Source organism: Anomalospiza imberbis, chromosome 14 (assembly GCF_031753505.1).
Source record: "Anomalospiza imberbis isolate Cuckoo-Finch-1a 21T00152 chromosome 14, ASM3175350v1, whole genome shotgun sequence".
Lineage (NCBI taxonomy): Eukaryota > Metazoa > Chordata > Aves > Passeriformes > Viduidae > Anomalospiza > Anomalospiza imberbis.
The window spans coordinates 18,686,158-18,753,970 of NC_089694.1; the positions used below are offsets into that span (position 1 = coordinate 18,686,158).

Sequence of the window (67,813 nt, forward strand, 5' to 3'; positions counted from 1 at the left end):
GTGCTAGGGTGACCAGCATGCCAAGGGGCTGATTTCTGCCTTGGGATTCTGCAGCTGAAAACAGGTTTTTTTTTCATGGTATGTTTTACCTCACGGGTCACAGGTAATCCACCCAACTTCAGTACTGAGTAAAATCCTCATGGGGAATAAAAGGGAATAAGCAGTGCAAAACACAGTGTAAAGGCAGCCCAGTCCTATGTGAGGAGACAAGTTTACCCTCAGCTGTCCCTGAGTGCAGCTGCCCTTTCCCATGGAAGATCTTTGCAAAGCTGAGGCTGCCCAGGAAATGCAGGCTAAAGCTCGCAGCTCAGTGATGGGATGAAGAGAGCCACAGTGCCTTCAGCAGAGTGAGCTGAGGGGAAACACACCACTGCTCTTCCCTGGCTCCTTGCACCACTGCCTGTTCCTGCACACCCCCATGCAGTGCTGGGACCAAGGGCAGGACAGGCCGGGTCCCCCCCAAGCCTTGCCAGGGCTGCTGGCTGCAGCCCCAGGACTTCATGGGGCACAGCATGGTGCTGGCACAGTGGGCACGGGGAGCTCTGGGAGGAGAAGGCTTTGCCAAACATCCTTATCTCTGAAGATGCCTTTCTGACCTCCTCACCTCCAATACGTGTTTATCTCCACTCCACAACTTAATGCCCCCAAACTATTCTGGCAGCAGCTAGTGGCACAGGAATCCTTGAGAGAGCTTTGAAAGATGCAGAAGAGAAGTGCCAGGTTTCAAACCCAGCTACTCTGATACCAGCTTATCTAAAGAAAACTAATAGCTGCAGTTTGCCAAGCTACATCCATTTAGGAAATGCTCCATCACAGAACTACTTTGTGTGTTATTTCCTCACACTGGGGAAAACAAATCAGCTCAAGAAATGCCAAAAGACCCATGTGCTGCTGTAAGGAGCGTATATTTTTATCTTGCTGCTGATGTCAGACACAGAGAGGTGAGAATATGAAGCCTGCTAACTGTTCACAGGCTGCTGAACGCTTCCATAGGCTCACGGCTCTCTGCTGATGGATGCTTGCATCAAAGCTGGCCTTTGCTCACCACCTCCTCATTCAGCAAAGCCCATTCCTCTCACTAACTCCTGCATGTCTGTTTTCTGTACATCACCGTGCTGGGCTTGGCTGGGCAGACTGAATTCCCTTCAGAGCAGCTGCTGTGGGGCTGGGTTTGGTTTTGTGCTGGAAACAGGGCTGATGACCCAGGGATGTTTGAGTTATCCCTGAGCAGGCATTGCACACAGCCAGGGCCTGTCCTGCTCCTCACCCTCACCACTGAGGAGCTGGGGGGGCACAAGGAGCTGGGGGGCACAGCCAGGACAGCTGATCCCAGCTGACCCCAGGGATATCCCAGACCTTTTGGCATCACCCTCAGCACATAAAGCTGGGGGAGAAGGAGGAAGGGGGGACATTCTGAGTTTGTCCTCCCAAGTCACTGTTACAGTGATGGAGCCCTGCCTTCCTGGAACACCTGCCTGCAAGGGAGGCAGTGGATGAATTCCCTGCTTAGCTTTGCTTGCATACACGACTTTTGCTTTAGTTATTAAACTGTCTTTATCTCAACCCACGGGTTTTCTCACTTTTACTTTTCCAATTCTCTCCCCCATGCCACTGGCGGGGAGGGAGTGAGCGGCTGCGTGGGGCTGAGTTGCCGGCTGGGGTTAAACCATGACAATCACTCAAACATGTTCTCCTTTCCCTGGGTGGCAGGAATAAACCAAGAGACAGGTTTTAGCCCAAGGGCTTGACACACACCATGAAAAACTCTGAGGATGTCTGTGAATAATTTTCTGAAAAATAAGGTCAAGTATGTTAGGGATAAAGTTCAGATCACAGAGCTACTTAAATGGGAGGCAATAAAAAAAGATGCAAAGAGGAGGAGCAGCAGCAGCTAAGATTACGCATATGTGCCGTGAAGAACATTGAGATCAAGTCTGAAGGAGGTGTGGACATTTCCTGCTTTAGAAGCAGCTTCGGAGAAGAAAATAAAGGTCTGTCTTTTCACCCACCCAGGGTAGATGCTTCTAAGGATGATTGGCTTTTGGGATAAAACTTCCCAGAATGGTCAGAAACATGGATACTCCCAAGACCATTGGCTATTTTGTACTTCAGAAAATATATTTCATGCAGCCATAAAAACTGGTGTAAGCATCCCAAACACTGCTAAAGTAAAACTTTGGCTCATTGCAATGTCCTGGTACAGATTCAATCTCCTCAACATCTCTATTGAAAATTGAATATGATTAGGGTGTAGGCCTGTGGTTTGAGGACCAGCTGGAGAGATGTCAGAAGCAAAACACCAAACAATCAATGAAGGTAAGAAATGCTACTTTCAAAGCATGAATGGAGGGAGATAAGGGAAATACCTTTGATCTCAAGTGTTCCCACCTGCTCCAGCAGTGACCTGGAAACACATTAAACAGCACAATCTGAAAATGTCAAGAGAGGTCACAGAAACAACTCTGAAATCTCAGAAGATGACCTGGAAATGAAACAAGATTCAACCAAGCAGGAGATCAGGAATGGTAGACACAGCCACAGGTCCTACAGACTGCAAAAAACCCACAGCTGTATAGAGATGTCCTTTCTGCCTGCAATAACGACAGGGAAAGTCCCTTCTGTGGTAAGGTGTAAGTGCAGCCCTAGGGGAAATGATGTGACATAACCCTCACCATGCAGGATGGGGGATCTCTGTCCACATCACTGTGTTGCTCAACTTTGACTCTCAGGCAACGCACATGGCATACGTTTGGTGGTATCACCTAAGCACTGGTTCCTGTCACATGGTCTCATGCCTTTCCAGGTAAAATGAAGTGTTTGAGTCAAAGGAGTGATGCTGGGCTGGCCACCCACACACCCCTCTCCTCCTTATCCACGGCCTGGGCAAGAGAATGTACTGCAGGAGGGACGGGGAATGTGTGACTGTAAGGGTGGGCTCTCCTCAGCTCCTTTATTGAGCCAGTAATTTTTAGGTATAAAGGAGGAAATCAGGTTTCAAGATGCTTCTGCACTGAAAACCAGCACAGGCTTGAACAATACTGAACTACTTGCACTTGCCCTTATTTTCTTTCCACAAACCATATACTGCAGGCAGCACAGGGAATTGGAGCATCTTTTGGGTGCAACCTCTCCCTTTTGTCACATCTGGCTGCTTCCAAACCCCTCATCTTCCTCCAAACTCCCCATGATCCTCAACATTTCCCAGGTTTAAAGTACAGCCAGGCTGCTGGCTGAAGAAGACTCTAAGAAGACAAGCCTAAAGAAGCGAGGCTGCCAGGCAAGACAGCATCAATGGAAGATTGAAGGAGCAGGGCTCAGCCAGGCTCACCCAGAGCCTTGCAGCAGATCTGACGGCGAGCCCAGCGGCACCACACCACCGGCTGTTCCCATGGCTACACGGGAAGATAAATTGAGTTCAAGGAACCTCGTGTCGCTACATTATTTAACAAACAGACAGTCACGCTCACGCTCAGGAGGAAAACACAGGCAGGGACCCAGTTTAGCAGCTGCGTGGGCTGATCAGATGCCCGAGTGCCTGACCGCGTGGAAGGACCCAAATCAAGCTCAGCCCGAGCCAGGCAGGGTGTTAGCCACAAGGAGAGTCCAGCATGGCCACAGAAGAGCCATGCTGGTCCTGCAAGACCACAGCTGTTTGTCCACAAACACAACCAGACCTTGGACCTGACAGAGCCCCGGATACCCGACCCATTTATGAAACAATCCAAAGCCTGACTTCAGGAAAGGAAAGGCCACTCTGCTGCAAGTCTGTGTTCTGGCCCAGGCCTCAAATGCAGCACTGGGCAAAGAGGAAAGGAATGTGGGCACAAAGAAAAGCATAGGAGGAAAAAAGAGTGTGGAGGAGTTACAGGGGTGTTAGGAGAGATGAACAGGCTTTGGGGGCAAAGGCGTCGATGGAGCTTATGTTGGGAAGAAGTGGTTCGGCATGGCAGCAGTGAGGAGAAACGAGCGGGGTCTGGGGGGGAGCTGAAGCGGGGAAAACAGGAGCAACAGGAGGTGTTTGGCCCCATGACTGCCCCGAGCCAGCGAGGGATGAGCAGGACTGTTCTCACCACACCATGTGTTCAGTGCTGCTGTAACCCAGCGCCTTTCCCCTTCCCCAGAATCCTGCACGGGGGAGCAGAAGGTGACCCAGATCGCTCTGTGATTCCCCAACCAGCTGCAGAGGGCCACGATTCTGGGATTCTGTGAGATGCCAGGGTCCACTGGGCTATTCTCAGGACCCTTCCCTGGGCAGGCAGTGGGGACACGAGCGGGACACAGCCAGGCCAGCAGTGCCACCGTGTGGGAGCAGGTCACCTCCTCCTGCCAGGACACGGGCAGCAAGGGCTCCTGCAGCGTGAAAGACAGCAGTTGGAAACACAAACACGCAAGCATATATAAATAAACTCGGCTCTCACCCTCCCCCCATCCCAAAACTTAAAAAGAATGAGAGATTTACCCAGAGAAATTTACTCAGCCAGAAACCTGCTCCTTGCTGGAAGCCAAAAGACTGTGCTGTTTCTCAAGTGTTTTTCAATAATGCCCAGAAAAATAACTCTCTTTCACCAGGCACTGAAGTGAGACTGACAGGACTGTAATTACCAGGATCTTCCTTCTTGCCCCTCTTGAAAACTAGAACTTTGGCCAGCTTCCTGTATAACAGGGACCTCTCCAGTCTCCCAAGACTTGAAAAATAATGGAGAGAGACACTGTGATGACAGGCCCAGCATTTTCAGTACCCTGGGATGAACCCCATTGAGCCCCATAGATTTATGTGCATCCAGCTGGAGCAGCAAGCCTCAAACACGTTCAGTTTGGGCTGGGAGTTTATCCTGCCCTAATCACAGTCCTCCAGCACGGAGCTCCGGGGGTCCCAGGGCCCATCCCTGATGTTAATGACAGAGGTGAAGAAGGCATTAAACACCTCTGCTTTGCCCATGTCCCTGTTTGTGAGGTGTGTCACCTCATCAAGTGCGGACCAATGTGATCTCTGATCCTCCTTTTGCTGTTAACATGTTTTAACAAGTCCTTTTTGCTGTCTTTCACGGTGCTGGCAAGCTCAAACACTAATCAAGCTCTGGCCACATGAATTTTCTCCCTGAAATGTCGAACAGCATCTCCCTCATTTTCCTGTGTAGCCTGTCCTTGTTTCCAATGTCCATACACTGGGCCTTCTGTTCCCCTCAGAAATGAGTCCCTGTGACAATAACCTGTCTTTTTTTTCTCCACAGGAGTGATTTTGATATGGAATGCAGGTCAACTTGACCTTGTTGATACCTCCAACCTCAATGGAGCATAGTCCTCAGCACTGATTCTACTTGCAGAGCCTGGTATCTCTGACCCAAGGGCACCTGAGAAGGTGGGGTAATCCCAGAGGAGTGCACAGAGAACCGCAGCTTAACCCTTGTGTGCAGCACAGACCACCAGGAACAGCTGATTCCAAGGGAAGGCACCAGCACAGGCAGGAGTTACAAGGAAACAGGGTTAGGAGAAGCTCTCTCTAGGCACCATTTCTGTCGGTGTCCTGAAGCACAAGGTAAAAATCCGCATGTAGGGGGTTAAAAGAGAAATGTAACTATCATTTTCGTGGCAGCCACGAGTACTGCACAGGTGTTTTCACTGAACTTTCCAACACATTCTTAGGTCTCCATCTTCAGACAATGCTGCTGACTTTGACATTGCTTCCTTCTCTGTTGAAAAGTGCCTTTATTATCTGGTTTCTAGGTTATAAAACCTTACTTCTTGGCTTCCAGAGCCAGCTGGTTTCCTTTCTACTTAATGATAAAGCTATCTTATCTGGTTTTATGGAATGCTGAACTTCAACAGCTAACAGCCATTGAGCCATATGAACTGGTTGCACCCTGGAATTTGTTGATCAGAGAAAATAATTTTCTTTCAGTAATATCCAGATAATTGTCCAAACTCTAGCAGTTCTTTCCGCTTAGCATTTGACCAGAAATTTTTGGTAAGGAAGTAAAGCTTCTTGTTCTGCAACAGGTCAAGAGTTCTCATCAAGAAATTAATTTTTCTATCAGAAGTTTTGCCATTGGAATGTAAGTCAATCAGCACATTTAAATAAAACCCACTCAATTCCCTAGAAATTATCTAATTTAAATGGACAGATTCCTCTGGAATGAAAGGCTGTTATGTTAAACTGGAAAAAAGAGGCCAGGCAGCGATCAAAGAAAGCAGCCACTGAAAAAAGTTCCTTATTTCATATTGCCTGTTAGAACGAGACCTGTACTGGCAGATACGTGTTCCTGTCCCGCACCCTCGGCCTGGTGTCCCCGACCCAGTGCCACTTCACCCCCAGCCCCGGCCCGGTCACCCTGGTCCCGCACCCTCGACTGCAGCCCCGAGCGGAACCTGCTCACTCCACAGCCCCTGCCCCGCACCCCGGCCCGGTGTACGGTGTCCCCTGTCCCGGCCCGATGTACCCTGTCCCGCACCCTGGCCCGGTGTCCCCTGTCCCGGCCCGGTGTCTCCTGTCCCGGAGCCCGGCCCGGTGTCTCCTGTCCCGGCCCGGTGTCCCCCGTCCCGGCCCGGTGTCTCCTGTCCCGGCCCGGTGTCTCCTGTCCCGGCCCGGTGTGCCCTGTCCCGGCCCGCTGTCCCCTGTCCCGGCCCGGTGTCCCCTGTCCCGGCCCGGTGTCTCCTGTCCCGGCCCGGTGTCCCCTGTCCCGGCCCGGTGTCTCCTGTCCCGGCCCGGTGTCCCCTGTCCCGGCCCGCTGTCCCCTGTCCCGGCCCGGTGTCTCCTGTCCCGGCCCGGTGTGCCCTGTCCCGGCCCGGTGTGCCCTGTCCCGGCCCGGTGTCTCCTGTCCCGGCCCGGTGTCTCCTGTCCCGGCCCGGTGTCTCCTGTCCCGGCCCGGTGTCCCCGGTCCCTCACCCCGGCCCCTCAGCCGCGTCCCCCGTCCCCACAGCAACGCCAAGACGCCCCGCCCCTCACGCCCCAACAGCCAATGGGAGCCGAGAGCCCGCGAGTGGCGGCCGCGCTGACCAATGGCTGCGGAGGGCGGCCAGGCGCGGGGGCGGGCCCGGGCGGGGCGCGGTGACGCCATCGCGGCGCGCGCGGGCGCGGAGCCGCCGCCGCGCTGCCGGAGCTCGGCCCGCGCCGCCGCCGCCGCCGCGCCATGAGCCACTTCAGCTTCGGGGCGGCCGCGCCCGGCGGCGCCTTCAGCCTGGGCGCGCCCAGAGCCGCCGCCGCCGCCACCACCACGGCCAGCGGCGGCTTCTCCTTCTCCGCGCCGGCGCCCGCCCCCGCCTCCACCGGCTTCAGCTTCGGCGGCGCCGCGCCGGCGGCGGGCGGCAGCCAGCCCGCCGGGCTCTTCTCCTTCAGCAGGTCGGGCACGGCCGCGCAGCCCTCCGGCTTCAGCTTCGGCTCGGCCGGCGCGGCCCCCGCGGCCCCGGCGGCCGCCGCCTTCCCGCTGGGGTGAGAGCCGGGGGCCGGGCGGGGCCGCGGGCGGCGGCGGGGACGGACGGAGGGACGGACGGAGGGACGGACGGAGGCAGCGGGGTCCCGTCGGGGCCGGGCTCGGGCTCGGCGGGGCGTTCTGCGCCCAGCGAGCCGTGGCTGGCCCTCGTGCCTGGCGCTTCCCAGCGCCCTGCGCTGATCGCCGCACCGGGCGAGCGCCCGGCGAGCCCCGGCGGCGGCCCCGGCTGCTGCTGTCGTGGGGAGCCCCGACACGGCTGGGGAAGGAGATGTTCCACGCTTCCGCCTGGAACCGGGCTGGGCACAGAAGCTGCACACTGAAACGCCAAAGCTCTGCTACCCAACAGAAACCGTCTTCTTCTTTGTGAGCCGGATCTGGAGTGCTCCGAATGTTTTCTCGGCACTCTGGGAGGGATCTGTCGTTCAGGAAAGGCTGCGAGTTCTCGGGCGGTTCTGCAGAACTGCTGCTGTCAAAGCTTGCCAGATGGGAGCTGTGGGAAGGGAGCTCAAATGGGGACGAGCAGGAAAAAAACCAGCCTTGTGTAGAGGGAGTGGAGAACGGTGAGCTGAGAGAAGAAGGAGCAGCTTCACGTATGCTGCCATAAAATGTCCTGTGGTCCCTGGGTGGGTGGAGGTAAGGAAGGGAGGCTCAGTAGGAAGAGCCCGAAGGGGAGATGGCAGGTGACAGCAGCTGGATGGAGTCTGTGGTCAGAACTGGCACACAAGCCTGCCCAGGTGTGCATCTCTTTGAAAGGAGGTTTCTGCTGTCAGCACATGGTCAGGGAGAAAGCCAGCTGTGTACTTGAGTGGATGTGTGCCTCAAGCAGAACGGCTTCCTTTCTTTTCCTTTCTTCCCTAGGGCAAACACACCAAAAGTGAACTTTGGAGCCAGCAGCACCACTCCAGCCCCTGGAATCACGGGGGGCTTTTCTTTTGGTGCCCCTGTCGCAACCAGCACGCCCTCGAGTCAGGCAGCAGCCCCGTCTGGCTTTGCCTTTGGCTCTGCTGGCAGCAGCAGCAGCAGCACCACGGCTCCGTCTGGGACAACAGGAGGCTTCACCTTCTCCGGTGGCACCACGACTCAGGCGGGAACAGCCGGCTTCAGCATCGGCACCGCGGCTCCGCAGGCAACGTCCGCAGGGCCGAGCTTTGGCACGGCCCCTGCGGCTGCTGCCACCACCAGCACGGCCACCCTGGCAGCTGCCACCCCGGCAGCAGCGCCCTTCAGCCTCGGGGGACAGCCCACAGGTGGGTGAACTGCATGCAGGTTGTGCTGTGTCCAGCTGTGACGTGGCACACAGTCTGTGTCCCTGGGATGGGATGGGATGGGATGGGCTGTGTGTGGCACACAGTCTGTGTCCCTGGGATGGGATGGGATGGGCTGTGTGTGGCACACAGTCTGTGTCCCTGGGATGGGATGGGCTGTGTGTGGCACACAGTCTGTGTCCCTGGGATGGGATGGGATGGGATGGGATGGGATGGGATGGGATGGGCTGTGTGTGGCACACAGTCTGTGTCCCTGGGATGGGCTGGGATGGGATGGGCTGTGTGTGGCACACAGTCTGTGTCCCTGGGATGGGATGGGATGGGCTGTGTGTGGCACACAGTCTGTGTCCCTGGGATGGGATGGGCTGTGTGTGGCACACAGTCTGTGTCCCTGGGATGGGATGGGCTGTGTGTGGCACACAGTCTGTGTCCCTGGGATGGGCTGGGATGGGATGGGCTGTGTGTGGCACACAGTCTGTGTCCCTGGGATGGGATGGGCTGTGTGTGGCACACAGTCTGTGTCCCTGGGATGGGATGGGATGGGCTGTGTGTGGCACACAGTCCGTGTCCCTGGGATGGGATGGGCTGTGTGTGGCACACAGTCTGTGTCCCTGGGATGGGATGGGCTGGGCTGTGTGTGGCACACAGTCTGTGTCCCTGGGATGGGATGGGATGGGATGGGATGGGCTGGGCTGTGTGTGGCACACAGTCTGTGTCCCTGGGATGGGATGGGATGGGCTGTGTGTGGCACACAGTCTGTGTCCCTGGGATGGGATGGGCTGTGTGTGGCACACAGTCTGTGTCCCTGGGATGGGATGGGCTGTGTGTGGCACACAGTCTGTGTCACCGGGATGGGGCTGTGGCCCAGCCTCATCCCCAGTGGGCACAGCTGTGAGAAGCAGGTGAGCAGCACTGGCAGCAATGAGCCATGGAGTGCCCAGGGGCACTGACCAACCACCAAAGGGAACAGAGGGCACACAGTGCCATGCATGAACACGAGGGTATAAAAGGCTGGGCTGAAGAACAGGAAGGGTGGATGCTTGCAGCCTTCTGAAGTGGTCTGGTGTTGCTGTGTATGGATTGAACTCTTCTGAAATTGTGTGGTGACACTGTGTGTGTCCTGGCTCTCTGGACTGTCACATATCCTGTGCCACAGCCTTGGGGCAGCTGGAGGCTGGGAGCCTGTGGCATGGGGATGTCTGAGAGTGCACCTGGGTAAGGCTCTGCAGCCTCCGGCTTGTGCTGGGGCAGAGTGGAGTGAGGGGCTGGAGCCAGAGGTGTTTGTGACAGGCCTGTCCAGGGGCTGCAGTGCTGGGGAGCAAGTGCTCTTTGGCCTGGAGGAAGAAAGTCCATCTTTTCCTTTGGCTCCTGGTTCCAGGTCTGACCTTTGGGGCACTATCTTCAACAGCAGCCACCAGTACAACCACGGCAACGCTGACCACAAGCACCGGCCAGGCGCCCACCCTGTCCTTTGGAACCAAGCTTGGAGGTAGGAAGCTGTTCTAGACAACGGTTCCTCGAGGCTCTGGGCAGTCTGCTCTCCTCCTGGTAACAGTTGTCTGTTGGAAGTAGACAAAGACCTTTTACTGGGGTGTGGGAAGGGGCCCCAAGCATTTGTTGCTGTGGGTTTGCCCTGGCAGTGGTCATCTGCGACAGCTCCTAGAGCCATTGGACTGTGTGTCCTGTGGTTCTGATTGTGTCCCACGTGCCAGATTCTGTTCTGTGCTCGTTTGGGGAGCGCAGTGGAAGGGAGGCACAATCTGAAAGGGGCACATTGTGAAAGACAGGGAGTGGAGGGAGAATAAGAGCAAAAGGAGGTGAAAATGCTGACATGCCCAAGAACTAGGTGTGGCTGGGCAGTTTCTGTCCCCCTCCCTGCAGGGTTGTTGGGCAGGGGCTGGGAGCTCAGTGTGCTCTGCTTGTTCACATGGAGCTCTTTGTCCCTGCAGTCACATCCACAGCTGCCACCACGGCCTCCACCACCAGCACCACCTCAGTGCTGGGCTCCACGGGGCCCTCCTTGTTTGCATCTGTGGCAACTTCTTCAGCCCCAGCCTCCTCCAGCACCACGGGCCTCTCACGTGAGTCTCTCCAGGCAGGTTTGTCCCTGGGGCAATGACGGAGCAGCGCGGCTGCTGCTCCCTGGGGCTGCTGCTGCTGTTGCAGGCGGAGGGGCAGCAGGCTGGGCACAGCTTTTCCAAGGGGCCCTGCATTCCCTGGCTTATGCAACCTGTAATGGTGTCTTCTCTTCACAGTGGGTGCCACTTCCACTGGTTCCACTGGGACAGCCAGTCTGGGGACGCTTGGCCTTGGATTAAAAGTTCCTGCAGCCACAGCTGCCACAACGAGCACTGCCACTGGTAGGAACAAGAAGCTGAAAGTCACTGAAGAGAAGGGAGACTGAACTGAGTGCTCTGTAGGGATGTAAATGGCCATGTTAGAGTAGCAGCACAGCAGCTGTGCTTTGTAAAGCCCTCAAGTAACTGAAAAGAGCACAGTGTGTCTTTCTCAGATCCTGTTCCATCTCTTTGTGAAAACACTGAAGTTCTCTCCTTCACTGCAAAGGTGCAGGGGAGGAGCTGGGTGTGCTGGCAGTTCTTGGTTCTAACAGTAAAGCATGAGGACATTGACAAGGCCGTGGGCTGGGGATGTTTTCATTCCCTCCTTGGCAGATGGAGCATTTGCTGTTGTTCCCTTCAGAGGGATCTACTGCAGCTCCTAGAGCCATGGGCAGTGCACCCTGGAGCTGTTCTCTGCTCGTGAGGTACCAGGTGTGTCCCCTTCTGCTGTTGACTTGAAGCTCTTCCTCCAGGGACTACTTCTGCTTCTGGCTTTCCTTTGAATCTGAAGCCACTGACCACCACTGGTGCCATTGGAGCTGTGACCTCCACAGCTGCCATAACCACAACCACCACACCCAGGTGGGTTTTTGTTCCCACTGACCTTTGCCTGCCCGGGCAGGAGCAGCTGCAGTGCTCAGGCTGGGCTCTGGAGGAGGAAGGGGAAATCAGTGAGCGTTGTGGTGTTCCTCTTTCCTCACCTCGTGTCCTGTGCTGCCCCTCACTCCCTCTCAGTGCCCCCCCAGTGATGACTTATGCCCAGCTGGAGAGTTTGATCAACAAGTGGAGCCTGGAACTGGAAGACCAAGAGAAGCACTTCCTCCATCAAGCTACACAAGTCAACGCCTGGGACCGCATGCTGATAGAGAATGGAGAGAAGGTGAGGAGACCTCCAGTGGAGCCTCATTCTGCTCCCTTAGCTCCTCCAAGGTCTCTGGGACACATGCAACAAGCCGCTGAGTGGGACTTTCTGCTTGTAAAAGAAAGAGATGGGAGCTCCACCTGGGTGCTTTGCACAGCCTCTCTGTGTGTCAGTTCTGCCTTTAGGCCTTGGAGTTGGAAATTGTTCTGTGCCCTTGCTCTGTGATACCGAGTTCTCTTAGGGGGGATCGTTCCCAGCTGACCCTCCCTTTTTCCATCTTGGCTCTGTAAATCTTGATGTGGCCGTCTCTTGTTTCCAGTAGAACTTGCATGGTGCTGCTTTCTCCCTCTCAGCTCTCTTCTTTGGAGAGCTGCCTTCTTGGTTTCCAAGGTGTAATGAAATGTCTTCTGCTTGCAGATTACTTCGTTACACAGAGAAGTAGAGAAGGTGAAGGTTGACCAGAAGAGGTAGGAGACCTGGAGCACTTGAAATGATTTTATTTCTGCTCTGCATTCCTGCCTGGCTGTGTGACAGCTCTGCAGTGTCTGTTACACGAATGGGAAGCATTGGGCTCTTTCTCTTTGCAGACTGGATCAGGAACTGGACTTCATTCTGTCCCAGCAGAAAGAGCTGGAGGACCTGCTGTCCCCTCTGGAGGAGTCTGTGAAGGAGCAGAGCGGGACCATCTACCTGCAGCACGCGGATGAGGAACGGGAGAGGACGTGAGGCACAAACCTGCTGGGGATGGGGGACGAGCCCTGGCCTGTGCTCACAGCAGTCAGCAGGAGATGGAGTTGGGATGGGTGACAGGACTGAACACTCGGTGCCTGCTGTCATGTATTTAATCCTCTTTTATGCATGGCAACTTGGGATTCTACTCCTAGTCCTCCACTCTCTTGCTTCTCTGTCTCCATGTGTAGCTCAAGGGAGACAGAGACTGGGGCTCCCTTCATGTGGCTGATGGAGCCTCTCTGGGTGCTGTTCCCAGGTCTCTGCCAGCCTTGGCTGCAGATGTGGGAGCTCATGCTGATGGCCCACAGTTGGTGTGGCTGCGAGCAGGTCTTCTAAGTTGGCTTTAACCATTCTGATCTTGGTTCCTGTGTGCTCTGCAGCTACAAACTGGCTGAAAACATCGATGCTCAGCTGAAGCGCATGGCACAAGACCTGAAGGACATCACTGAGCACCTGAACACATCAAGGGGCCCAGCAGACACAAGTGACCCGGTAAGTGCAAGCTTCTATTTTTACTTTTTATATTAAATTTATCGTGATGCTCCTCATGGCTGTACTCAGCAGCCTTTTTTTTTTTTTTTTGAGTAAAAGTTTCCTTTCAGTATTGCAGACTGTTTTTCCACATTCATTTTGAATTTTGCCACCCTGAGACTAATGTGATGAATGTTCTGCTGGTTCCTAGGGCTAAATTAAAATAAGCCAAAGCCACAGACATATCATCTTAACTGTACAGTTTTCTTGCTGCTATGGAGGAGCAAAGTAGCTGCGTTGCTGCACACACTTCCCTGGCTAAGTGGCTGCTGTCTTAGGGAAGCTGGGCAAGCAGTAACTTTGCCTTTGACTCCTCCTGGTGTTTATGCAGCCTCACAACTGATTTGCACCTTCTCTCTCTGCTCAGCTTCAGCAGATCTGTAAGATTTTGAATGCACACATGGATTCCCTGCAGTGGATCGACCAGAACTCAGGTGAGATTTGTCCTGCAGCCTTTTGGGGATGTGAATGGGAAGCGGGAGCATGTGTGTGTGTGTTCATCCCTGAATTCCTGAAGATGCCTGAGGAATCTTCCTCCTCGCCTTCAGTGGCACTGTCCCTTCTGACATCTGCTTCAGTTCTCTGCTGTGCCTGATTACAGGCCACTGCTGGGAAGTTACTCCTGACAACTGCAATGTTTAACCAAAAATGCCCTGCTTGAATGTTTTTCTTTGTCCTGCAAGCAAAACTCCACAGGGTTGTGTTCTGGGGTGACTGACATTAATCCCTTGTTTCTGCCACAGCTGTGCTGCAGAGAAAGGTGGAAGAGGTGACCAAGGTTTGTGAGAGTCGCCGCAAGGAGCAGGAGCGCAGCTTTCGGATCACCTTTGATTGAGACACTCCCATGTTCAAGGGAGGAACAAAAAACCTCCACAGAAAACAGAGGTGTTTGGGAGCTGAAATGATGACCTGGCTTTGTTTCTTTTCTTGCAATAAAATGTGTTGTTTGTTCCAAGGGTGATGTTTGTTGTGTTGGACAGGAGAAGCTGAGAAACTGCCTGAAGTTTGTGGAGGAAATGTGGTCTCTGTGCTTTAGCTCTGCCTGTAGACTGGTGAGATACACAAACACTGCTTTGGAGAGGCCAGGGCTGTCTCTGTCTCCAGGGACAGCAGCTGGGCTGGGAGGCTCCCAGGACTGGAGTGTGGACAGTCCTGGAGCAGCAGAATGCAAGCACACTTGGCTCTAAAAACCTTGTGGACTATAAACATCACTAAGCACACACTAAGGAAATACCTAAAGCCACAATAAATACCCAAATCCACAATAAGTTCATTTATTTACCTGGCTTCTTCCCTCCCTCTTTACCACAACAGTGTTTGGGCACTGCCCAGCTCTCCTTTCCCCACTCTGAGATTGCTGGACCTGCACCTGGGCTCCCAACAGTCCTGTCTTGTCCCAGGTTCCAGCACAGACTTCTCCACAAGGCTGCTGGTTCTCCATCCCTCACGTGGCAGGAGGGTTCTCTGCAGCAGAGGAGCTGGGGATGGCAGAGTCAGCCTCTGGCAAATGCTTCCTGCTTTTCCCAAAGGCGATCACCAGGGGCCTCCCCTGCAGCTTGTACCCGTTCAGCAGCTGCAGGGCGCTCTGGGCCGACTCCGTGTCTGCAAGAGAGGGCACAGTGGGCACAGGACACGCAGCACCTGCTGCCATGGGGACACGGTCATCCCATGGGTGTTCCCATCTGCTGGCCACTCAGCCTGCTCTAGTGCAGCCACGCTGCCGTGCTGAATGAACACTGCACGTGGCAGACCACATCACTTCTGCTCCGGTAAATCCCCCTCCAACCCAGGGAACGGACCACGGCACAACAGGAAGAGAAGGGAGTGAATTCCCCTGCTTCTCCTTGGAAAGTAGGCTTGGCAGCAGCACAGTGCCCTGCAGGAGGATGTGACACCTTTGGGAGTCAGGACTGGGAGGCACGGGGCAGCAACTCACCAGGGAAGGTGATGAAGGCCTGACCCCTCATGCGGCCGCTCAGGAGGCGGAACTGGATCAGTGGGCTGTCCTCCTCCTGGAAGCGAGCAAACAGGGACACCAGGTCCTTCACTGTCACTCGGGGGCCCAGGTTCTTCAAATACAGCACCTGTAACAGACACAGGGTCAGCCAGCCTTTGCCATGCAAAGACACCTTTCAGCCTGGTCCCAAGTCTGGTCTGCTCAAGGTGTGATTAGCTCAACCCTCACACCCATGTGCTAATGATGGCATTTAGGGGACAGGTGGGTGTACAGAGAATGGCAGCTCTGAATTCAAGGCATCACCCTGCTTGCCTGCATCAAGCACTGACCGTTTCAAGTTTATTATAAAACAGTTCAGTTTATTCAGTTCATTCCTTTTATTTATAAGACTCAATAATCTCCAGCTACCAGAAAGAACAGTTTGAGTAAGGCGACAGCAGGCCTCAGCCAGGCCCAGACAGACAGAGCACATCTTGACAGGTGACCTGCTGGAGTCAGGGAGGGCTGGGCTCATAAGTACAACTCTTTGCCAGGCTGGTGACCTCCCTTCAGAGCCCAAGGACACTTTTTTCCCCCCAGAGTGGAGGCTGCTCTCCCCCTTGGCCTGGAGGATCAGCCCAGCAACTTCAAGGCTACAGCAAAGAGGAGCCTGTGCCTACTGCCACGGCTTCAGGGCATCCTGCTGAGCAAGGATAAATCCTCATTCATCTCAGCTTACCTTGCTGGGCTCCCCTGGATGGTAGGATGAGAACCTGGGTATTTTCCGGAGTTCTTCCTCTGAGAGGCGGTTCTGGAGGATCTCCTCTTCTGGGACAAACTCGACTGGCTCTTTGATAACCACAGGCCTTGGAGGGGACTGGTGGGGCTCTGCTGCAGAAACACTGGGACTTGCTGCCTGTTCTGCTTGCTGCTCCTGGTCTGGAAGTGAAGACTCCTGAGTTATAGCCCCCTGTGGGGCTGAGGACAAGCAGGGGTCACTTGTAGCAGACTGGACTTTTTCAGGGCACTTCTTGCTCAGCAGCTCTTGGTAAACACTCTCCAGATGAACCATGGGGTCCTTTTCATCTGTTCCACTCTTCTGCGTGTCACCTAATTCAGAAGAGAGATATATGGTAACTATCACCAATAACCTGGAAAACACAGACAAAACAGGAGACACAGAAAAGAGAAACCCTGTTTCACCCCAGCCTCTGTGCCCAGGCTCTGTGGGCTGTTTAAAACAAGAGCAGCCCCAGCAAGTGCTGGTTCCCCAGCTCAGGATGAACCTGCAGAGAGTAGCAGTTCCACCTGTGCTACATCAGAGCTCTTTTCAGAGATGCCCTCACTTGATTATCTGCAGCCACATTTCAGCACTTTTTAGTGACTCCTTCAACACACCTTCCTCCTCCTGCACGTGCAGCAAGGATGGGCCATGCTGCCTTCCTGTACCACTACATGGAATAGAAATATTTGGCTTTCAAGGATATCCGATTAAGCTCCTGGGTTTAAAGGTCCATGACGTGGACTGATCAATGATCTCTTTTAATTCTCTTTAATGGAAATGAGGACAAATGTGAGAGCAGCATCTCCCAGCCTTCAACTGGATCCAATTCCCCTTCAAGGATGAGGCTTTAACAAGTCATTCCTCCTCTCACCTGCTCTGTCCCTTTGCTTCCTTCACCCCCTGCAGTTACCTCAGAGAAGGAACAATCTCCAGTCCCACAGGCACTTTGTGTAACTCAGGCCTCGAGGCTCTACCAAAGCATCACCCCAGCTCCTCTCCCACTCCCCGAGCTGCTCTGCACTACATGGAATAGCTCAAGGAGATCCAGAAACAGGCTTTAAAAGCCTCTATATTAAACCCTTCAGAGAACCAACTCTCTGTCTGCTCCTGTAAGAGAGGAAACTATCTCCTCCCACGTAGCACCAAAGCAGAACCACATCTTCAGGGACAGAAGGCCAGACAGGAATGTGTTGGGCTCCCACACGGGCTGGCTCTGTGTGCTGGAGCCAAGGCAGGGAGAGCCCTGAGCCCAGGACCTTGGTGGTAGAGGGCCCGGAGGAAGGAGTGCCGGTCTGTTCCCTGGAAAAGGGCCTTCTCGATCTCCATCTCCCGCCGGCTCAGCTGCTTGCTGCCCGCAAACCTCTGCGGCAGCGCCAGGATGCGCCGGCGCTCCTCCAGCTTCTCCTGGATGGCATCCAGCCGCTCCTGCGTGGCCTCCGGGGCTGCCCCCAGCCCAGAGCCCTGCAAAACAAGCACGGCTTGGCTCAGCAACGGCAGGGCCAGAGGCAAAGGCACAGCCCCAGCCCTGCAGTGGGTGCAGTTAGGAACCATCCCCCAGGCACCCAGAGGCCCTCTTACTGCACGGGTAGGAAAAATACAACCACGCAGCAAGCTCAGTTCTTGAGGGAAGTGGAGAAACAGCTCCTTTCTCAGGACCTGTCTGTGCTGATTCCCTCTCCCCAGCCTGTCTCCCTCTGTCCCTGCTGCCTCTGATTCCAGCCATTTTCCACAGCCACCCTCAGTGACTGCACAACCATCCTCTGGCAATTCCTTCCCCACACCTACAGCATCCCCGAGCTCAAGTTTCCACCAAGCTCATAGTCTGTGACCCTGAAAACCTTGTTTGCTGAAAAGTGGACCCCCAGCTGCTGTTTGGCACCCGAGGGGAGGTTTGTGCTGAGGACTAAACCCCACCCAGCATCACTGAGCCAGCTTCCAGAAACCACAGAGGAACTGCAGCACAGCCCTCACGGCTCAGCTGTGAGCAAGGAGCATCCCTGGATAACCAAACCTCCCTGCACGGGCCACTTCACCTGCCAAAGCACACAGACACACCCCAGCTGCTGAAAGGACACTTCTGCTCCCCCATCCACCCCGATCAGGACACAGAGAACACACCTTGATGGGGCTGTGGGTGGATTTTCTGTTCTCAAATTCAGTTTGAGAATTACTGTGGCAGATCCTTCTGCCTCGGGCAAGAAACCAGGCTTTGTCCCTGCACTGAGCACAACCTAACAGAGTTTCCCATGGTACCTCTGCCCCACATCTGCACAGCTTCTTCCATTCATCATTTCACAGCTTCCCTGAGGCACAAAAGGCTGTTTATATGGAAAAGCAATTCCCAGAAATCATTTGTTGTACTTTGTTTTCAAAAAAGCTGCCACTTAGCAGCTGAAAATAACAGAAATCTGCACTCAGTACTTTGCCAAGAGCTCCCCAGGCAATCTGAAGTTCTCTCTGTCTCAGCTGACATTATTCATTACTCATGGTGGAATCTTTCACTCAGGGCCTCCACCTCCAAAGCTGTATATCACTACCTGACTTAGGCTTTCTCCCTAAATATTCTTCTCTCAGAACCTGTAGAAGACATACCCTGATGTCAGCCTTATTTTCTGTCAGAGCAGTGTTTTCCATACTAATAATTTTTTTCTGAACATCCCAGAATACATTTCATACTAAATATACCAGCTGGTACTGACAACATTGATTTTCATTCTTAAATTATCACCATTCCTCTCTGCACCAAGCTTTAATCAAGCCACACCAGGGCTGGATTTGCATTTAAACACCAAAGCAAGTAATGACTTCAGCTGAAAAGAGGCAAACCCCTGATTACCACAGACAACTCTCTCCTGCACACAGCTATCACTCGGGAAGAGGAGACAAAGGGAAGCCAAGGAACAGCCCAAATCCTGTTTTGCATTTTCTAGTTTGGCAAATTAAGAGCAGGACACTCCAGTGCACCTGACACAGGACAACCACAAAAGCCTCTTGTCTCTGGAATGTGAAAAAGAAAGGGTGAAGGTGGGGGAAGGGGAAACACCTGCTGGAAGAGCACCCAAGGAGGAGCCAAGGCACTGCCACCACACAGTGGTCTGACAGCTCTGCACCATTTTCATGTGGCTGTCCCAGGGCCCCTGAAGGACATGCAAGCCCCTAAGGAGAATACTCCCTCCAAACAGCCATCCCAAATCAGCAATGGGATCCAGGGATGTATCAGGACACTCAAAGGAGGATGATGAGGTGCTTTGAAATATTTTCTCCTTCTCTTCTGGCATTTAAATCCTTCATACACAGGTATAAACAGGTGAAATGATTAGTTTGAGATCAAGGCAAAGGCAGGAATATCCTCACATCCTGCTGTGTTCCAAAGGACCCACTCCTGTCTCCACCATATCTTTTAACACTGACCAAAGAAAAGAGGCCAGAAGAAATGTAGGATAGTGCTGGGCTAAAGGCAAGGGATACAAGGAGTGGCCATTCTTTTCCAATGGCTTACAAAGGACTGGAATTTTCTACCAGAGAGCCACAGGGTTAGAGGAACCTGAGCACACTCAGGTGAGAGCAGAGCATGCCCACCTTCCTTGCTGAATCCCGGTTCTTCCAGAGCAGGATCTCCGAGTCGGAGAGCCCCAGCTCCCGGAGAGAGGAGGTTTCTTTGTCACTCTCCTGCAGGGCCTGGAACTGTGACAGGGTCAAAGCTCCCGCAGCCTCTTCTCCGAAAGGTTTGTAAAAAGCTGCAGGGGCAAAGCATCTCCGCTTTGACTTGCACCTGTGAGCCAAAGGAACACAACAGCACAAACAGCTCAGCCCTGAGGAACTGGGGACAGCAAGGGGCTGGTCTCTCAAACCACACCTGAGCCAGATCAGGACTTACTGCTCGATGGAGACAGTGGTGTCAAGCTGGTGGTGAAGGAGGCTCTTCAGCTGCCTCTCTCCTTCTGTCTCCAAGTCTTCCAGGAGAAGCTCATCACTGGACAGGCTGCTGTTCACCCTGGGGCACACAACCACAGCACAGGCATGGGCAGTAAGGCAACAGAGGAAACACTGCTCAAAACACATCCTCGCTACAGTTCCTCCACCTCCTGGGCTGTTTTTACGGGATTTAAAAAAACAAGGAACCAAAACTACTCGACCACAGCTCCCTTTAACATTACTAGAAAAGGCAACAAATTTGGGATTCCTTTGAGAACATTAAAGTACCCGAAAGAGACTTCGGGTGTTTTTATAATGATGGGGGAAGGGGTTGTTTATTTTAAAATCACACGCCGTCATTTTTATGGCCCGAAATTGTCTTGCATCAGCATCTAGCCAGACACTGCCAGTTTCAAATGAGCCAGGGAAGGAAGAAGTGAAACCGCGACGCCGAAGAGAAACAGTGAATTTCAGCAGCGCTTTTCCCTTTCCGGGGTCACCTGCTCCGGAGCTCCGGGCTCTATCCGGAGCAGGCAGACCCCAAATCCTGCCAGCCCAGAGCAGCCCGGACCGTGCCGCGCTCCCGCACCGCCCGCTCCGGGCCCGGCGCCGCTCCGGCCGCCCCGCAGAGGGGGCTGGGGGTGCCAGCGGGCCCGGGCCGTGACCGAGCCCGTGAGGGCGGTCTGGGGACCCAGGAACCGCGGATGCCCCGCTCACCGGCGCATGGCCCCGCCGCTCCGCTCTCCAAGCCCGGCAGCGCCCGCGGTGCGCCGGGAGCCGCCCCGGAAGGAGCGGCCGGAGCGGGGGAAGCGGCGCGGAGCCGGAGCTGCGGCGCTCGGCGCTGCCGTGTGTCCTGGGCTGAGCCCGGACGGTGCCAGGCACCCCCCAGAGACACCCGCTCCCCTCTGCAGCTGAACAGAGAGCAGCTAATGCAGGGGCCATGGGTTCAGAGAAGGGCCGGAAGAGAGCTCTCATCCAGTGTCGTCACGGGCAAAACAGGTTCAACGTAGAGATACGAAATGACTTCATTACTAACTAAAGCAGAGCAGGATAATGGGCAGGAAAATCAGCCCTTCGAAACACCTTCCCCCTATCCGTGCCTCCTACCCCAGCAGCGCAGGGAGACGGCAATGGGCATTATGGTCAGGTCAGAGGGAGATGGGAATGGGGGTTATGGTCAGTTCACAGGGAGATGGGAATGGGGGCTGTGGTCAGTTCAGAGGGAGATGGGAATGGGGGCTATGGTCAGGTCAGAGGGAGATGGGAATGGGGGCTATGGTCAGCTCAGAGGGAGATGGGAATGGGGGCTATGGTCAGTTCACAGGGAGATGGGAATGGGGGCTATGGTCAGTTCACAGGGAGATGGGAATGGGGGTTATGGTCAGTTCACAGGGAGATGGGAATGGGGGCTATGGTCAGTTCACAGGGAGATGGGAATGGGGGTTATGGTCCGGTCAGAGGGAGATGGGAATGGGGGCTGTGGTCAGTTCACAGGGAGATGGGAATGGGGGCTATGGTCAGGTCAGAGGGAGATGGGAATGGGGGCTATGGTCAGTTCAGAGGGAGAGGGGAATGGGGGCTGTGGTCAGTTCAGAGGGAGATGGGAATGGGCATTATGGTCAGTTCAGAGGGAGAGGGCAATGGGCATTATGGTCAGTTCAGAGGGAGAGGGGAATGGGGGCTGTGGTCAGTTCAGAGGGAGATGGGAATGGGGGCTATGGTCAGTACAGAGGGAGAGGGGAATGGGGGCTATGGTCAGTTCAGAGGGAGATGGGAATGGGGGCTGTGGTCAGTTCAGAGGGAGATGGGAATGGGCATTATGGTCAGTTCACAGGGAGATGGGAATGGGCATTATGGTCAGTTCAGAGGGAGATGGGAATGGGGGCTGTGGTCAGTTCAGAGGGAGAAAGGAACAGGGCTATGGTCAGTTCAGAGGGAGATGGGAATGGGGGCTATGGTCAGTTCAGAGGGAGATGGGAATGGGGGCTGTGGTCAGTTCAGAGGGAGAAAGGAACAGGGCTATGGTCAGTTCAGAGGGAGATGGGAATGGGGGCTATGGTCAGTTCAGAGGGAGATGGGAATGGGGGCTATGGTCAGTCCAGAGGGAGATGGGAATGGGCATTATGGTCAGTTCAGAGGGAGATGGGAATGGGGGCTGTGGTCAGTTCATTACCCCTGGTTTTCCTGGTGCTCAGGGACAGGTGTCATTCCCCTGCTGCACCGTAGGGTCCCTCCCACAGGAGACACTTCTATGTGAACTTCTCTGACATGAGTCCATCCCATGGGCAACAGCCCCCCTCAGACTGCTGCAGTGTGGGTCACTCTGCCACAGAGTCCTTGCAGGACAGGCTGCTCCAGCCTGGGAGCAGGGCACCTCATCCACGGGCTCACAGCCTCCTGCCAGGCATGCCCCTGCTCAGGCATGGGGCTCCTCCATGGGCTGCAGGTGGGTCTCTGCATCTCCATGGGCTGCAGGGGTACAGCTGCTTCACCATGGTCCTCACCACAGGCTGCAGAGCAATCTCAGCCCCAGCACCTGGAACACCTCTTCCCCTCCCTCCTTCTCCACTATCCTTGGTGTCTGCAGAGTTGTTCCCCTCACAGATTTTCACCCCACTCTTCTCTGGCTGCAATTACAATTGAGCCACAAATTTGTTTTTCTTTCTTCTTAAAGCTGTTTCACAGAGGCATTACCACAATATCTAACTGGCCCAGCCCTGGCCAGCAACTTGTCCATCTTCTGGAGCCACCAGGGACTGGCTCTGCTGGACATTGTGGAAGCTTCTGGCAGCTTCTCACAGAAGCCACCCCTGCAGCCTCCTCCTGCAGAACCACACAGAGCCCTCCAAGGCAGCACTTCTGTTATCTCACCAGTCTGCAGGCACAGCTGAAGCACAAAGAGTACATATTTCCTGCAAACTTCATCCAGTTTCTGATAGGAGCAGGTGAAATCCAGTCCAACAACACAAAGGCTGGCTTTGAACAAACAGCACATTTTATTGTAAAAAAAGAAATAGAGCCAGGTCATCATTTCAGTCCTCAGCTCCCAAACACCTCTGTTTTCTGTGGAGGTTTTATGTTCCTCCCTTGAACATGGGAGTGTCTCAATCAAAGGTGATCCGAAAGCTGCGCTCCTGCTCCTTGCGGCGACTCTCACAAACCTTGGTCACCTCTTCCACCTTTCTCTGCAGCACAGCTGTGGCAGAAACAAGGGATTAATGTCACAGTCACCCCAGAACACAACCCTGCACAGTTTTGCCTGCAGAAATAAAAATATTTCCTTGCTGACAGTCACTCATATTTGACAGTGGACAAAGCAGGAGGAAAACACAACCCAAAGAACTACCAATAAGATAACGCTTTCATTATTGAATGGCAGAGGAAAAAATGGGTCTCCTTTCTAGGAAAGTGTAAAGCAAACAGCTATTTTCACACACATTCTGTAAAGAATTCAGGCTGCCCAGGAGCTGTACCAGATTTCCTGAAAAAGGCATGTTTAGAAAGTGGAGCTTAGCAGAAGTGTTCTGAAAGAAAACACCTAATCAGACCCTGACCTAAGCCAATATGGACAACAGCAGGCCTGCTTTCACACAAGTTGTTACACCAGGTGTGGGCATTCCACAGCGCTGTAGCCAGGCACTGCACTCTGGGGCTCTGAGAGGAGAGCTGCTTTATTCTGCCGTGCCCCCGTGTGGCTGCTACCAGTTAAAATCCAAACGGCACAGAATTCCAGAATCCCGCACCAGGAGGCACTCTGCCAGGGAGAAAAGTTCCTTTTTTCTGTCTTGTTTTAATATGACTCCACTGTCAAGAGTTCACTCCTGAGTGCATCTCTGTGCACTGGATCTCAAGCTTTTGAGGCTGCGAAATTCCCATATTATTCCTCCAGTTACCCCACCTGCAGATCCAGGCAGGCTGCTCCATATTACCTGGATGTGGCTTCCTGTTTTCAGACTGGGAGGGATGGTAACACACAACACACACTCCCCTCACCCATTTCCTTGCACCACACACTCTTTTAGAAGTTGAACTATTTAACATTAGTCTGACAGAATGAATAAGGTTTTCAAGTTCTCTGCTTTGCAGTGATGAATTTCAAGGAGGACTTTTTGGGTAAAAAATATCAGTTGTCAGGAGTCAGGAGTAACTTCCCAGCAGTGGCCTGTAATCAGGCACAGCAGAGAACTGAAGCAGATGTCAGAAGGGACAGTGCCACTGAAGGCGAGGAGGAAGATTCCTCAGGCATCTTCAGGAATTCAGGGATGAACACACACACACATGCTCCCGCTTCCCATTCACATCCCCAAAAGGCTGCAGGACAAATCTCACCTGAGTTCTGGTCAATCCACTGCAGGGAATCCATGTGTGCATTCAAAATTTTACAGATCTGCTGAAGCTGAGCAGAGAGAGAAGGTGCAAATCAGTTGTGAGGCTGCATAAAGACCAGGAGGAGTCAAAGGCAAAGTTACTGCTTGCCCAGCTTCCCTAAGACAGCAGCCACTTAGCCAGGGAAGTGTGTGCAGCAACGCAGCTACTTTGCTCCTCCATACCAGCAACAAAACTGTACAGTTAAGATGATATGTCTGTGGCTTTGGCTTATTTTAATTTAGCCCTAGGAACCAGCAGAACATTCATCACATTAGTCTCAGGGTGGCAAAATTCAAAATGAATGTGGAAAAACAGTCTGCAATACTGAAAGGAAACTTTTACTCAAAAAAAGGCTGCTGAGTACAGCCATGAGGAGCATCACGATAAATTTAATAGAAATCAAAAGGAACTGGTTATTCAGATCTTGCTTTATGAGGCTATAAAAACAGTATACAGAAAAAGTATGAGTGGAATACCCGCATGGGGACAAATTAAGAGTTAGAACTATTCCAATATCCTTTGCCTCTTCAGCAATATAAAATAAAAGCTTGCATTTACCGGGTCACTTGTGTCTGCGGGGCCTCCTGATGTATTCAAGTGATCAATTATATCCTTCAGATCTTGTGCCATGCGCTTCAGCTGAGCATCGATGTTTTCAGCCAGTTTGTAGCTGCAGAGCACACAGGAACCAAGATCAGAATGGTTAAAGCCAACTTGGAAGACCTGCTCGCAGCCACACCAACTGTGGGCCATCAGCATGAGCTCCCACATCTGCAGCCAAGGCTGGCAGAGACCTGGGAACAGCACCCAGAGAGGCTCCATCAGCCACATGAAGGGAGCCCCAGTCTCTGTCTCCCTTGAGCTACACATGGAGACAGAGAAGCAAGAGAGTGGAGGACTAGGAGTAGAATCCCAAGTTGCCATGCATAAAAGAGGATTAAATACATGACAGCAGGCACCGAGTGTTCAGTCCTGTCACCCATCCCAACTCCATCCCCTGCTGACTGCTGTGAGCACAGGCCAGGGCTCGTCCCCCATCCCCAGCAGGTTTGTGCCTCACGTCCTCTCCCGTTCCTCATCCGCGTGCTGCAGGTAGATGGTCCCGCTCTGCTCCTTCACAGACTCCTCCAGAGGGGACAGCAGGTCCTCCAGCTCTTTCTGCTGGGACAGAATGAAGTCCAGTTCCTGATCCAGTCTGCAAAGAGAAAGAGCCCAATGCTTCCCATTCGTGTAACAGACACTGCAGAGCTGTCACACAGCCAGGCAGGAATGCAGAGCAGAAATAAAAAACATTTCAAGTGCTCCAGGTCTCCTACCTCTTCTGGTCAACCTTCACCTTCTCTACTTCTCTGTGTAACGAAGTAATCTGCAAGCAGAAGACATTTCATTACACCTTGGAAACCAAGAAGGCAGCTCTCCAAAGAAGAGAGCTGAGAGGGAGAAAGCAGCACCATGCAAGTTCTACTGGAAACAAGAGACGGCCACATCAAGATTTACAGAGCCTAGATGGAAAAAGGGAGGGTCAGCTGGGAACGATCCCCCCTAAGAGAACTCGGTATCACAGAGCAAGGGCACAGAACAATTTCCAACTCCAAGGCCTAAAGGCAGAACTGACACACAGAGAGGCTGTGCAAAGCACCCAGGTGGAGCTCCCATCTCTTTCTTTTACAAGCAGAAAGTCCCTCTCAGCGGCTTGTTGCATGTGTCCCAGAGACCTTGGAGGAGCTAAGGGAGCAGAATGAGGCTCCACTGGAGGTCTCCTCACCTTCTCTCCATTCTCTATCAGCATGCGGTCCCAGGCGTTGACTTGTGTAGCTTGATGGAGGAAGTGCTTCTCTTGGTCTTCCAGTTCCAGGCTCCACTTGTTGATCAAACTCTCCAGCTGGGCATAAGTCATCACTGGGGGGGCACTGAGAGGGAGTGAGGGGCAGCACAGGACACGAGGTGAGGAAAGAGGAACACCACAACGCTCACTGATTTCCCCTTCCTCCTCCAGAGCCCAGCCTGAGCACTGCAGCTGCTCCTGCCCAGGCAGGCAAAGGTCAGTGGGAACAAAAACCCACCTGGGTGTGGTGGTTGTGGTTATGGCAGCTGTGGAGGTCACAGCTCCAATGGCACCAGTGGTGGTCAGTGGCTTCAGATTCAAAGGAAAGCCAGAAGCAGAAGTAGTCCCTGGAGGAAGAGCTTCAAGTCAAGCAGCAGAAGGGGACACACCTGGTACCTCACGAGCAGAGAACAGCTCCAGGGTGCACTGCCCATGGCTCTGGGAGCTGCAGTAGATCCCTCTGAAGGGAACGACAGCAAATGCTCCATCTGCCAAGGAGGGAATGAAAACATCCCCAGCCCACGGCCTTGTCAATGTCCTCATGCTTTACTGTTAGAACCAAGAACTGCCAGCACACCCAGCTCCTCCCCTGCACCTTTGCAGTGAAGGAGAGAACTTCAGTGTTTTCACAAAGAGATGGAACAGGATCTGAGAAAGACACACTGTGCTCTTTTCAGTTACTTGAGGGCTTTACAAAGCACAGCTGCTGTGCTGCTACTCTAACATGGCCATTTACATCCCTACAGAGCACTCAGTTCAGTCTCCCTTCTCTTCAGTGACTTTCAGCTTCTTGTTCCTACCAGTGGCAGTGCTCGTTGTGGCAGCTGTGGCTGCAGGAACTTTTAATCCAAGGCCAAGCGTCCCCAGACTGGCTGTCCCAGTGGAACCAGTGGAAGTGGCACCCACTGTGAAGAGAAGACACCATTACAGGTTGCATAAGCCAGGGAATGCAGGGCCCCTTGGAAAAGCTGTGCCCAGCCTGCTGCCCCTCCGCCTGCAACAGCGGCAGCAGCCCCAGGGAGCAGCAGCCGTGCTGCTCCGTCATTGCCCCAGGGACAAACCTGCCTGGAGAGACTCACGTGAGAGGCCCGTGGTGCTGGAGGAGGCTGGGGCTGAAGAAGTTGCCACAGATGCAAACAAGGAGGGCCCCGTGGAGCCCAGCACTGAGGTGGTGCTGGTGGTGGAGGCCGTGGTGGCAGCTGTGGATGTGACTGCAGGGACAAACAGCTCCATGTGAACAAGCAGAGCACACTGAGCTCCCAGCCCCTGCCCAACAACCCTGCAGGGAGGGGGACAGAAACTGCCCAGCCACACCTAGTTCTTGGGCATGTCAGCATTTTCACCTCCTTTTGCTCTTATTCTCCCTCCACTCCCTGTCTTTCACAATGTGCCCCTTTCAGATTGTGCCTCCCTTCCACTGCGCTCCCCAAACGAGCAAGAACAGAATCTGGCACGTGGGACACAATCAGAACCACAGGACACACAGTCCAATGGCTCCAGGAGCTGTCACAGATGACCACTGCCAGGGCAAACCCACAGCAACAAATGCTTGGGGCCCCTTCCCACACCCCAGTAAAAGGTCTTTGTCTACTTCCAACAGACAACTGTTACCAGGAGGAGAGCAGACTGCCCAGAGCCTCGAGGAACCGTTGTCTAGAACAGCTTCCTACCTCCAAGCTTGGATCCAAAGGACAGGGTGGGCGCCTGGCTGGTGCTTGTGGTCAGCGTTGCCGTGGTTGTACTGGTGGCTGCTGTTGAAGATAGTGCCCCAAAGGTCAGACCTGGAACCAGGAGCCAAAGGAAAAGATGGACTTTCTTCCTCCAGGCCAAAGAGCACTTGCTCCCCAGCACTGCAGCCCCTGGACAGGCCTGTCACAAACACCTCTGGCTCCAGCCCCTCACTCCACTCTGCCCCAGCACAAGCCGGAGGCTGCAGAGCCCTGCCCCAGGTGCACCCTCAGACATCCCCATGCCACAGGCTCCCAGCCTCCAGCTGCCCCAAGGCTGTGGCACAGGATATGTGACAGTCCAGAGAGCCAGGACACACACAGTGTCACCACACAATTTCAGAAGAGTTCAACCCATACACAGCAACACCAGACTACTTCAGAAGGCTGCAAGCATCCACCCTTCCTGTTCTTCAGCCCAGCCTTTTATACCCTCGTGTTCATGCTTGGCACTGTGTGCCCTCTGTTCCCTTTGGTGGTTGGTCAGTGCCCCTGGGCACTCCATGGCTCATTGCTGCCAGTGCTGCTCACCTGCTTCTCACAGCTGTGCCCACTGGGGATGAGGCTGGGCCACAGCCCCATCCCGGTGACACAGACTGTGTGCCACACACAGCCCATCCCATCCCATCCCAGGGACACGGACTGTGTGCCACACACAGCCCATCCCATCCCATCCCAGGGACACAGACTGTGTGCCACACACAGCCCATCCCATCCCATCCCAGGGACACAGACTGTGTGCCACACACAGCCCATCCCATCCCATCCCAGGGACACAGACTGTGTGCCACACACAGCCCATCCCATCCCATCCCATCCCATCCCATCCCAGGGACACAGACTGTGTGCCACGTCACAGCTGGACACAGCACAACCTGCATGCAGTTCACCCACCTGTGGGCTGTCCCCCGAGGCTGAAGGGCGTTGCTGCCGGGGTGGCAGCTGCCAGGGTGGCCGTGCTGGTGGTGGCAGCAGCCGCAGGGGCCGTGCCAAAGCTCGGCCCTGCGGACGTTGCCTGCGGAGCCGCGGTGCCGATGCTGAAGCCGGCTGTTCCCGCCTGAGTCGTGGTGCCACTGGAGAAGGTGAAGCCTCCTGTTGTCCCAGACGGAGCCATGGTGCTGCTGCTGCTGCCTCCAGCAGAGCCAAAGGCAAAGCCAGACGGGGCTGCTGCCTGACTCGAGGGCGTGCTGGTTGCGACGGGGGCACCAAAAGAAAAGCCCCCCGTGATTCCAGGGACTGGAGTGGTGCTGCTGGCTCCAAAGTTCACTTTTGGTGTGTTTGCCCTAGGGAAGAAAGGACAAGAAAGGAAGCCGTTCTGCTTGAGGCACACATCCACCCAAGTACACAGCTGGCTTTCTCCCTGACCATGTGCTGACAGCAGAAACCTCCTTTCAAAGAGATGCACACCTGGGCAGGCTTGTGTGCCAGTTCTGACCACAGACTCCATCCAGCTGCTGTCACCTGCCATCCCCCCTTCGGGCTCTTCCTACTGAGCCTCCCTTCCTTACCTCCACCCACCCAGGGACCACAGGACATTTTATGGCAGCATACGTGAAGCTGCTCCTTCTTCTCTCAGCTCACCGTTCTCCACTCCCTCTACACAAGGCTGGTTTTTTTCCTGCTCGTCCCCATTTGAGCTCCCTTCCCACAGCTCCCATCTGGCAAGCTTTGACAGCAGCAGTTCTGCAGAACCGCCCGAGAACTCGCAGCCTTTCCTGAACGACAGATCCCTCCCAGAGTGCCGAGAAAACATTCGGAGCACTCCAGATCCGGCTCACAAAGAAGAAGACGGTTTCTGTTGGGTAGCAGAGCTTTGGCGTTTCAGTGCGCAGCTTCTGTGCCCAGCCCGGTTCCAGGCGGAAGCGTGGAACATCTCCTTCCCCAGCCGTGTCGGGGCTCCCCACGACAGCAGCAGCCGGGGCCGCCGCCGGGGCTCGCCGGGCGCTCGCCCGGTGCGGCGATCAGCGCAGGGCGCTGGGAAGCGCCAGGCACGAGGGCCAGCCACGGCTCGCTGGGCGCAGAACGCCCCGCCGAGCCCGAGCCCGGCCCCGACGGGACCCCGCTGCCTCCGTCCGTCCGTCCCTCCGTCCCTCCGTCCGTCCCTCCGTCCGTCCCTCCGTCCGTCCCTCCGTCCGTCCCCGCCGCCGCCCGCGGCCCCGCCCGGCCCCCGGCTCTCACCCCAGCGGGAAGGCGGCGGCCGCCGGGGCCGCGGGGGCCGCGCCGGCCGAGCCGAAGCTGAAGCCGGAGGGCTGCGCGGCCGTGCCCGACCTGCTGAAGGAGAAGAGCCCGGCGGGCTGGCTGCCGCCCGCCGCCGGCGCGGCGCCGCCGAAGCTGAAGCCGGTGGAGGCGGGGGCGGGCGCCGGCGCGGAGAAGGAGAAGCCGCCGCTGGCCGTGGTGGTGGCGGCGGCGGCGGCTCTGGGCGCGCCCAGGCTGAAGGCGCCGCCGGGCGCGGCCGCCCCGAAGCTGAAGTGGCTCATGGCGCGGCGGCGGCGGCGGCGCGGGCCGAGCTCCGGCAGCGCGGCGGCGGCTCCGCGCCCGCGCGCGCCGCGATGGCGTCACCGCGCCCCGCCCGGGCCCGCCCCCGCGCCTGGCCGCCCTCCGCAGCCATTGGTCAGCGCGGCCGCCACTCGCGCGATGTCGGCTCCCATTGGCTGTTGTGGCGTGAGGGGCGGGGCGTCTTGGCGTTGCTGTGGGGACGGGGGACGCGGCTGAGGGGCCGGGGTGAGGGACCGGGGACACCGGGCCGGGACAGGAGACACCGGGCCGGGACAGGGGACACCGGGCCGGGACAGGGGACACCGGGCCGGGACAGGAGACACCGGGCCGGGACAGGGCACACCGGGCCGGGACAGGGGACACCGGGCCGGGACAGGAGACACCGGGCCGGGACAGGGCACACCGGGCCGGGACAGGAGACACCGGGCCGGGCTCCGGGACAGGGGACACCGGGCCGGGACAGGAGACACCGGCTTGCGGGACAGGGGACACCGGGCTGGGCTCCGGGACAGGGGATACCGGGCCGGGGTGCGGGACAGGAGACACCGGGCTGGGACAGGGGACACCGGGCCGGGACAGGGGACACCGGGCCCGGGTGTGGCGGTGGATCCGCCCGCCAGAGGGGACGCGGTGACGAGCATTTGTCACTGCGGTTCCTTCCCTGCGCCCCCTCCTGCCCCTGGAGCTGGGCCGGTGCGAAGGCCGGCGGGTGGGCAGAGAAGCCGGCCCACGAAGAGTTCTGCCTGGTGACCTGTGACACGGCCTCTGCCGGCGTCACTCGCAAGGCTCGGGCTGGGCTGGCAGCTGAGCGCAAGGTCCATAGTCTGGGCACACGGGAAAGGTTGGGTGCTGTTCCCTCGGGATGGCAGGACTCGACCGAGCAGCTCGAGCTGCCTCAGGGGACGTTAAGCTGGGAGTCTGGAATGGTTCTTCCCCCAGGGGCTGGTCGGGCACTGGAGCAGGATCCCCAGGATGTGGTCACAGCCCCAAGGCTGACGAAGTGTAAAGAGCATTTGGACAGCGATCCCTGGCACATGGTGGGGCTCAGGCTGTCCTGCACAGGGCCAGGAGTTGGACTCGCCGATCCTGATGGGTCCCGTCCATCTCAGCATATTCTTTGATTTTTTGTTCCATTTTACACATTTTGTCATCACACATATAAGAATTTGGCTAAACTTTTCCTTCCCAAACACACAGCACGAAAATTGTGCTTTACAGGCTGTTCCAAGCACGTTTGGTTCCTGCTTCATGTGTCACTTGTTTTCCTGCATAGGTGAGCAGTGGGTGCGGATATGGACAGCATGTTCTCAGGCTCTTCTCTGCAGAACCTCGCTAAAATGCTGTGTGATGCTCCAGAAGAGGATGAGGATGAGGATGATGATGTGGTGAGCCTTCCATGAGAGTTGCTGCTTCTTTTACATATTGTACCATAGCCTTATCCTGTTAATCAAGGAGAAGCAGATCTCTTTTTCTCAGAGTGAATAAAAACAGAATGAAAACCTCAGAAGGTTTTGGTCTGACTGAAACAGCTCGAGGATACTTTCAGAGTAACAAGCTCTTGAGATTGAGCAAGATGCCCCAGGAAAACAAGGAGACATTGTAAGCACAACATATGAGGGAGGTTTAGTTTTTCAGCCTGAAGGAAAAGAGAACATGGACTTGAAAGAGCTTTAGATACTTCAGACTTCCCACCACTTTTCCCTGAACTCTGCTGGAGATGAAGGCATTTACAGCCAGATACGATGGGGAAAATTTGCTGCTCAGCTTCTGAGTAAGGACCCAAGATATCCAGAGGCAAATGAATGTATTAATTGCATATGTCAGGCATTGAGGAACTGTAGAGATAATTGATCACTGAAGTACAATAGGTATTTTGGTGGTTGTAAAATAGGGAAAGGTGAACAATCATTTTAAGGTACATAATCTGAATGAATAATGAGAGAAATATCTGAATGTATTTTTCTATATCAGTTACTCTCAGGAGCAGATGAAAATCACAGTGTTTGGAGAACATGCATTATTCCTGCAACATGCAACACCTGCTTTTATCTAGGCCTACTTGTGTGCTGGGAAGAAATATTCTCAGGAGCCCCAAAGCTGCCAACAATGTAGAAGGCTTCTGTGAAGGCTCAAAACTTTGCCAAGTCTCTCAGGATTTTGAATAGATCATATTATGACATGAATAACAAACAAACAAACAAACAAAACCCCACAGAAACAAACAAAAAAAAAACCCCACAGATAACAAAAACAAAAAACCAAATAAAACCCCACCAGATAACAAAAATGGCAAATGCCTGAGTGTTCCCCCAAATCATTCCTCAACAAAGAGGTGACCAGCCCCAGTAGTGGCAATGCAAGTAATATCTGGGATAAAAGGGGTGCATATCCCTTGAAGTTTTCTTTCAGTGGGTTACAGATGTGGTCCTTCACACCCCACCTATCCTCCAGCTGTTTAATGTCTGCCTTTTAAACCTGCATTATTGCTGTACATCGCTGCAGTAAACATCCTGATTTTAAAAAGAATTTGTTTACATCTTATTAATAAAATGAATGACACTTCAGAGACAGAAATGGAAAGTTGCCACGAGAGATGTCAATTAAGTCTGAGTCAATCTGGGTAAATTGAAATCTTTATTTTGATTTAATTTAATGCTCTGTGCATATGAGGCACTTTTATTGAACCAAGGAATCTTCATATATAGAGAAATGCCTCACATTGGCCTATTAGCACTAAATTGATTCATAATTAGAGGAAAATGTTGTTGCCTCATGATCTCTACTGTAGAAAGGAATCCAAATGCTCTGATGGGGCTTTCATGGAGCACCCTTGGTTTCCTGTAATATTTTCATGGCAGGCAAAGCATGGAAATTTTGCCAAAATGCCATGGAAACCAAAACTCACAAAGCACATCTGTCTGTATTACTGGGCTTCTGTGAGTCTTGCTTAAACCCAGTGTGTCAAGGTCACTTTTTCTGCTGTGTGAGAGTGAAGAAAAGAGAATGTTCAGTGGTTCAGTTGTGAAACTGTGGGATAATGATTTTTCAATTCTGTTCTGGGATTTGTTTGACCTTAGATGATGTGTTGTATTTATTGACATCATGGTTGTAACTGAGCTTGGCTCTATAGAAATTGATTTAAGATCCTCTTGCTTTTCTTTGTAGCCACGCTGTTCTGTTGGTGCCATGACTCCTGCGAGTATTGGACCAGCCAAGAAAGAGACCACCAGTAAGGAGGAGTATTTGTGTGTTTTGGCATTCAGTCTCATGTCAGCAGGCTGTAACAGCTCTAGTAAGATACCACTGCAATAAAAGAGGGGTCAGTGACATTTGAGATGGGCATAGCATGACATTTCTTACAATTACACTGTAAAATTATTCCTTTCCTGAAAGCTTAACTCTAAAACATGCAAAGAGGAGCAGAGCAGTCTCCAGTGGAGATGATAACAGTTCAGAGCACAGCCTGGTCAGGGGCTGCAGGGATCATAACTGAGCAGCACAAGCTCCATGTAAGTACTCAGGAAAAACAGGAAGGCAGTTTTGGTAAAGACTTGGAAAAGTTAATGTTACGGTTTTTTTGGAGCTGAGGCTGTCACATTATTGAGCACTTTCATTAAAAGCCCTAAGAAAGGCCAACAAGGGCCAGGGTGAGTTTTGCAGGAAAGGAGCTGTGGCAAATATAATAGATTATTTTTGCTTTAATTGCTATCCAACAATAACCAGAGATTCTACTCTAAAATCTTCAAGTTTCACATTTACCAGCTTACTAAAAGAATATTGTTCCATGCAGGACAGACACAAACCATACTACTTTGCTCATAAACTTTCATGTGTCTTAAGCACCTTGTCTGGACTGTGCCCAGTAATTAATGCGAAGAACTGGATTTCTGTGTGAGGAAGTGATCCTCTTGTGAACGACTCTGCTCACTGAAAATCTCGTGTCAGGGGGCTTGTGAAAGATTAGGGATTTCATCCCTCTACACTTTACCAATTTTGAAGTGCTAGATATTATATGCCAGAAAGGAGGATTTCCAGGAAAAAAAGGTTGGGTAAAGAAGATTTAAGTGAAAGGAAAACATCCTCCCTCTGCAAATCCTCATTCATAAGAGAGTAAGGTGAAGAACACTGTAATCATTACCTAGAATGCTTTTAATGCAAAGATTTTTTTCTAAAGTCTAGAATTAATTTTCTAGGCTTTAGAAATGGCTTTTTTTCAGTCTTGAAAAATATTGTAAGTTTTCAGCAAGCCTTGAAGAACAGAGACATTTCAAAATGTGTCAGTGTGACTTTTTTTCCTCACTTACAGGTACTTTTCAAGTGAAAGCTGAAAACAAGAAAACCATTTGGAATACAGAGGAGGTCCCAGAAGGATCTGAATTTGAGGATACCTGGGACCCTAGAGAAAAGCCAGAGTAAGAAAGCTGAGACTGCCTGTGTGGGCTTTACATAGCATTAATGGAAATGAGAGCTAAAAAGCATCTACAGCCAGCTGAAAAGATTGTGTCATGCAAGAAGAAAGGAAAGATCTCAGTGTTGCGTCTAAAGCAACATGTGAGGAATGGTTTTAACCCCTCTCTTGAAATCTTCTGATCTCAGAATAGAAATTTGTGTTGGTTTTTCCAACATAAGTTAATGTGCAGTGTCAGTTACTTGTATAAAGTGGGATTAGGAGGGGAAGTAGGTCACAAAAACGATTTATTAACTTTAAAATATGCCATTTGTGTGAAATACCTGCTTTTTCCTGCTGCAACTGAGATGCATCCATTTTTCCATACTCATAAATTCATAAAGTACTCCAATGTATATTTGCATTTCAAAGATTTAAGCTCTTTAGAGACAAATAGTACTGCAGAAGAAAAGCTGTGTGCAGGCAATTTTAAGCTCTTAAATCTTGTCATTCAATCTTAGTCTGTCAAAGCACAACTTAAAACCAGAGCCTTTTCTTGCTCATAGAAAAACAGTAGCAAAAATATTCTTGAAATCAGGCATGTAATTTGGAGTTTGTAGAGGCCAGAAAGCCCTGAGGGTCAGTCCATAAAACAGCTTTTGCATTTCCAATCATTGTTTCAATGCCATGTCCTGAGGTGTTAAATGCTGGAGCATATGGACTGTAGCCCATGAAGCTGCACATTGTACACCAGAATCTTCACTTTTTCCTGCATGTAAGTCAGGACATGAGAAGTCCAATTTGCCAGTTAAACAAAATACTTAAGACCCACCTAAATGGGGACTCAGCCTTTCTGAAAATGAGGTTTCAAATTTCCCAGCTAAACACAGGACCTGAGACCCACCTGAACAGGGATTCAGCCTTTCTGAAAATGATTCGGAATTCACCCTCATGCACTGTTGTCCTTGAAATGGTCACCTGTCAGGTACAGAACACGCTGTATTGTGGGCACAAAGAAGCTTTTCTCCTGCTGTTCTTTGACCCTTCCCCTCTGCAGTGCTTCTCCAGCCTCAAGTACTTTGGACCCGTGTTGCACAGACGAAGAGAGACTATAAGTCTTTACAATAGTTCATCAAATGAAGCAAAGAAAATGTGCTAAAAGGAAAACAGATGGCTACAGAGGTGCATCCAGAGCTATTAGACACGTTTGTCACTGACTTAGGAATTATTACATATGCAGATGCACACTGGAGATGTGAAAGACTTTCTAACAGCTTACACAAGTGATCCACCCCAGTAATTTTGCTGAACTTAGTAGGAGTAGCACGTGTTATAAATACAAATTCACTTTTCCTTTCCTCATTCATTAATTACCAAGAGCAAGGGAATATGTGATTCTACATTTTGTAGATGTGAAGGAGGAGAAAATAAATGTTAGCTGAATGCAAAACTACAGTCTAGCTCAAGAGTGTTATGCTCAGGCTGCAAGAATATGCTAAAGGAAAGACCAAAACACATGTAATTGTGGCATCCCCCCTTTCAAATGCATTCCCCAGGAGTTTGTGGTGTTTGACTTGTTGATAAGCATGGTATCCACTTAGAAAGCATTTCCTGGTCCTGCCAAGACTGGTTAGGAAAGCAGAGGCAGCATGGTGAGTTTCTTGGGAGATGAAGTAAATGATTTTCACCTGTCTTCCAGCTGTCTCAGTCATGGCTCTGAACAGAAACCTAGCGCAGATGGATTGAAGTCTTGAAGGGAGACTGCAAAGGAGGAGAGACAGTGCGAGGAGGATTTACAGTCCTCTGAGAATCACAGTTTCCTTTAGTCTCCTGCCCTGGTATTATTAGGTAATGACTTCTCTTTGGCAGGTATGAGATTTCATTCAAGCAGCATGTGGGAACAGAGGATGTCTACTTTGGGATGACTGGGAAAGACCCCTCCACTGCCTGCTGTGAAGATATCGTGGTGAGCTGAGCCTGGAGTTCTGATCCCTTCTTTGTGCTCTTTCTCTGCCCTTTTCCATCTTCCTGTCTTTCTGAGGGACAGAATGTAAACACCAAGCTCCACTGCTGCCTTTGACCTCCTGTAGCATTTTCTTATGGTTCTCCAAGCATTTTTAGATGACATTTACACTTGCTAACCTGAGGAACTTGTATCTCCTCATGGACCAAGTGTGCTCAAGGGAATCTATGCAAATACATATGCCCCATATAAACTTAATGGGAATAAAATACAGCTCTAAGATGAAGCTTCATCTTGGACACAGTTTAGAGAGCAGAGGGGCTGGGAAGGAGATTTTTTTCATCTTCCTGCATTTTTTACAAGGTATGTGGGCTAGCAGAATGCTACGATGCTGACAGCCTTTAAAGTTCCAGCTATCAGATCCTGCCTCATCATTATATAATCAAAGACCTCTCTGGTTTCTGAGCTCCAGGACAGGTAGAACTGCTGTGTTATCTTTCTAGCAGAAGCAAACTGTCCCTGCACTGCACAAAGCCTGAGGCTTTTGCTGGATGTTGAACACCTGTCAAGCACATTAGCAGCTCAGGAGCTGGAAGAGAATAGGATATCAATACACATCACTAAGCTATTGAAAGCAGTCATTATCGCTGTCGTATTTTCTCTGATACAAATTACCTACTCAAAACGTTGCTCTTTGATACTAGCATTGAAATATTCATGAAAATAACCTCTTTTATAGCTTTTAGGGTAACATATGTAATCACAGCTTTACCTCTGCCCATCATTTCAGATTAAAATCAAGCTGCCAGAGACAAAGTACTCAGACATCACATTAGACATCCAGGACAAGGTTCTTGACCTTCGAACTCCCAAAAAGTAAGTGTAGCACAATTGATAGAAGTACAGTTAATACTGTTTGAAATGGGGTTTAGTCAAGCTTTTAACTGCATTCTGTGTGGAAAGCTAAAGACTGTACTATTCATTGCTCATGAGAAATAAATACAGAAAAAGTGCCCCTAGTCCATCCAGAGGTGTACAGTCTGCTGGCTTTGAATCTGTGATACTGTCCAGTAAAAAGCTCTGGGACAGATATTGGCTACTTAAACAACAAGGTTTCAAGGGCTCAAAACATCTGGCAAAAAGCTGCCCGAGGTCTTGAAAGACTTAGTCTAGTATTCCTAAGCACTAATTTGTACAAACACATATGGCCAAAGATGGTAAAAAAGTGCAGATAAATTTTCAGTAGCTGAAAGCCAAATTATGGACATATCCAAGCACAAATGCAGGGATGGAAATGTTACAAGGCTTTCTAAAGAGATTTCCTTTGATTTTTTAATAGGGCTATTTCAAGCCTATAATCAACTGACTGATGCACTCTTGAGTTTCTCAGTCTTCCTCCATCTCTCCCTCAGTGTGCTATTCCCCTGCCTGAGATTTCCAGATAACTCCCATGTCTGTTTTGCTCAAAGTCCTTCTTCACAAAGACTGTTTTTATAAGAAACTTTAATCCTCTCTGGGCTGACCTGCTGCACTGAATGGAGTGTGGGAAGATCTATATGAGAATAGCTTTCTGCAGATAAATTTGAGGTGCGAGCCATGGATTAAGGCCTAAATAAGTCGCCAGTAGACTAACTATAGAAAATCCACTCTTCTCTGCCAAAACCAGGCCGTCAGTTACCCTGTGCCTGGTTTTAACCCAAGGATGCAACAGGAGTGGAAGAATGTTAGTTTTGAAACTGGAAAATTGGGAGGAATAATTGTTCGGCTAATGACTGGCTGAACCTATGGGCAGTAAGAGAAGTAGCTTAATGCAATGCTGCAGATGTAGGAAAACCTCGGCATCCCTTTCCTTTTGCAATTCTACCTTTTTGGTGACTCAGATCTGCCATTATCTTCTCAATACCCAGCTGTCTCTAGTCACAAGCTTAGCAAATAAAAAGTTCACCATAAATCTGATGGTTGCTTGGGTACAGCCTGAACCAGTGCTGCTTTCAGAAATATAAGTGAAAATCTTTTCAGTATGAAGGAAACAGTCAAGATGTCAAGTTCTACATACTGAAAAACTTTGTTTTCCCACAGATGGGTAGGAAGACTCAAAGCAACTGCTTCCAGCTCTGTAGTCCTGGGGTTGCTTCTAAGCCAAGCTGCTTTTAAGTGATGGAAATATTTCAGTCCAGTCCTGCTGTGCATGAGGTGTTGTAGGAACCCCACAGCCCATCGCAATAAGGAGATCTATTGGAATAACATTCCCTGGCACACTGGCTGAGGAATTGCAGGAGTAACTTGCAAAGACATCTCAACTGCTCACCTGATCTGAGACACTGACATTCCCTGTGTCCTCTTTTACAGGAAGCTGCTGCTGCACCTCCCCTACCCTGTGAACAGCAAGGAGGGCAGAGCTCGTTTTCTCTCTGAAGAGGAGATCTTGGAAGTCACCTTGAGAGTATCAAGGAAGTTGGATTTTCTAAATTTTTCTGATGGATAGAGAGATATTTTGCAAAAAATAATGTTCTAGTTTGAAGTCTTTTGGAAACCCAACTTGTTCTGGAATAGTAGATGGCTCCCCTTGAACAGTCCAGGGGAATGCCTCTGGAGAAATGAGTCAGGAGGAACACAGTACCGCCAGGTTGTAACAGCTAATGCTGTCTGGTTTTTACACTGCTCTGGTTAACTTTCTGCTTCCTTCAGTCTGGTACAGACCCTGTGAATCAGAAAGAGGGAGATTTCAGTTCTGTAAGCCAGAGAAAGCCTTTTGTGTGGTCATGGCTGAGAAGTAGCACAGTGAGGCTCTGGACAATATCTGGGTTTCAAGACTTGCAAGTGCTAGTGTCCTTGCTTGGTCTCCAGTGCTGGGACTGGGACCGGTTCAGAATCTTCTCTTGCCTATTTCTGGGTGAGAAGATCATTCTTCAGGGATCCAGATCCACATCTGAGGCTCCTTTACACTGGCAGAACAAGTTAACCAGCTATAGTTGGATTGCTGAACATCTCAGCTCTTTTGAACAGTTTTTGACAGTTTATGGTTCAGTGTTGTCGATTCATCTGCTATCCCTCCACCTATTTCTCTGATCTTTCTTGATTAATAAAATAATAGGTTCTAAGGAACAGTTCCAGTTATCTTTGAGTCTGCCTTATCTACATTATGCTCTAAGAGACTTCATAAAAGTTGAGATAAAAGGAATTTTGCATAACAAAGCTTTTCTCAAAGGGCTGAAATGCTGCAAAATCTCTTTTTTGGCCTTCAGGTGCAACCCGGAGATACAGAGTTGGGTAGCCAGGGTGTTTCTCTCAGTAGCTGCTGGGCAAATATATTAATTTAACATTGTTAGTCCTGCAGAAAACTAAGGTACTTGCTCAATGATCAAAGTGGAGAGGTAAAGCAGGCCCTGGCATGTTAATTGTACATTTAACCAAAAGCCTGTGAGTACTTTCAGAGCAAAATGGCTTGAGTTGTGCATTCTTCTGGGGTGGAAGTAGAGGAAAATAATTGACCAGCTAGGCTGCAGATAGCACCCATGCAGGTAAATTTGTGGCAGGCTGTAATGACAAGATGGATACTCCATGATGGACTGCAGACACTGACAGTGAGTTTAAAGGTGTAGTCACTGTATGTTTGTAATACACTGCATTATAACTCCAGAATGAATTAGGCTGATGTCTGGACATTTCAACCAATTCCCTGAAAAGTGGACCATTGCTTGGGTCAGAATAATCCTAATCAACTTCTGCTTCAGCCTTAATGCACTGGAAGGCAGATACTTTATTTATGATTCATCACAAGCTATGAAATATGCTGATAACACTCAGGGGCTACTCCAATTGATATCTGCTTAAGCTTCCATAAATTAGATCTGAATGTCTCTTATTCTGTGGTTGAGCAGGACAATGTAGATGTATGAGAAAAGGCTGACATCATTCCTCCTGACTCAGTTTTTCCCTCCTGTGCTTGCCAAACAAGCTGTTTCTTGGAAAAAGGTTGTCTTTGTGGTCCCTAAACAATATGCTGCTTAGTTTTTGCATTTCTTATACACATTACAAGACAAGTAGAAGATTGACCAGTATCTATATGCATGTGAAAGTAACATTTGTCCAGATTAATTCAGTATATCCATGGCAGGGTACAACTCTTCTGAGCCCCACTGCAGTGCTCTAACCACAAGGTTATGTTGCCTTTATAATTGGCAGTAGTAATTTACTAAGCCTTAAATCATCAAGTTCTGCTTAATTTAATGGCAGGGTTTGATACTGAAAATAGTGATGAGTCTGGCTCATTGTGCCTCTCTCCAGTGTTAGTTTCTTATGGAAATGAGCATATGCCACACTGGTATCCACATCATTATTTACCTCCAAATAGTTTTTAACCTGAGGGTATTTTATCAGCATTCAGGAGACAAAAACCTGAAGTATGTTCTGTAAGAAATAGAAAAGGGAAATACAAATTTTTACTGCTTAAGAGGAAGGTTGTAATGTGATTTCTTGTACCTGCTGGCCACCCTCTCTGTGCATCCACCTCAGGCTCCTGTAGGTCATCCATGAGAGGGAGCTGGCAGGTTGGTGACACTGGGTAGGAAAATGGTGATATCCTGGCAAAGGGAGGCTGAAGTCACAAAGTGAGGATAGAGGAACACAGGAGACAAACTCATAAGCAACCAGGATTTGTGTGTTCCACTCAGGATAAGCTCTACTGCCCTTTTCACTAAAGTAGGGACGCTGCTCTGGGGGTGGGAAGTTTGCTGGGCTGGTTGGGTCCACTGCCTGAAAGCACCATCATCACCTGGAGAGCCTCTCACATTCTCACTTTCATCCTATCAAGGACACAAAGGCTGCCTCAGACAAAAGTTTGAGTTTGGGGGTTTGGATTTTTTCCATATATCCTCCCAAAATGACTCGCAGGTTGTCAAAATTCCCAGAAATCTGGAGGCTACTGCCAGCTACGAGAGTTGACTTTTTTGCACAGGTTTGAGGGCAGCTTTGCTTTGCTGAAGTAGCACCGGCAGAAATCCTCCAGGAGGGGAACCCCCTTTGCCTCTGAACATCAACACTGTTGCCAAAGTGCCACTCCAACACCTGCAAGCATCTTAATTAATCAAAATTATGAGCCCAGTTAAACAACCCAGCCATTAAGCCCCAGCCATTAAGCATCATCAAGCTTTATTTGGTTCCCATAAGAAGCAGCTTGATTAAATGTATTGCAGTTAAGTGGAGGATACTGCAGATGTGGAACTGGGATAGAGGCTTGTTTGCAGCAGCATCCCAATAAACTGCAGGCTCTCATCTCACCTTGTTCACGCAGTCTGTCCTCCAGTTGTGGTTGCAGAGCCACTATCCCCATTTTGACTTGTTCCTGCCTTCTCTCAGAATGATAGTGGTGTGCAAAAATACATGGCTCGGCTCACTCTTTAAATTTCATCTCTCTACATATTCCCCTTTGTCCACTTACTGCCCTGGGGCCAAGATACTTGCCTCATTCTATAGCTTGAGGAAGAGAAATCCCAGACAAGTTGCTCCATAGAAACACCTGACACAGTGCAAGAAGTTAAATTTAGATTTTTCTCTTAAACCTGCAGGCTCTTATTGTCATCTTCCTCCAGGTCTGCTGTTGATATCATCATATACCCCTTCTATTTGTCTTAAAAGACTACTTCATTTTTCTGCTGTTCAGTTTAAAGTTTGTATCTAAACTTTGTGTACTTTTTGCACTGTGTGAAACACTGCTTTATCAGGATATCCTTCCCTCCAGACAAAGTTTATCTAAAATGACTAAGCTGTACCTACGTGTGCAGACAGGTCTGTCTCCCTCATGCTGGAGCAGCTCCTTTTCAACCTGCTGGTGTTGGTGTAGACTTTCACCCTCTGCTCTGCAGCACCTGCAGCTTGGATTCCTCCCTGTTCTCTGGGATGCCCTTCAGGAACTGCTGCCACAGACAGACAGTCATTGTTGTCTGCCGTGGTCCTGGCTCCAGGGAAGGTGCCTGGAATATGCTGGGGGCTAGTTTATTTTTTTCCTATGATCTTCACAAACAGGAGTCGATTTTTCTCTTGGTGTCTGTCTTTGTTCTCTTTGTGTCTCTCTTCATTCTGTTTTCTCCTTCGGGCAAAATTCACTTTCAGATTGTGATGAATTCATCAGAGGATGGTGAACAGCATCTCTGTTTTTCCCTTTCCATCACGGTTGTTTGTTCTGTGCTCTTTTCAGGAGACTCTGATCTCTTCTCTCCTTTCCTAAGTGCTTTATCTCCCCTGATTGTTCTCACATTAGGACATTTCTCACCAGAGCCTCCTGGTAGGTTGTAGTTGACATATCTGACCCTTGTTGGATGTGCCTAATGTGGGTGAAGTGTGTGATTCATTTCCCCTCACTCAGATCAATGCTGGGTGAAGAGCTTTGTCCTCCCTTGATGTGTGTCCTGTCTGTGTGGGTGGGGAGGGGCCACAAGCGTGAGCACCACAGGCAGAACCTGGAGCGTGTTAAGGCACTTATGGTGAAGGACCATGGCACAAAAGCAGCAGATGCTGCAGGCTCTGTGAGGAGTGTTGACAGAATTGAGAGGCCTCTTGAGCCCTTGCCTCACATGTAGCCAATACCACGCGTCCCCCGATGGAATCTGCTTAGGAAGAAATGAACCAATTCAGAAAAAGTCAGAATCATTCAGAATTTCAGCTTTCCCCAAGGCCTGAAAAGTTTCTCTCTGCTTCCTGATGTGTGTCCCCACATCCCAGATGAATACTTAAAGAAGTTTTTGAAATCCACTCCAGGGCAACAGTGACACAGGCAACAGAGGAATGCCTTTGGTTTTGGAGTACTTCTCTCAATCCATAGGAATCTTTGATCATTTGGGGCTTTCTCATTTCAAGGCCTCCCTTTCATCTTTTTTCTCTGCCTCCACACACTCATTTCTGAAGAGAAGATCATAGGGTGTTGCCAGAATGATAACAGCTACTGTCCACCTACAGTCCTTAGAGACCATCTCTCTGTAATTGGGTGTCTCCTTTGTGGATCTCAGCAGCCTGGAAACTCGCTTCTGATGCTGATCAATATTTTTTTTAGCCATGCCATTTTAACTTGATGGTATCACAACCCAGCAAACATTTTCAAGAGTGCTATGTTGTATTTACTGAAACAATTCTCTGATTTTATTTGGCAGCATGTCTCCTGCAGCTGCTAAGCAGAGAGAAAAAGAGCTACACACCTCTTCTGGAAAACTCTTGTCATGTCAGAAAGCTGTGTAAAAAGGAACAGGGTAGGAATGGAGATGGACACAGCTGATTTTGTTAACTCATCAGGTGATGTGGGCAAGGCAGACATTTGCCAAACAGTGGCAGATTAGGAACTATACAAATGCAAGCACCAATACTTGAGTTAAATGATACTGTGAGCTCTGGGTGGGTTCCACCCCTCACAGGGGCCCTGGTAAGAAGAGTTTACCACCCCTGGGGATTTCTGTACTGGGAACCCTGGTGATGGGATCTCCTGACCCAGATTCCTGTAGTTATATCCCCAGATATGCTCTTGGGGGGCACTGTGGCAAGCTGGCAAGTATATAGAGGGGGATGAGGGATTGACTTCACCTGGGACAGTCAGCCATACCTTTTCTCACCTGAGCTGAGCCCGAGGGAGCCAGAGGATTCCATCCAGGATGAGGTAAATGGTGAGGAGCAGCACTGTGAGAAACTAGATGAGCAGGGGCTGTGTTAAGGCAAAGTAAATGGTGGGTGTGGATTGAGACACTGAAAGTGAGGGAGTGATGTGAACTGGGCAAAAGCACAATTGGAAAAGAAAGACATTATCAAAGTTTCTTTAAAACCACTGTGTTGAAAGGAAAGTTCAGAGCAGCCAGCCACCCTGAGCTTAGGGCTGACGAGATACCTTTGTTAGAATGTCACCAGCACTGAAAATCCTGTGCCAAAAGAAGCTGTGGGAAGGGGACTGTGCCTGGAATAGCTATGAGGTTTCCAAGAGGGCCTGAGTGCTTGGGTCATGGAGATTTATTGGGCTGGGAACCTTGTCTCACCCTGGGGATCAGACTAAGGTGGCCCATTGCAATTACTTTTATCAACAACAGATGAAAGGGGAATTGGTGTTGGGAGTTCATGAACCCTCTCAAATGCTCCCAACAGCCTGCGTCTCTGTTCTGTCCTTGCAAGCACCTATTTCTGGGTAAGCAGAGTTGTGTGTGCAGTGCCTGGGTGACAGATTGCTGTGCCCTGACCTGGAACAGGCAGTGTCACATCTAGTTTTAGGTCTACATGCATACGCATGCTTGCTTCCATCCTTTCCCCTATTTAGAGCAGCCCATGTTTATTAAAAGGAAAAAAAAAAACACCCACAAAAGTAAACAGAAATAAACACCACAAGCTTTTGCTTTAAGATCAGTAGGTAAATACATAAATGAGGGCAATAGAATTGTTCTTATTCTGGAGCCAGGTTCTACCATCAGACCAGGGGTAGAGCATCCTGCAGATGAAAAGTTTTACAAAGACTCTGCAAGGTTGTCTTGAACCAGTACTTGGATAAGAGAGCTGAAGGTGATTAACTGCTTGATGTGATACAGATGCTGAATGAAGAGAATGGCTGAAGTAATAGAAAATCCCATTTCTGTTCTCTTGCATCACAAGTTCCCAAGTTTATGCTCAGTGAGTTTATTTAAATTGGACCACTGCTTCTATTTGGAACTAATATTTTTGTTTTCTTGAATAAAATGTGTTTTCCAATGTTCTTGCCCCTCCCCAAACTACAGCCAAGCAGCATCTCAGCCTACTTTCTTAAATCAAGAGAATTGTTTATGTCCTTGGGAGCTGGCATAATAACATCTGAAGGAAGCCATGAGACACAACAGGAATTTATTCGTAAGTTAATGAAAGCTGTGCAGTGCAGCATAAGGATGATCAGGGCAGATCTTGGGTAGCATTTGTCAAGCTAAATTCCTTTCTGTTGAAATTCTTCTCCTTGGAAGACTCATGGACCAGCTTAAATACTGCTGCTGTACAAGTTTGTTATATAGTATTTCTGGGTAAAAAATGTGTAATAGAACAGGGTACAGCACAGAAACAGAAAAAAAGTTGATATGGATCAAAAAAGAAAGATAAAATTGCTTAAATGCCCAACCAAAGTGGAGAGGGGGAACGCCATCTGGGTAGTGTGGTGTATTTTCCATAGAATTTGTCACCTGGAAGAAGAATGTTTTGGTACTCACTGGAGGGAACTGGACATGGGGCTGATGCCAGACACCTGATAAAACCAAAGCACACAGAGCCTGAACCCATCTGAATAAACTCTGAAAGAGCTGGGAATGAGTTTGTGTGCAAGATCTTATCCAGAAGATGAGCTGCCATGATGAGCAAGGTCAACTCTCCCCCTTGATCTGGGATTGCTCTTGTGGTGGGAAAATGAGGTCCTGGAGTAAATATGGACTTGAATGCCAAAGCTCTGCCTCAGTGCTCAGAGAGGTGGACAGAGCAGGCCCATGTTGGAATATCACAGCATCTCTTGGGCTATGAGTCAGAGCAGACTCGTCACCATCACGCGCCTTTCCTGTCACAAGGACGTGTTTGTCCCCTCTCGGACTTGCATTGCCGTGTGCCTTCAAGGAAAAGGAGCCACAGCTCAGTTCTGTGCCTCACCCTGCCACAGGTCTGCAGCAGGACACTGTGCCCAAAGGAACAGACCTGCTTCTGCTTCCTCTTGCTGCAAGAGGTAGTGGTAGTGTGGGAATGGAGATGCCCATGGCCGAATGCCCTCCTGAGGCATGGGCTGGAAGAGAAGCTGGGGGTGTCAGCAGCCCTCTCCCACATGGAGATGGTCCTGTGCTTTTCCTGCCTGGGAAAAGTTAAACAGAGTCAACTTTGCATGAATGAACAACTTCTCTCAAATGAGAGCAAGGAGCTCAGTTACCAAAGCCTGTTTTCCACGGATCTGTCCTGCAGTGCACACAGGAGGATCTGACGTGGCCCTCAGCGATCAGAGCTCTGGTGCAGAGCAGGATGTGCCTGTCATCCACAGGAATTGAGATGCCTGAATCAGCACACTCGTTTCCCCAACAGTGGGAGCATCAGTAGGTTTATTTTCCATCTAGATGCTTGTTGACATGCATGGTGTAAACCCATCATTCCAGCTAGCACTGACAGAGGCGGAGAGGTCTCATAGTAATTAACCACCAAGCTCAGATGTTGCTGAGAGTGGGAGGGGAGAGGAGCTGCAAACAGCATACTGGCATCAGCTGCCTCTTTCTTAAAAAAAAAATCTGCCAAACAAGTTTAAATTGCTTAGAAAGCTCTGGGAGTTGGAAATAAAAAAGAAGTAAATAAAAAAAACCAACTGCAATTGCTCTGGGGAAGGAAGAGAGAGGCAGATTTGTGGTACTCTAACAAAGTTGCCAAGAGCCTAGCTCAGAATAGCTAGAGAAGATAGACATCATGCTTGCAGTGACTTCTCAGACTGAAAGGGGTTAACCAAGCTTTTACCTTTTCCATTCCCAGCACCTCAGGCTACCAGATAAAGTTGAGTTCCCAGGAAAGACCGCCATCTCCAAATACTAGCAAGCTGTGAGCTACAGCTGGTGTTTGGCTGAGACTAATCCTTGAAAGCCCAAATGCCTGTGTTCCCCAAGGCTGATCGTCAGCCTGAGCCTCAAAGGAATGGTGTGGCCAGCAGGAGCAGGGGTCATCCTTGCCCTGTACTCAGCACTGCTGAGGCCACACCTCGAGTGCTGTGTCCAGCCCTGGCCCCTCAGTTTGGGAAGGACGTTGAGATGCTCGAGGGCATCCAGAGGGGGCAACGAGGCTGGAGAGGGGCTGGGAACACAAACCCTGTGAGGAACACTGAGGGAGCTGGGGGTGCTCAGCCTGGAGAAAAGGAGACTCAGGGGTGGCCTCATCACTCTCCACAGCTCCTGAAAGGTGGCTGTGCTCAGGTGGTGTTGGGCTCTTTCTCCAGGCAGCACTGACAGAACCAGAGGACACAGTGTGAAGCTGCACCAAGGGAAATACAGGTTGGATATCAGGAAAAAGCTTTTCATGGAAAGAGTGATAAAGTTCTGGAATGGCTGCCCAGGGAGGTGCTGGAGTCCCCATCCCTGGATGTGTTTAAACAAGCCTGGATGTGGCACTGGGTGCCAGGGTTCAGTTGAGCTGTTGGGGCTGGGCTGGACTCAGTGATCTTGAGGGTCTCTTCCAACCTGGTCATTCTGTGAATTCTGTGAAAGATCCACATGCAGCACCTGCAGCCCCTGTACTCACAGGTAAATGGAGGCAGTGGCTTTTTCATTTGCTGCAACACTGCTTCTGCTTTTTAGGGAAAGAAGAGTTAATGGGTAGTGGAGCAGTCACTTTGGACACTCCTCAAACTGGACTGCAGTGCAAGTGGGGGTGGTAATTTACCTGCCCTCTTCGCTGACCCACAGCCCCCTCCTGCTCTCTCTTCTGTGCAATCTCAGGATGCAGCTACACCCGGCACAAGTGAGGCAGCCCCAAATCGCTGGTTTATTTTCCTGTCTCTGCTTTATCTCACTGAGATCTCGTCTGCTGCCTCCTGGCCTGACGCTCTGCAGGCTCGCTCGGGTTGCCAAGGGAAGCAGACATTCCTCCCCAGGTCTCAGCTCACCACTTGCTGCTGCTGTCTGAACTCGATTAAGATAAGGGGCTCTGTGGGCAGGGACACGGCTGCCCTCTTGCTGATGCAATGCCAAGCGGGCTGGGAGCTTTCAATAAAAAGTAATTAATGGTAAAGCAGACTCCTGCAATCCTGCAGTCTCTTCTATTTCTGTTACTTAGGCTTTTAAAGGCAACGAGATCACAGTGGTTTGACTTCCTTCTCTGGCCAAAAAAAGAAGGAAGCACACTTAATCTGGTGACCTCCCATCCATCTTCTGCCCTTATTAGCACCATCTGTCTCCTTCTGCCTGCTGAAAGGCGACTGTGCCTATCCTCATGGCTGGAACAATACAAATATTGCTCAATTACAGCCATGCTCCAAATGCAATTACTCAATTGCAGTGTTAATTGAATTATTTGAGTTTAATTATTCCATTAGGAGTTTTGTCAGTACAGTCTAAGCTGCTTGCTTTCTCTCTGGGTTAGCATCACAATGCAGCATCTGGCTACATAGGAAAGGACTGATTTCACTCACTCAGACCTAGTTAGGCTGAGGGAAGTCTGACACTGTTCAGAAATGGTGCTCTCAAGTTCAAGGAGAGGTGTCAAGGCTGCAGAGACCTTCTTTTCTCCAGTCAAAGCATAATACTTGTAAGCAGAAAACAGGGACTATTTATGCAGAAATAATTTTTCTGAAGAGTCAGTGACAAAAATACCTGTGAGGGTTTTCTAAGTGAAGGGATCAGTCCTAAAAGATGCTTGGCAGAAATCAAAAGGAGCAGTTGCACAACATGAGTCTGAAATAGGGGCAATATATAGTCAGTGAGACAGCTGCTGAGGGCTGCTTGCAGCCCACAGAGAGGGGCTGAGATGGGGCTGCAGTGTGAACTTCTCCAGTTCTTGTGCTAAATTCACCCGGCACACAGAAAAACTACTTGGAATTTATTTCTGATTCCTGTCTCAATATCCTGCCACAACCACCAAATCACAGAATTGTTAGGGTAGGAAGGGACCTCTGGAGATCATCTAATCCAACCCATCACTGGGTTTTCCTCACACTCATGGTAGACACTATTGTTAAAAAGGGTGCTGAAATCTTTCCCTTCCTTCAGCCATATGAGCTGCCCTGGTGGACATCAGTCCTTCAGCACCAGTTTAGAGCTGTGGCAGGTGCACTGGAGATAGCCCTGCCTATCTCAGAAGGAGCTTTTCAGCCACAGGCTCTTCTGTGAGCAGAGCTCAGGCTGCGATGCCTCTGTTCTGCAGCAGCCCAGAGCTCTGACTGCCACAGACAGCCCTGGGCTTTGTACTTGGTGTGTGTGCTGTGCTCTGGAAATCCTCCACTTGCCTCAAAGCTGCTGCCCTTGCAGCTCTGGGATTTGCAGAAGTTCCTGAGATTCGCAGGTGCAGGTATCACCCTTCAGAGCAGTGTGCAAGGCAGGGATCTGCGAGGTGGGGACACCTCTGATGTCCTGGGGTTTCTTGGGGCCGTGTATCAGATGGACCTTTCCTTGATGGGAGCCCTTATGGAATTCTGGGGGGTTCAACTTGCTGGGACAGTGCTTCCTCAATCCTTGGTGACTGCTGATCCCAGGGAATCCATCCTTTTGTCCCTTTGTCCCACCACACCCCTCCCTCACACTCCCCTGCACTGCAGGGTTTTATTGCATTGGTTTTATTGACCCAGTGGTGCACAGGACAAGAAGTAAAGGACAGAATCAGGGTGTGAAATGGCAATTTTGTGGCAGGTTCAGGTAAAATGCTCTGCCCTAGCGACCAGAAGTATCAAGGGATCGTAGTTAATCACAGATGTGAGGGGATTAGGTGGTACACACAGTCGTGCCTCACATATCTTTTGCAAATGTGGACTTTATCTGCTATGTGCCTCATTAACATTATAGAGATATTGGCACTTTGATCCTGGCTGATGTGGTGGAGTTTGAAGGTGGCAGGACCTGATGTGGCTGTCATTTCTCAGCCCCACTTTGCAAACATCCCTCTCTTTCTGAAGGAGAGGTGGTTTTCTGTACAGGGTACCAGACCTCACCCAGCTGTGGTGAGCACTGCCTCCACCAGACCCTCCTGGTGAGCTATTTGAGGCTGAATACTTGGCATGGATGTGCCAGGAGTCCTGCCCTCCTGATGGATGTGTGACTCATGACTCTGAATTCACCCTCAAATAAATGGAGAGGTTATGCCAAGAGAAAAGGATGAGCCTCTCTGGGGCAGAGTGGTGGCTAAACATCCTACAGAATAACTGCAGAGAATTGTGAAAATAGCTCCTAAATAGCCTCAGAGGCTGAGTGACCCTCAGGGCTGCTCCCAATGCCCTGGGTGCCACATCTCCCTGGCGTAGCTGCAGAGCTCAGTTCACTGCTCAGGATGCATTCAGCCCATTGTGTGGCACTGGTGATTTGAATTTCCCAGGTTTTTTACTTGTTCATTCCTACATTCTCCAGGAATACACCCGAGGCTCTGTCAGTCCTTTCCTCTCCGTGCCCATGCGTGCCTTTCTGCATCTCCAACCTGCAGCATCATCCCAGTTTGAGACGACTCCCAACAGCATTATCATCAAAGCCCTGCACTTCCCAGCTAAACCAAGAGCTGGATTTCCATGCCTGCAATATCTCAGCATCCCTCCCCTCTGTACCTGCCCTGTTTCCCTGTCTGCTCTCTGGAATGTCTCTTTATTTCACTTCTGGCAGATCTCAGGGATCTGAAGCTCAGTTTTGCAAAGTTGCTTCAGTGCCAGCAGAGGTACCAAGGCACTGACTGGGGCTTTTCACAAGCACCCGTGGCAGCCTTCTGCTGAGGCTTCCTGGCTATTCCCATGGCAAAATGGAGTGGATTTATGGGAAAGGCAGCAGCCTGGTGCTGAGAAGCCTTCATCCATCACCCTGCTGTGCCCCAGGCTCTGTGAGAACTGTGAATCCTGACAGCCTCCTGTTTGAAGCGGGAGGGAGCTGGGGGGGCTCTGAGCATCACCAGGCCCCGGCGTTAGGCAGGGCCAGAGCAGCAGCAGCCCTGCCGGAGGCTCAGGGGTGTGGATGTGCAGGAGCCACCCCCAGTCCCCTGCCAGCTCTGGTGCCCCTGCTGGGGTGGGTTTGCCATAAATCCATCCCTGTTTACGTCACAGGCAGCTGGAGCCAAGCCTGGGGGGCATTGGAAAGCAGCCTCTGGATTTGTAATTTTGTTCTTTTGACTCTAATGCCTCATTTAATATTTCACAGCCCCAGCAATGCATTCCTGTGCCAGAGACAAAGGCTGGCTGGAGGTTCAGCCACTGACATTTACTTTATTAGGCTGGGGCTCCTGAGTTTGTGCTCAGTGAGGTGAGCAGGGCTCTTCCTGTGCTCCTAGCTGGAAATACAGGGTTGGCAAAAACTTTTGGCACTTGACTTTTAGTGCTGATCCAGTTGATGGTTATGGATGGTGGAGAATAATCAGGACAACATTGCTTTTGGAAACTTTGCCTCAAGTTTTCTTTAAATGTGAAGTCTGGACTAGGGTGAGGCCATCAAGAAGAGTGTTGGGCCCACACAATCCTGAGTCAGAAGGTGCTTCCAGTGCTCCTGTTCTGAACAGCTTCCAGACCCTCTAAATACACAGGTTTAAATAATTGTCCTTTAGTCTGGAAATATTGGCTTTTCTCTTGTATCAAATGACACCTAATGTCATTGTTGCTGAAGGCAACCAGGATGAAATTGCCTGCCTTATTTTTCCCAGTGTGTTGGCTTTATGCATTTGGCAGCATTTGGAGTCAAATCAATCTTGCTTTCCTCTCCTGGACAAGTACTTAGTTTTGCTGATGTCAGGGTACAGCTTTAGTGCAGAGAAGGGAGAGGAGGCAGACCATGGCTGAGAACAGAGGGAATTGGGCTGCAAAGCCCCACAGGCTCAGGGAAGCTTGAGGCTAGAGCATTAAACCACAGGATGGTTTGGGTTGGAAAGGACCTCAAAGACCACCTCACTCCACCCCCCTGCCATGGGCAGGGACACCTTCCACTAGCCCAGGTTGCTCCAAGCCCCATCCAAACTGGCCTTGAATATTTCCATGGATGGGGCAGCAACAGCTTCTCTGGGCACCCTGTGCCAGGGCCTCACCCTCACTGTAAACCATTTTTTACTTTTGTCTAATCTAAACCTGCCTTCTGTCAGTTTAGAGCCATTCCCCCTTTCCTATCACTCAATGCACTTGTTAAAAGTCCCTCTCCAGCTCTCTTGGAGCTCCTTTAGATACTGGAAGGCTATTCTCCAGATTGAAGAGGTTCTCCTGGCTGAGCAATCCAATTTTCTCAGCCTGCCTCAACAGGAGAGGTGCTACAAGCTGAGTTTCCCTGGCCCAATGCTTCTACCTTCTACAGAAAAGGGCTGGCAGAGGTCTGGAGAGCTCAGCTGGGGACTGGGGATGTGCCGGGATCTGTGGTATTTAAATGATCCCGAGATTGTAGAAAGTCTCTGTCTTTCAGCCCCGCTGCCAAAGAAGGAGTTGTAATTCGTCTGTGCTGGTTTTCAAGGTTGTTCATTTCATCTTATCTACAATATTTTCTCTCTGACCTGCAGCAGATCTGTCTCGCAGGACAGTGTGCGGGGCTCTGCCCTCAGTGGGATGTTACAAACATTATATACCAAAAACTACGTGTGCTATATTTACAATAATGTGCCAATACCTATCACCCATGTTGAACAGTGTGTCCCCAGCCCAAACCAACAGAAATTGCCAACGCCACAGTGAAACATGGAGGGCATGAAGAAGAAGAAAAAGGACAAGGCACACCCAGTTTCCTCCATCTTTCCCCCTTTGAACCCCTTATCTAGAATCCTAAAATTCTACTTTTGCACCCGTGCCACACTAATTACTACTTCTATCAAACACTCAGAGCTTGTAATTCATCCTGAAAGACTGAAAACTCTTTTCCATGGACAGAGATCAGAGACAGTGTCTCTCGGGGCTCTGTACCGGGGGTCTCCTGACCCCCTGCCAGGGTCCCAGACCTTCCAGGGCAGCCAGAGGGATGCCCTGGATTCCCACAGGGATGCTTGGGGATTTGCACCTGCTTCAATCCAGGAGGTGTTCTTTGGCCTGCACCAGAAGCTCCCCCTATGGCAAAGCTGCCTTTCAAATAAAGGGCATTGGATGTTCGAAGAGGAGTTTCAAGGGACAGCCCTCCTCACTAAAGTGCCTCAGGATCTGTGGGGGCTTCTGACTAGTGGATGGGTGCCAAATCAGCTTCGAGAGGAGCTCAGGGGGATGTGCTCTGCTTGTGTCAGGCCTTGGGACCCTGAACAATGAACATGTGTACAGCATCCCCTGAGATGTGAGTGCCCAACTGGCTCACAGAGCCAGACTTTCCTTTCCTTTCCTTTCCTTTCCTTTCCTTTCCTTTCCTTTCCTTTCCTTTCCTTTCCTTTCCCTTTCCCTTTCCCTTTCCCTTTCCCTTTCCCTTTCCCTTTCCCTTTCCCTTTCCCTTTCCCTTTCCCTTTCCCTTTCCCTTTCCTCTCTTCTCTCCATCACTGTAGATAATTCCTTTCATCCTCTCCAGGAGGCCTCCTGCTGCCTCTTAAATCTCTTTGTTCACCTCGTTTAAATACTGCAGCCCACTCGTTTAAATACTCCAGGACTGAAAAGGCTGAGCATGATCACGATGATGGCTCTCGCTCTGGGGCTGGGGATCACCGTCCCTATGGGGGTGCCAATAGGCAGGCTGGTGGCAGCTGGACAGCGCCCTGCCACGCGTGCTTGAGATGGCCAGGGGATGATCTCCCTGGGCACACAGATCTTTAGGAGGTTTGATCTTTAGGATATTTGCTGGTTTGAGCCTTTCACTTTGTTAAATTGCCTTTATCTTGACCCACAAGTGTTTTTTCCATCTTATTTTCTCCTTCCACCCCATCCCATTCCCTCTCCTGCCGAGGAGGGGAGGGATAGAGCAGCTTGGTGGGCACCTGGCATCCAACCAAGGTCAGCTCACCACAGGAGTGCAATCTGCATTCCTTGCTTTATTTGTGCTGTGACTGCTTTGGGCTAGTTACCTTTAATTACTGGCTCTGCTGAGGCTGGTTGAGCTTTTTCCAGTGAATGGTTTGGAGGTCCTTGCTCCCAAACAATGAAACCACTTACCATCACTTATCTTTTAAATCAGAGTTTATATTTAGCTGGTGCCTTCCATTCAGGCTGCTTCTCCACACCTGCACAGAGAAAAGCTCTGCAATCCTGCTGTTCACAGGATGCTTGGAATGCTCTCTCCAGCCCTGCTGCCACAGCTGAGATGTGACATCCAGGAGGACAGAGATGTGATATCCAGGAGGACAGAGATGTGATATCCAGGAGGACAACAGGCCCCATACTGCTTGCCTTGATGTTGAGCTCAGTTTTGGCAATTCCTTCACTTTGATCATCGTTATAGAGTGAAAAAGTCTTCCAAGTGTGTACAAAGACATTAAAGCTCACACAGCCACCACACAGAGGAGCGAGCAGCCGAGGCTCCCCTGACTGCGTGAGAGGAGCTCTGCTTCTCTTTCGTGGGGGGGTGGGAGCAGAGCTCACCGAGGGGACAAAGTGTCTGCTCTGAATCCCAAAGGGCTCGAGACTTCTGAACACGAGTGTCATAAACCAGGAGATGAGATTGTTTGTCCTGAAATAACCTGGGTTTAATGCAGGCTGAAGGGAGTTGGGAGCAGCCTCAGCATTCCCCAGCCTGTTGTTTCCCCTTACACGCAGCCCCAGGAGCAGAAACTGCTGCAAAAGTTCCTGCAGCGGGCACTGGCTCCACCAGCAAGAGCTGTGCTCTCACCAGCACTGCGGGCATGGGGCAGCGGGCAGGGAAATTGTCCTTCCACTCATCCCACCCCACTGATCATGGCTTTGGGATAATTGTCTGGGGAGACTGGAGGACACAGTGCTTTAAACACGAAGAGGCACCATGGGATCCTCTTGGTGCAGTGACCCACAGCCAGCAGCCAGGACACCTTCCCCACCGCCCAGCCCAGCTGTGTGGTGTCCCCTCGGAGCTGGGGCTGGCTGGGGAGTGTCCCCCCTTTCCCAGCAGGGAGGGGTGCTCGGGGCTGAGGCTATGTGCTCAGAGGATGCTCTGCCCAGCACCTCATTCCGTGCTGGCTGCCTGACCCTGCTCCACGCAGGACGAGATGCCAACAAGAGGGCAAAGAGCCCTCATCTAATTATTGTGCTGTATTTGTACATGAGAGAAGGGAAGTGAGCAAGAGCCACGCTGCTGCTGGGAACTTGATGCCTTTAGGTAAATTGAGAGACGGGGCACTCCAATTAACGCCTTTTTTCTTCCTTTTTGCACACAATTCCTCCCTTTTCCTCTGCCTGCCTGGAAGGCTGGACTACCTGCAGTGCTTCCCGTGGCAGGAGGTGGCTGCAGGGGAGGTGGGTCGTGCATCCCTGGGAGGAAGCAGGAGGGTGCAGGGACAGTCAGGCAGCATCAGGGGACAGCCTGTCCCACCAAGGGGTTTGTGATAACGCTCTTCTGGCACTGGCCATGCACGGAGTGAAATCAAATGCACCATTCTCTTGACGGTGTTTCAAAATGCCATTAAGGGATCAGAGCATGCTCCAGCCCGGGTGCTGGCAGCAGGCAGGGGAGTGAAATAATTGATTGGCTTCTCCCTGTGCTCCAAAAGGGTTTCGATGTCAGGCCATTCATTGTGGTGGCTGGAATGCTAACACAATCCTTCGGAGCTGCAGCCCCGCCAGTGGGTGACTGTACTAATGGCTAATCCGGGGTGATGGATGGGCTGGGGGAGATGCTACTGCTGAGTAAGGAGGAGGCAGCAAGAGGAGAGTGAGGCAGCAACAGGCTGGCACTCAGCAGGCACTTTCCCAGCCAGTGTGGGAGCTGGAAGGGGGAGGCAGTGGGCAGGCAGCTTGGGCAAGTACCCATGTCCTAGCCCCTCTGCTCAGGGTGGTCGCACAGGAGGTAACATCTGAATTTAGCCACTTGATTTTTGCCAGGTCTGGACTACAGAGTAACAAAGAGATGGCAAGCCCTCTCTCTGTCCTCCCTGCAGCCCTTTTTAAAACTCAGATATGTTTCTTTATTTTGAATTAAAAGTGCACTGGGATTGCCGGCATTTTCAGGCAAATGAAAGACAAAGCTGAATGCAAAAGAGAGGGCAGTAAGAAACAATAAGATTAGCTATGCCAGGAGGGCAGTCGTGCTAATTAGCAGCAGACAGGGCCTGATGTGTTCCCCAGCACACCAGCCCAAACTTCCTGTGGATCTAGTGACTGGTGCTGCCTCCCCAGGCAGAAGCACATCTCTGTGTTGTGGGAGCATTGCTCCTGGTTTACACTGGGCTGAGCAGGAGCAGAGGTGGTGGCTGTGGTCCCCCTGCCCTACTTCAAGGCCTGCCTTGAAGGGGATGTCCACTGGGGAAGGTTTGACTGCATCCCACCCCCAAACCATGGCTTGTGCTGAGCATTCAGCTCATGGCCAAGCTGGTGGCTCACAGGAGGAGGAGGACTGGGGCTTGTCAGCCCCCTGGTTCAATCTGCATCAAGGGGACCGTGCTGGGCTCTCCCAGCAGCACCTTTCCTCCCAAAACACAGCTTCCACACCTGCATGCAAGGGACCAGATTGGCTTTAAATGGTTGCAGCTCAAGGAGCTTCTCTTGCTTATTGATCATCTACTGATTACTCCAGCACTTGGTATTCAGCTTGTAAATAAGATTACAAGGTAAATCCAAAATGGAAGTAGAGGGATGATAAAATTCTGCTCATTTACAATAAACTCAAAGAACTTTCCCCCTTCTGCCCCTCCTCCAGCTTTATTGTGAAGTCCAATAAAATACCCTGGGGACAAGAAGGAAGAGAGAGTAGCAATTCAAAGGCAACATCAAAAGGCATCTCTATTTATTTCAGCGTGTCAACAGGCACAGAGAGATGCTTCCAGCCAAATGTGGCAGCTGCTCCAAGTGCAGCAGCCCAGCCCCTTCCCTGCCATCCCCAGCCAGCTCTGCTCAGCCCAGGGCTTCACCTGCCCTGTGCTGGAAAGACAGGCCCAATCCCATCCATTTCCTTCAGATCCCAGATAAGTTTCTATTTCGGTGGCAAGCACTTTAGGTGTTAGATGGGGAGTTCAGTACCATAGACTGTTCTCACTGCATTTCTGCAAAAGAGAAAAAAACAAATGCTCTGTGACTAAAAATAGGTATTCCTCTTCCGTCTCTGTGCTGCTGCAGGGCTGTCCTTTGGGCTCCTAGCAGTGCCAAGTGCCCTGGATCTACCACAACACGCTGAAGGAGACTGTGATTTAATGGCAGGATGTTTAAGAGCTATGCCCACCTTTGCCAGCCCTGGAAACATCAGTTTGTGATATCCTGTGGCTGAAGTAAGCCCCAGCTGCTGGAGTCATGGGAATTCATGAGGATTTTGAAATCTGGAAGAAGCCCAGTCTCTTCCACTGGACAGCCATGGAGGTTTCTCCCAGGTCCATCTTCTGAGGGCAGGGAAAGCATTTCCCTGCTCTGAGCAGCAGCCGGGACATCCTCACAGGGACCTGTGCAGGCACTGCCCAAAAGGCAAGGCTTCTCTGCACCTCCTTTATGGATGCTACTGCTTCAAGCAAGGGAAAAAACCTCCTCGAGCTATTTAGGACCTGACACCACCCAGCTTCAGGTGCTCCAGCAGCAAGGCTCAGGAGGATGGGTTGTCCTGCCTTTCCCCTGTGGGGTCTTTAGGAGACTAGGGAACATTTTGTCGAAATTGTGCTTTTCCCCAGGAACCTTTGAAGGGATTTGCCCTCGGCAGGAATTGTGCCAAGCTATTATCCTTCACTGTCATGTCAGGGGAAGCTGTAGCCCCCATCCCCTGGGCTCCCTGGTGCTTAGAGCAGGTTGTGTCCTTGCAGCTGGTAGTGGGGCACCAGCACTGCTCCCCACCAAGGGTGTCACACTGAGTGCCAGCACCAACACTGAGCACAGAGTACTTTTGTGGCAGGGTTCCCTCAAGAATGAGGCTTTTAAATATAGCAGGATTGACTCGAAATCCCAGATTAATTCACTTTTAAATACCAGCTCTTGGATTCTCATCCTCTGCTTCTAGGTGCATATCCCCAAGCCTCAGTGGGTGTTTATGAGATCTTGAAATTTAATCCTCGAAGAATACATTAAAACTTCAATTCCTTGTGCAGTCCAGTGATTTTGGAGGCTGAGGCCTGGAGGAACAAATAAACATTCTGAGACAATCAGAGCCAGCAGCATTTTGTGCTGGTGGGACTGGGCCAGCAGCAGTGCTGATCCCCTTGGGGCAGTGACAGCCTGCACAGCCCGAGGCATTTATAAGGTACATTGAATGAGGGTTTTCACAACCTTTGAGTAGCCACTGAGCTCCCCTTTTTCCCGTGTTAAGAGAAAGTAAAATCCTTCTCTTAACTTCCTTCAGGGCAAGGGCTTCTGTTTGTTATCCACAGAGCCCGAGTGTCCCTGGATTATTTCTTGGGGTAAGGAAAAAGACAAAGTGTTTGAAGCCTCTAAGTGCAAGGGTGAGTTTCCAGAGGGGATTGTGCCTCCTGGAGAAATTTCAGTGGCATCTACCAAGCCTTTCACGTGCAGTTTCTGGCTGCCAAGTGATGGGGATACTGGCTGCCCTAAGCTGTGGAATCATTGGCATGAAGCTCCAGATATTTGCAACCAGCTGAAGGTTCCCTCACCCTCTGTATGTTTTCAAGCCCACAGCCTCGCCCAGTTGTTGAGGAATCTTCAAGTTTTCAGCAGAAAAAGCCCCCCCAGCACCCAAGGAACACCTATCCCACTCCACAACCTCTGCTGCTGGGCTGGAATGGCTGGGGAGCAAAGCCTGCAGCCTCATTTCCCCAGCAAGAAGAGACCTCTTCAGCCTTCAATGCACCCACAAGAACTCACAGCCACGCTGAAGAAAAAAAAAATGCTACCTGCTATCCAAAAAGGTGAAAAGAGAGGACAAAGGTAAAAGCAACTCCAAAAATGACTGCTGGGAATAGAAATACATGTGTTTAACCAAGGCTTCCTCACCACCTGCATGCCTGAAATGCAGGTGCTGAAGCCACAGCCTGGGATATGGACCAGGAAAATGCTCCACTCCTGGCTGTGGATGATGCTGGGGACACCGGCGTCCTCAGCCCAGGGTGGGGGTCCCTGTGCTGAAAGTGCCTGAGCAAGGGGCAGAGAAGTGAACACCCAGAAACACTAATGAGCCCTTGTCCCAGAGGTGCTTGAAGGAGCTCTCCTGCCTGAGCCAGCCTCGGTGGAGGGGCTTTCCTGGCTGGTGTTACAGCCACCCTCCCCTTGGGTGCACACCTAAATTCCTCCTGGGACAGGCAAAGGGCCCCAGCACAACCTTTCTCTCAGCCCGTTGGGTGCCCTTTGATCCACACTGGCAGAGAGCACCAAGGCTTGAGGCTCCCTGCACACCCCAGACCCACAATCCTGCTGCCACCAGCTCTCCCACCCCCAGACCCTGCACCATGGAGGGATTTATCATGCAGGCAGGGAGCAGGGGAATAAACACGTGCCAAGATTGAGAATGCCAATATCTGAATGCCTTCAGTTCCTTCCTCCAAATAAATCACTGCGAGACTCTAATTATCGCACTTGCCCTGGCTACACACCGGCTCAATACGGAAAATGAGTGTGGAGGATTTATTACTGCCGATCCTTGATCCTTCATTTTTGATATTAAAACATGTTTAATTCATTGCAATGTAGATTAAAGTAAGGGAGGCCATGGGCAGGCTCTGGTTTGCTTGGGGAGGGTTTGGTTGCTCCCTGCCCAAGAGCAGGATGGCGCTGGCCCCTGCTTGCCCCCATGCTGACTCTGTGACAGGCCCTGGCTGAATCGTGTCTGCTTGCACCACCACACTTGCTCTGCATGTGGATTTACGGTTCTTTAGACACCAAGACTAGGGAGACTACTGTAAATGTGTTCTTTTCACTGAAGGGACAGGTTACAGCAGAGCTTATAACCCTGCTAGATGCCACAGAAGTGGTGGTTTCTGAGATTTTGAGCTTCCCTAAATAGATGGCCATCCCTGTCAGTATGAATCAGCTCTTGCTTTCAGAAAAGCTTGCTTTCTTTATTTTGTTACAAGAGCCTTGGCCTTCAGTGACTAGTTTGCATTGAATCTTCAACAATTGTGAAATCTTTTCTCACACAGCCTGGGAGTGTGCTGCAGAGCCCAAACCTTTTTTGTCCTATTTTGTAGTATGACTTCTGCAGGGTGATGGCACCTTGGCCACTTACCCAGGGCCTTGGTCATGGGTGTTGGCACACAGTCTGTGTCCCTGGGATGGGATGGGATGGGATGGGATGGGATGGGATGGGATGGGATGGGATGGGATGGGCTGTGTGTGGCACACAGTCTGTGTCCCTGGGACGGGATGGGATGGGATGGGCTGTGTGTGGCACACAGTCTGTGTCCCTGGGATGGGATGGGATGGGCTGTGTGTGGCACACAGTCTGTGTCCCTGGGATGGGATGGGATGGGATGGGCTGTGTGTGGCACACAGTCTGTGTCCCTGGGATGGGATGGGATGGGCTGTGTGTGGCACACAGTCTGTGTCCCTGGGATGGGATGGGCTGTGTGTGGCACACAGTCTGTGTCCCTGGGATGGGATGGGCTGTGTGTGGCACACAGTCTGTGTCCCTGGGATGGGATGGGATGGGCTGTGTGTGGCACACAGTCTGTGTCCCTGGGATGGGATGGGCTGTGTGTGGCACACAGTCTGTGTCCCTGGGATGGGATGGGCTGTGTGTGGCACACAGTCTGTGTCACCGGGATGGGGCTGTGGCCCAGCCTCATCCCCAGTGGGCACAGCTGTGAGAAGCAGGTGAGCAGCACTGGCAGCAATGAGCCATGGAGTGCCCAGGGGCACTGACCAACCACCAAAGGGAACAGAGGGCACACAGTGCCATGCATGAACACGAGGGTATAAAAGGCTGGGCTGAAGAACAGGAAGGGCAGACACTTGCAGCTTTCTGAAGTGGTCTGGTGTTGCTGTGTATGGGTTGAACTCTTCTGAAATTGTGTGGTGACACTCTGTGTGTCGTGGCTGTCTCAGCTGTGGCATGTGCTGGGACACATGGGGTCTCAAAGGGTTTTTCAGGGCGGGGGGGGAGCAGAGAGGGTCCAGGGATGAGAGGACATGGAGCAGACACAGGTCCACTGAGCTTATGGTTCACCCCGAGGAGGGCAGCACAGGCCAGATGGGGAAAAGGCTGAGTGTGGGGACAGGGAAAAGCAAGGCAAGGACAGCCTGAGCAGGAGGGCTCCCTGGTGGCACTGCTGACATCCCAGGCAGCCCAGCTTCTTGCACACACACCTGCCATGGTGATACCAGGCTGGGCACCAGGTGTGAACCAGGCCTGCGCTGGCAGCCTCTGCTGCTCTGTCCTTACAGGAGCCATCTGCATCGGCTCCATCCATCCGAGCGCTTTTCCCATTGCCCCTGACCGTATCCCTGGCGGCAGCTCAGGTGCGTGTGCTCACGCCGAGCAAGGTAAGTGGGAGGAGTGACCACTGCTGAATAATTCATCCCTGCCAGGAGCAGTGTCCCTTCCCAGGGGAGAGGAGAGGATGTCACCTCGGCCTGTGCGCCGTCCCTGCCCCGGCCTGGAGGGGGAATGAGGATCTGCACTCCCTGCTTGTCCAGGGCATCTCCAGCCCTGTGGCATCAGGACAGCCCTCCCGGGGCAGCTGCACATCTCAGACACCCTCTACAGCACCCAGGAGATGCAAAGGCTGGGATCCATTCCTCTGCTCACACCTGGCCAGGACGTGTCTGTGTTTTGGAGCGCACAAGGAGGGGGAATCCTGGAGGAAACCATCTGTGTTAGCTGGCTGAGGGAGGAATCAGTCTCCGGTGCATCAGAGCATTTTATCCACCCGGGCGCCCCCCACAGCTCTGCAAAGCCCACCCTCCTCCTGCCACCACTGATGCACATCTGACGGGAGAGGAGCTGGTCCAGCCACAGGCCTGGGAAGGGCAAGAGAGGAGAAAAGCACAGAAAGGAAATGAAGGGAAATGGAGGAAAACCACATGGCTCACCCAGCATCTCCTCCCCTCTCCACCACAGCTCCAGCAAGACCAGCCAGCAGTGAGCCCTGGCTTGTGTCTGATGGTGGGACAGAGCACGGGGGATGCACCCCAGAGGTGTCCCAGGAGGCACAACGAGACCCAAACCTGCCCCTTCCAAGGGAGATCTGCTGCCTGGGCACCGTCTTGTCCCACCACGGGGACAGAGAAGGAGGTGGCAGAGCTCCACATCACCATGGCAACCCGCGGAGACGGCTCCATTGCTGGAATCCCGAATCTCTGGGACGAGCCTGGACAGATCACTTAGCCCAGCAGAGACACACAGGGCTGGGCTGGGGGTCCCCTCCTGGGGGGTTGACCACAGGGTGCCTCTGCCCTCTGAACACCGATTTGTGATTCCTCTCTGGAGCGGTTTTATCCCACTCAGCAGTTTTAGCTGAGCCGGAGGTGCTGCTTCTGACAGTGGCAACAGTGTTTCCCTGCACGGATCTTTCCACCCTGACTCCTGTTGGGAAGTTTCTCTCCTGGTGAGGCTCTCGGCGGAGCCTTGGTTAGCGCATGGCAAGGGAGAGGCTGCGTCAAACAGAACTGATGGGGAGCTGGTGTCCCCTGTGCTGATGGAGCTGCTGATTAGGGAAATGTTCTTGCATTTCTAAAGCTCCAGAGATTTGGTCCAAGGAGATCCCCAGAGGAAATCAGCAGCCTGGAGATACTCTTGCAAGCTACAATGTTTCTGCTCCAATGGGATGTGTCCCCATCCTCCTGCTGTGGTGACACACAGGAGCCTCTTGGCACCTCCACTCTTCCATCTCATCAGTGTGGCCCCACATGGGACCAGAGCATGGATGGAGAGTGGGACTTCCCAGCTTTGCCCTGCTGTAGTTCCATCCACACCTCCTGGGAGAAGAGGCTTTGAAGAGTCCCACTTTAGGAGAAAGTCCTGGGGGCTGGGTGCAGGCAGTGCTGCCTGTCATGTTTCCCACCCTCCTGGCACCTGCCTGGTGGTGAGGTCCTGCCCAGTCAGCATTCCCAGCCACAGAGAGCCACTCCATCTCAGCATGTCCTTGAGACACAGCACGTCCCAAGGCTTCCCAAGAGAGGACACAGTGCTGTGCCCAAGCCTTCCCCAAAGCAATGGCCAGTGATGACCCCGTGGGGGTGAGTCTGTGCATGCTCAGCCCTGGGCAGTGTCCCCATCTCCCCATCCCTGCTGGTGTCTACCAGCTGCCCTTAATCCCCAGCTGAGCCATTTAACACATGGATGCATGTGCCATCACATCCCAGCACTCCAAGCCTGCGGCCACCCTGCCCAGCTCCCTGTGCCCTTCTCAGGGCCAGACCCTCACCCCTCCTGCCTTCCCTTTCCCCAGCTCTGCTCCCAACCCCACTTCCAGCCTTCCCCCGGAGCCCACGTTAATTTGGGGCTGATTTGTGCTGTGGCAGAAGAGCCATTAAGGTCCTTGTTAGTACAGAGGGAAGGACGCCTGCTGTGCCCATGGATGAGGGCAGTAAATAAAGTTTCACTCTATTACAATGATTGGAAAGTCTTGAAGGAGAGCAGCAGGCTGGCAGAGCTGCAGAGGAGGTGTCCTCCAAGGGGCAATTGTCAAACAGCAATCTGCCAGCTGTCCCCATTTGTCTTTCTGTCTTGCCAGAGATTGTATCAAGCTCCTTGAGCTGCTCGAGGTGCTGAGGTGGCCACAGGTGCCCCTGGGGTTGTGCTGTGGGACAGGAGAAGGTGAAGGACTCCTTCAGCAGCAGGAGGTCTGGCTCTTTGCTGGGTTATGGGCAGAAAATCTGCTTCCAGGAGATTGTGGAGGAATGTAAAACATGGGAAGGGTCTGACCTGCTACAGGAGGCATGGAGCCAGAGCTGCAGCTGTCCCTGGCTGGGATGCGGAGGGTGGTGGAGATCCCCACTCCTGCTATCTCCCCTGCTCACTTGAGTATCTCTGTGTGCTGGTTTCATCCCCAGCACAGCAGCAGCTCTGCTGTCCTCTCCCCGCCGGGTGTAGGGATACTTAATTCATTAGCATTAACGAGGTGTGCCTGGTCTGCTGCAGCAGCACCATGGTACAGCTCAGCTGGAGGTGTCTCAGTCCCTGAGAGATGCTCGACAGAGTGAATGTGCTGTCAGCACCGGGTGCTTACAGCCCTTGCTTCCCCTGCTGCTGAGTCACAGCCAGGCTCAGTTTCAAAAGAGGCTGTAAAGTCCTTGTTGAGGGTTTATGGGGTCCCTGGTCCATTGCTGCATGTCTGAGCAGCTCCAGTGCCCCTGCAATGGGCCAGGCTGGCAGCGAGGGCTGAGCTCAGCAGGAGGCTGCCCCAGACACACAGGCTGCACCAGGAAAGGGGCAATGCTCACTGAAGGACTTGCAGTCCTTAACTCATCGCTCTGAAGGGCAGCACCAGGTGCCTAAAATTAGACTCCCACCTCCTAATTTAGGTAGTTCAAAAAATAGGCTGATTTGTGTATTCCTTTCTCCCGCCCCACTGGCACGGCTCAGCATCCAGAGACTTCCAGGGAGCTGCTCTGCTCTCGGGCTGCTTGGAGCACTCCAGCAGCACCCAGTGAAAGAAGCCCAAATCTTCCTGTATCCCTGGTTTACCCCGAGTAGGAAAGGAAGAGCTGCTGCTCCGTCTCTGGAAGGGAGAGCCCTCCTGGTGCTGCAGGAGCCTGATGGCTGCTCCAGCAGCTGTTGGTCAGAATTATGGAAGAGCAGCCTGGGCCTGGGTCTCAGCTTACCTATGGTGGGCTGGGGTTGTACCTCAGCTTAAGGGGTTTCTGATACCCCAAAGCAGTGTCCCCAGGCTCCAGGAGGGACCAGAGTGGTTCCACCCCTCTCGTTCCTATGACCGACACAGTAGGGAAATGTTGGACGTGGCCAGCAGCGTGCAGACACAGCTGGGGCTCTAACCCTGTGTAAAGGGGACAAAGCACTGCCATCCTGGTCCCTGCCAGGGGTGCTGGCTGACATGGGTCCCACTGCTCCCTCCCCGTGCCTGGAAGGGTGGGTGACAGCCTGGCAGCTCCTCACGCGAGCCTGCAGCTGGAGTGATCTGCTGTGCACGTTTCATAGTACACGTGTCCCATTAAGAAAAAGATCAGAGTTCCCAGGAGCTAAAAATAACACCAAGCAGTGGAGCTTGTCCAGGAGACAGTAAGGGATGCGGGGGTGTGGAGCAGAAGGTGTAATTTCACTGCTGGCTCCACCAGTGACAGGGTGCAGGAGAAGAGGAATGAATCAATCCTGCCCTGGTGCAGGAAATCACTGCTGAAGGAGCAGTGTGGGGCTGTGGTTACTCAGCTCCAGCCTCGCTCCTGTCAGACCTGAGGCACTGCAGGAGGAGCACAGCCGGGTCCCAGAGGTGCCCTGGGGGTGTGCCAGGGTGCAGCAGGCAAGGACAGAGCTGCCAGGATGCTCCCAAGAGGCAGCCGTGTGGAGATGCTGGAGCAGCAGCATCCTGGGAGAGGGTGTGAGCTGGAGGGCCCTGTGATGTTGGAGTGACAGGGCTGCTCTCCATATGGCAACCTCTGGTGCTGAATGAAAGAGTGACTGCAAACACAGATCCTAATTACCACAGCTCCTCCAGAGCCAGCTCTGCCTGCTCTCCCCAAGCTGTCGGATGCTCTCTAGCAAATGCCTCCATCTCTTTTCCATGGCTGAATTGAAGCCATTTATTCTCTCCTCAAGATCCAGCAGCTTCTGTTTCACCACTAGTTGAACAGCTGGGAGAGAGAGCAGAAGGATTGAGGAGGGAAGAAACCCCTGGAGCTCCTTTTAGCACAATCCTAAGTCCCAATTCCTTTAGCACCAGAAAATCCAAGCCCCATGTAAGAGAGAAAACAGAGGCCAATACCTGTCCTGGGCCAAGGAAGCACCTGGCCTGAAGCAAGCTTTGCTGGAGAAATGACCTTGATTCCCTGAATGTTGTCAGTGGCAGGAGGAATGGGATGGGCAAAAGAATTTGCTCTTCAAGGTTATTTAACTCATTGCCCTCCAGGTCTTGCCATCCCAGCACGGGTTAGAGCATCTGGCAGGATGCAGATCATCCTGTGAGGATGAGGGAGATGGGGGTATCCAGCCTGGAGAAGGCTCCAAGGAGACCCTAGAGCCCCTTCCAGTGCTTAAAGGGACTCCAAGAGAGCTAGAGAAGGACTTCGGGCAAGGCCTGAAGTGACTGGACAAGGGGTAAAGGCCTTAAGGAGAAAGAAGGCAGGGTTAGGTTAGACATTAGGAAGAAACTCTACTGTGAGGGTGATGAAGCCCTGGCACAGGTTGGAGCAAGACAATTTTAAAAGGCACTTCCAACCCAAACCATTTTGTGATTCTTACCCCAGGTTCCTGCCACAGCCTGGAAGGGAAACCACAAAAAAAAAAAAAAAAAAAAAAAAAAAAAAAAAAAACCAAAAAAACAACCACAACATCCTAAACAAGCAAACATGGTAACAGGTCCAATTAGCAAAGGCATTTGGCTTCCCAGCGCCGCTCCCCATCGCTGCTGGCTTTTGGAGGGGGCTGGGTGAGCTGACTGGCAGCTCCAGCAGCTCTGTGCAGATGGACACATCTACTCCCTATCTGGAGAGCTCCCGTCCCCCCAGCCAGCCCTGGCACTTCTGTGCTGCTGCAGCCAGAACAGACAACCAGTGTCCATCGCCTCTCCTGCACCCAGCCTCATCCTGCTGGGACCTCCAGGAGGGTCAGCACCACAGCAGTTCCAGGGTGGCTGTTCCCTGGGTGCTGCAGGGGTGCAGTTATTCTGCCCCAGGGCTTTGGGAGTTCCTAGATTTGGGGGCTCATACTCTCAGCATGACTTCCCTGGGTACCTGTGCATGTTTGCCCCCCTGGCCTGTCTTCAGCTTTGGGGTGAAACCCAATATCCGTTTAAATCTGAGATTCCCAAAGATGGTATCCAACAGGTTTCTTGAAAATCGACAACCGAGTGGAAGGCAGAAACACTTTTTCTTGCCCTCCATCATTGTAAAATGCAGGCGAACCCAGTGGGAAGAAATGATGATGTCCAACTCCAGTTCAGAAGGCTGAATGATTTCTTTATTATAACTATGCTATAAAGGAAGATACTAAAACTACAAACTTACTTTTCTAACTACCATATCTAACAAACAATTTGTGACCTTCTCGCGTGAGTCCAGCCACAGGTGGATTGGATTGGCCATCAGGCTCAAACAATCCTCACCAGAATCCAACCAAGCAATCACCCCAGGTAAACAATTCTCCAAACACATTCCACACTGGAAAAACAAGGAGCAGAAATAGAAATAGAAATTGTTTTCTCTTTCTTTCTCTCTGTGCACCTCTATGAAAAATCCTGAGAGAAAGAGAGAAATGTGCTTGCCACACTCCATAGTGGGGGAAAAGTCTCATCTGAAGTATGAGACAAATCACAGGAGAATGGCTTTCCTTAGTCTAGGGGGACTTGCGTGATCCTCATGGGTCCCTTCCAGCTCAGGCTATTCTGTGATGCCCACTGAAATAATTGCAGGTGCCAGCCTGTCCTGCCCGTGGTGACAGACCCTTTGGAAAAGGCAATGGTTTCCCGTTGCTCCCAGCTCTGCTCCCTCGTGCTGCTGCTCTCCTCCCAGCTGGTGAGCCTGTTGATTATATAAA

At 51.6% G+C, this 67,813-nt stretch overlaps 4 protein-coding genes across 10 annotated transcripts; 2 read left to right on the plus strand and 2 right to left on the minus strand.

Moving 5' to 3' along the window:
• Positions 1-7,090: 7,090 nt before the first annotated feature.
• Positions 7,091-14,109, plus strand: LOC137482706 (nuclear pore glycoprotein p62-like). 2 transcript variants are annotated; one of them, XM_068205230.1, is made up of 12 exons: positions 7,091-7,426; positions 8,286-8,674; positions 10,071-10,181; positions 10,642-10,791; positions 10,948-11,052; positions 11,505-11,613; positions 11,767-11,911; positions 12,311-12,360; positions 12,481-12,615; positions 13,006-13,117; positions 13,524-13,590; positions 13,900-14,109. In XM_068205230.1, the coding sequence occupies exons 1-12, from the start codon at positions 7,128-7,130 to the stop codon at positions 13,989-13,991; spliced, it is 1,764 nt and encodes a 587-aa protein (XP_068061331.1). In that variant the 5' UTR covers positions 7,091-7,127; the 3' UTR covers positions 13,992-14,109. The 2 variants fall into 2 exon arrangements, with proteins under 2 accessions (XP_068061331.1, XP_068061332.1); XM_068205231.1 differs by having other exon boundaries at positions 10,642-10,773.
• A 306-nt stretch (positions 14,110-14,415) lies between these two features.
• On the minus strand, positions 14,416-20,591 carry RBM41 (RNA binding motif protein 41). Of its 2 annotated transcripts, XM_068205243.1 has the most exons (7): positions 20,509-20,591; positions 19,754-19,870; positions 19,456-19,648; positions 17,133-17,337; positions 15,832-16,202; positions 15,093-15,240; positions 14,416-14,758 (listed from the first exon to the last, which is right to left on the minus strand). In XM_068205243.1, exons 1-7 carry the CDS (start codon positions 20,514-20,516, stop codon positions 14,601-14,603), a joined length of 1,200 nt encoding a protein of 399 aa, XP_068061344.1. In that variant the 5' UTR covers positions 20,517-20,591; the 3' UTR covers positions 14,416-14,600. The 2 variants fall into 2 exon arrangements, with proteins under 2 accessions (XP_068061344.1, XP_068061343.1); XM_068205242.1 differs by lacking the exon at positions 20,509-20,591 and having other exon boundaries at positions 19,754-19,953.
• A 2,173-nt stretch (positions 20,592-22,764) lies between these two features.
• Positions 22,765-30,225, minus strand: LOC137482707 (nuclear pore glycoprotein p62-like). Of its 2 annotated transcripts, none has more exons than XM_068205233.1 (12): positions 29,890-30,225; positions 28,606-28,994; positions 27,655-27,765; positions 27,064-27,195; positions 26,785-26,889; positions 26,223-26,331; positions 25,925-26,069; positions 25,476-25,525; positions 25,220-25,354; positions 24,718-24,829; positions 24,121-24,187; positions 22,765-22,987 (listed from the first exon to the last, which is right to left on the minus strand). In XM_068205233.1, the coding sequence occupies exons 1-12, from the start codon at positions 30,186-30,188 to the stop codon at positions 22,896-22,898; spliced, it is 1,746 nt and encodes a 581-aa protein (XP_068061334.1). In that variant the 5' UTR covers positions 30,189-30,225; the 3' UTR covers positions 22,765-22,895. The 2 variants fall into 2 exon arrangements, with proteins under 2 accessions (XP_068061334.1, XP_068061333.1); XM_068205232.1 differs by having other exon boundaries at positions 27,046-27,195.
• Positions 30,226-31,474: 1,249 nt separating this feature from the next.
• Positions 31,475-58,160, plus strand: DNAAF6 (dynein axonemal assembly factor 6). Of its 4 annotated transcripts, none has more exons than XM_068205266.1 (6): positions 31,475-31,592; positions 33,373-33,436; positions 34,514-34,619; positions 36,464-36,560; positions 37,348-37,433; positions 57,355-58,160. In XM_068205266.1, exons 1-6 carry the CDS (start codon positions 31,500-31,502, stop codon positions 57,410-57,412), a joined length of 504 nt encoding a protein of 167 aa, XP_068061367.1. In that variant the 5' UTR covers positions 31,475-31,499; the 3' UTR covers positions 57,413-58,160. The 4 variants fall into 4 exon arrangements, with proteins under 4 accessions (XP_068061367.1, XP_068061365.1, XP_068061366.1 ...); XM_068205264.1 differs by lacking the exon at positions 57,355-58,160 and adding an exon at positions 38,907-39,043; XM_068205265.1 differs by lacking the exon at positions 57,355-58,160 and adding an exon at positions 38,637-38,730.
• The last annotated feature ends 9,653 nt before the right edge of the window (positions 58,161-67,813 follow it).

What these genes read in the sequence shown, in the direction of transcription:
- RBM41 (XM_068205242.1), bottom strand. Translation starts at nt 19,938, where the DNA reads ATGTGTTTTGAGCAGTGTTTCCTCTGTTGCCTTACTGCCCATGCCTGT. An exon ending in ACCGGGATTCAGCAAGGAAG is followed by an intron (nt 17,338 to 19,455) that starts GTGGGCATGCTC and finishes CTTGTTTTGCAG; the next exon opens with GGCTCTGGGCTGGGGGCAGC. An exon ending in ATCCAGGGGAGCCCAGCAAG is followed by an intron (nt 15,241 to 15,831) that starts GTAAGCTGAGAT and finishes TGTCTGTTACAG; the next exon opens with GTGCTGTATTTGAAGAACCT.
- DNAAF6 (XM_068205264.1), top strand. Translation starts at nt 31,500, where the DNA reads ATGGACAGCATGTTCTCAGGCTCTTCTCTGCAGAACCTCGCTAAAATG. An exon ending in AGGATGAGGATGATGATGTG is followed by an intron (nt 31,593 to 33,372) that starts GTGAGCCTTCCA and finishes TTTTCTTTGTAG; the next exon opens with CCACGCTGTTCTGTTGGTGC. An exon ending in AGCCAAGAAAGAGACCACCA is followed by an intron (nt 33,437 to 34,513) that starts GTAAGGAGGAGT and finishes CCTCACTTACAG; the next exon opens with GTACTTTTCAAGTGAAAGCT.
- LOC137482706 (XM_068205230.1), top strand. Translation starts at nt 7,128, where the DNA reads ATGAGCCACTTCAGCTTCGGGGCGGCCGCGCCCGGCGGCGCCTTCAGC. An exon ending in GTGAAGGTTGACCAGAAGAG is followed by an intron (nt 12,361 to 12,480) that starts GTAGGAGACCTG and finishes TTCTCTTTGCAG; the next exon opens with ACTGGATCAGGAACTGGACT. An exon ending in GATGAGGAACGGGAGAGGAC is followed by an intron (nt 12,616 to 13,005) that starts GTGAGGCACAAA and finishes TGTGCTCTGCAG; the next exon opens with CTACAAACTGGCTGAAAACA.
- LOC137482707 (XM_068205232.1), bottom strand. Translation starts at nt 30,188, where the DNA reads ATGAGCCACTTCAGCTTCGGGGCGGCCGCGCCCGGCGGCGCCTTCAGC. An exon ending in CCTCGGGGGACAGCCCACAG is followed by an intron (nt 27,766 to 28,605) that starts GTGGGTGAACTG and finishes TCCTGGTTCCAG; the next exon opens with GTCTGACCTTTGGGGCACTA. An exon ending in GTGAAGGTTGACCAGAAGAG is followed by an intron (nt 25,355 to 25,475) that starts GTAGGAGACCTG and finishes TTCTCTTTGCAG; the next exon opens with ACTGGATCAGGAACTGGACT.